At 49.1% G+C, this 71,888-nt stretch overlaps 1 protein-coding gene and 1 pseudogene across 2 annotated transcripts; one reads left to right on the top strand and one right to left on the bottom strand.

The window, feature by feature from the left end:
- Positions 1-7,222: 7,222 nt before the first annotated feature.
- Positions 7,223-10,605, bottom strand: BSX (brain specific homeobox; the record flags this gene model as incomplete). Its single annotated transcript, XM_080649864.1, has 3 exons — positions 7,223-7,462; positions 8,355-8,551; positions 10,344-10,605. 3 exons carry the CDS (start codon positions 10,603-10,605, stop codon positions 7,223-7,225), a joined length of 699 nt encoding a protein of 232 aa, XP_080505990.1.
- Positions 10,606-48,962: 38,357 nt separating this feature from the next.
- Positions 48,963-50,719, top strand: LOC308238114 (ubiquilin-4-like; annotated as a pseudogene). Its single transcript has 2 exons — positions 48,963-49,378; positions 49,449-50,719. The product of its transcript is annotated as a ubiquilin-4-like (transcript).
- The last annotated feature ends 21,169 nt before the right edge of the window (positions 50,720-71,888 follow it).

Below are 71,888 nucleotides of genomic sequence, written 5' to 3' on the forward strand. Positions count from 1 at the left end.
TTGGTTGCCTCCTGCATGCGCCCTGACCAGGGCTCTGGCCAGGGAGGAGCCTGCAACTGAAGTTCGTGCCCTTGACTGGAATCTGAGGCTCTATCCACTGAGCAAAACTGGCTAGGGCAACCCATGAATATCTTGGGGGTGGGGGATATAGACAAATGGTGAAGAGCTTGGAGTTAAATTAGTAGCAGGTACATTGAAATTTAAGAATAAAACAAGACAAGTATTAACTCCAAGAAAAATAAAAAGTCTTGCAAAACAAGAAAAATGATCATAATTGATTACCTCATTTAGCTGAGAATTACACTTACATGTCATAATTATGACCTAACTAAAATTACAATATTGAGAAAAGAGATGGAGAGGGTGCACATATGTGGTGGGAGCATGGGGAAAAGAGAATTAAATCTTTATTTTTATAACATAAAGTACTAGCTAATTCCAAAAGTAAAAATACCAAACAGCATCAGTTCGGTGAAATAACTTGGAAACATAAAGTAGATCCCGAAATAATCAGACACCAGTGAGACTCGTTGCCTGGTGAGGAGAATAGGGGGTCAGGCACGGCTCCCCTGTTGCACTAGCCCTTGCAGAATTCTGTGACTCTTCAAACAGTGCACATCAGTGCACAAACAAAGCAGGTCCATGATAAAACTCAGACACTTTAAAACTAAAAATAGAGAACTTAGGAATTGAAGGAGAAAAAATAGATGGAAAAAGATCAGAGCAAGCATAACATATTTGCTTTTTGCTTTTAGCTTGTAAATTATGGAGCCACCTTCTATCTCTTATTCCCATTGCTTTCTACGGTTCATTTCCCATTCCAAGTCAAGCACTGAGGAAGAAGACAGACTATTTAGCTATTCTTTAACTTCTGGCTAGAATATTGGCAAGTGTGCTTAATTACCTCATTATGGGTAGCCATGGAGTTTAGGGAGAGAATGGATGCACCAAATATTCAGATAATCCCCAAGGGTTATATTAGTCAATATTTTTAAACAACTCTTGCTTATTCTTGTTTCAGAGGTATATAAGGTGTGTCTTTTTAAACTAAAATTCTTTCTTGGAAGCTTAAACCCTGGGTTTCCCCGGTAGATTCCGTACTGGAAACCTTCTTCTAAGAAGGTCCCCATGGATTTGGATTCTCACTTCCCTGCCTTCCCAGGATGGCTCTGTCAGGGACAACAACATGCTGGGCAGGAAGTGGGTGGGTGAGCTGAGAGGCAGTAACAGGAGCTCCTCAGTGGAACCTCTGACTCCTGTTTCATCCAGCACCGGCATGTCTTCTTTTAGTCCACACAGGAGGACAATGACAAAGAGAAAATGAGATGAACTTCCAAAAAAAATTCCTTGGAAAGAGACAAATAACCCTTTTGTAGCACTGGTGATGGAGCACAAGACCAATACCTTTTAGTTAACCATGTTCTCACAATAGTCCTATGTATCATGTCAAGAACCAAACTGATATGTTCAGATGTATATTGTATTTCATTATCTTCCTCTAGCACTTTCACCCAAGATCTCACAGTAGGTACTTTCATATCTCTTATCTCACATCCCCTCTCACTCTTTTTTAAAATATATTTTTATTGATTTCAGAGAGGAAGGGAGAGGGGAGAGATAGAAACATCAATGATGAGGGAGAATCGTTGATTGGATGCCTCCTGCATGCCCCCTACTGGGGATCAAGCCCGAAACCTGGGCATATGCCCTTGACTGGAATGGAACCCAGGACCCTTTAGTCCGCAGGCCAGTGCTCTATCCGCTGAGCCAAACCAGCTAGGGCTCCCCTCTCCACTCTTTATTGATTTATAAGGCACCCTCTTTTTTTCTCAGATGCCAAGTAAGAGATGTAATTCAATCATTAGCAAAAAGTAAGATTAGAATTTAAGTCTCTAAGCCAAGCCATCTAGCCAGTGGCTTTGATGCCAAATCCAATTGTGGCTATACAATATTACGAAGAAGGTAATAAGAAAAGGCTCCCAGAATTATTATAAATACAATCATGGAGGAAAGGCTATCTGGTATGCACACTGGGAATTCTAAGAGAGAAGAGACATCTGTAATAGTGTCAACAATGAAAATAAAGTTTTTTTAAAAAAACTTTGATCTCTTGGTTTCTAATGAAAATAACCTTTATTTTTAAAAACACAGAAAATAGAATGGAGAGAATATGAGTGCAGAGAAAACATGAGAATCATTTCAGATTTTCATCTCACTCCTAAATATTTATTAAAGGTCACTTCTCTGACCTCTACATGTATAAATTCTATAACTCACCAAACCAGTAGGTTGTATGACATTGGGCAAGTCAACATCTCTGCCCTTGGTTGTCTCGTCTGCAATTAAAGGAGAGTAGGCCAACATTCTGAGAACATAAAAATGTCGGGATTTGAAGTAGCTTACAGATCATCTAGCTCATCCTACTGACTATATGAACCTCTCTGAGACAGTCCCAGTGGTTATCGCCCTTGGCTTGAGTGAAAGCAGGGCTCACGTATTCGGTACCTTCTAGGAAAGCCAATTTAAGTTCCAGGTTATTCTTCATCAGAAGTTTTTGCATAAACTGATCCAAGATCTCACCAGATAATTTCCAGATAAATCTTTTTAAATTTTACATTTAAAATTGCTATGCAAAATCCTCTTCTCCTCATAATACAAAGACAATAGCCCTACTGTCACTTTTATCAAAACATGAATTAGTTGTGAGGTGTGATCATTAAAATTGGCCATTAGTCTTAATTCTGCCCATGACTATTGGACCTTGGCAAGATATTAATTATATCTGAATCTTAATTTATTTGCTTATAAAATGAAGGGCTCAGAGTTTGTCAAATGTCTCTTCTAACATTTATGTTTCTTTCCTGACTATATCTTTGTCCTGAACTCAGTGGAACGTCACTTTGTTTTATTTTCAAGAATGAAGTTTTTTAGATTTCTTTAATGAAGAATATACTTTTCTTCTTCTTTTTGTGTGACTCTTGACTTTTCTAAATGTTCTGGATATAGTTATTTAAATTAGAGTGTATGGCCTAAAATCTTATTCTTAGTGAGATGATAAGTAATTTTGATAAGTTGGAAATCATATTTCCTTTCCAATAAAAAGATGATAGAATACTAGGATCTTAAAGGTCAGAAGGAACCACACAGGTATTCAGCCCAGTCTCCCCCTAAGGAAGAAATCCATAATAGATATCCCTAATGTTTTGCCTTCCAACTTCTACTCAAACTTTCCTAGTGAAAGGAGTGCCGTGCTTTGCGGAGTCAGCCGGTTATATTGGAAGACAACACAGTGCCCAGCCTGTAGAAGGTATTCAAACGTCGTTCAAAAGTTTGCTTTCCCGGAACTACCCATTGGTCTGGTTCTGCGCTCTTGGTGTGCCAAGAGAGATATGCCCCTGGATACCTGGGCGTGCGACCACTGGAATACAACTACCATAGCTAACCTCCCTCCCCCACTCCTCTCCACGGCTGTGCTTCTCCAGGCTAAGAGCTCATGCTCCTTCATTTGTTGTTTCCCACACCTTTTACTACCCAGCTTCCTGAACACTGGATGAATTTTAGCTTGTCAACATCCTCTTTAAAATGCGATTCCAAGAATATAACAAACATAAAATAAAGTATTTTAATTAACTTAGTATTTTTGCACATATATTGAGCCCACTTCAAGAAAACCAGGGAGTCATTGCTTCAACTAAGTATGTTTATTGCATGATTCTCTTAGCACCAGAAAGCATTGTTTGCTCTGTTTTCATGTCTCTTTATTTCTAGTTATCAAATACATCCACACGAGTGGTGTCATGGATTCCAACTAATACTTCTTAGTGCCACTATCAGCTTAATACTGGGCTGAATGGTGTGTTGTTCATTTCTTATATTATTATGTCATGTGAGTAGAAATATTATCAAGAGCCCCTCTCTGAAAATCTATGAAATGAAATCCATCACAAACAATATTAAGAACAAATATGGAAGAAATTATTTACTAAAATTGAGATTACATATAGGATGACTTTCCCACCTTGGCTATTTTAAGATGTTTTTGCTCCTTCAGAATCAGACTTAACTATATATTTCTTTCTTTAATATATCATAATGAATATGGTTTTGTCAGATCTTCATCACCAAGTGAAACTGAGTTTAGGCAAAAGGCTGGATAATTCAGGCAAAACACCTTTTCAGCCTGTAGAGGCTTTGATCAGTATTGAAGGCCAAAAACAAAAATGTGATCATGTTACATTAAATTGTGTCTATCCCCTACTATCACTAACCCCCTGTGTACAGGAAACAAAAAGGGAAGGAAGAAGGGAGGAAGGAAAGAAGGGAGGGAGGGAGGGAAGGAAGGAGGGAAGAAGGGAGGAACAAAGGAACGAAGGAAGGAAAAAGGAGAGAATGGGAAAGAGAAGAAAAGAAAAAAGAAGAAACGTTAAGAGAGCTTTGCTGTTGAATGGCTGGCCGCCAATCTCAGGGAATCTGGTGAGAAAGCAGTGCTCCAGGTCACAGCTCTTCACTTCCCACTGAGTCTCACCAGGAACAGCCGCAAAGGGAGGACCGGGATGAGGCGGAGTGAGCATCTCTCTGTTCAGTGCTGCTGAATCAAAGACACAGACAGCCACTTCCTGGGCTTCTGCCCGGGCAGGCGGAGCTGTGCCTGTGCTAACAACGCTTCCTAGCTACCTGCCCGCTCCTTAGACCCAAAGCAAGTCCTGGCATCTTCTTGTGAAGACAGAAGAAAGAAAGAAAAATTTCTGATGTTTTGGGGTGTGTGTTAACCATCTAATTTAATTTTGTAAAATTTCCCTCAAAACATAAAAATTCTTTAATGTTCACTTTAAAAATTCTCCCCAAATCCCTTTTAGTAGCTGTTCTTCCTGGGATTGAAAGAACTTGAGCCCCCCCCCCCGCCCCCCACCTTGTGTAATAGTATCTATTTTCCCTTCCAGGTTACCAGGAACATTCTTATTCACAAACCACTTTTTTCCTAAAACCAAGTTGTTTGTGTTATTGTAAAGCGTTTGTCAAAGCTCCTGCCTTGATACAGTGCTGCCAGTATCTGAACAAGAAGAGAAATCCGAGCCCACATTTGCTCTTAATAACGCGTCTGCCCGATCTCAATAAATGACAGAGGTGTTCCCATAAAGTGATAGAGGCAAAACGCCAATCAATGCATTGTTACTCAGAAACAAATGGACTGGGCAGAGAAATGAACAAGGAGCCAGAATATATATATATGTTCCTGCTTTGGCTGTTAGCTAGTCCTGATTTCATGGGTAAATCCTACAATCTTGCCAAGCCTTAACTAGAAAGGGAAAAATAATTCTTGCTGCCTGTGACTCACGAGGTTGTTAATTGCTAGAAAGAACTTGGGAAAATAGAACCAGCTATATGATGCTTATGTTTTTAAAGCAACAGTTTTGCCTCCTAAGTGATGCAGAATGAATAAAGGTCTCACTCTGAGATTTATCTCTGCTTAAGATAATGTTTCCCTGAACAAGCCTACTGTAAAAAACAAACAAACAAAAAAAAAAAACAGCCTACTCCTACACTCATGAGATCATAGAACTTTCTAGAAGGATCTTTAGGATTCGTCCTCTTTTAGAGACATGAGGAACCAAAAAAGATTAAATGCAATGTAAACTCACACCGCTGTTGTCTACAGACAGGCACACCTCATTTTATTGCGCTTCACAGTTGTTGCGTTTTTTACAAACTGAAGGCGAGACCTTGCACCGGCGAAGGACTCCGTTCGCTTCCTGTCATTACAGTGGCCCCGACCCGCCGCCTTGTCTCCAGGTGCGCCCGGGGCTGTCATCACCAGAGCCCAGGCCGGGTCCGCAGCACCTCACTCCTTCCTGGCTCACTTACCGGCACACGCAGAGAGAGAGAGAGAGAGAGAGAGAGAGAGAGAGAGAGAGAGAGAGAGAGGCGGGAGGGCGGCGGGCTGCTCTGTTGGATAAAGGAACTGGCTCGGTGGCGTCACCGTGTAATTGCTCAGCACAGGTTCAAACTCCAGGTATGGAGAGAGTTGTGTCCCTTCAGCCTTTCAGAGTCAGCAAGCAGTGTTCGCTTGGCCTTTTCCATGCAGGTGGAACTGGAGACTATGAACCGATTAGAACGTGAAAAACCCGGGGGGGGGGGGGGGGGCGGGATCTGCTCAGGAAGCTGAGGGGGCGCCTCTTCAGGTCCGCGGGGCCCGGAACCGCCTGGGTCGGCGGGAAGGAGCGTGCATAGGTTGGACGCCGCGACAAACGGTTCCCGGACACTTCCCCGTGTTTCCCGCGAGCCCTTTGGTACCTAAAACCGGAGGAGAACAGACGTCCCGGGGCGGGAGGGGCCGCCGGGCGCAGCGGGCTCCGGCCAGCTCAGCAGTCGCGGCAGGAGCACGCCCCACGGGCGAGTCTCCCCTCGAGCCTCAGTCTTGCTAAGACTCCGCGTGCCCTTAAAATGCAAGCAGAGCGAGCGAGCGTTCCGCGCACCCGAGGAGCACTCACTGGGCATGCCAGTGAGCCGTGGGCGCGGGAGAGTTGCGGGACGGGCGCGCAGCAAAGTCGGGAAGCAAACTCGCTCGATGGGTTTTCCTGCTCAATTCCTGCCGCGCGCGGGCGCCGCTCACCGTGGGACCGTGGGCCCGGGGCGCAGTGGGTGAGGAGGGCATGGGGAGCTCCGGCGCCCGACCCGAGCTGGGAAGGCGCCGGGCAGACCCACCAGCCCGAGTGGACGGCGGCGGGAAAGGATGGAGCCGCTTTAGGAGATGCGCGGGGGCCCGGACTGGAGGGCGGTCTGGACCGGGTAGGAGCGGGTCGCGCGCGGCTCCGCGGTTCCCGGTAGAGCGGAGGCCAGACCGCCGGCCCCTCACCCGCCGGCCTTCGTTCTGCCCGAGGAAGGGCCGAGGGTCCGGGGAAGAGAGCAGACAACAGAGCTGGGGCAGGTGGCTGAGCGAGGCCGGGGGCCTGGGTCCCGGCGGAGTAACCGTCCCCCCCTCCCCCCCGCGAGTGAGAGCCGGAGCCCGGCCCAGCGCGCGCGCGGACGGCGCGGGAAGAGCCGCCCCGGCAGGACGCACCTGCGGGGACCCAGGCGGGAGCGGCGGGAAGTCGCGGCCGCGCGGTTGCAGGGCGACAGGGGCGTGTGTTTGCCTTCCAGGAGCCGATCTCTGAAGCCGCCGAGCCTTCGGGTCGGGGAGGGAGCCGCGCCGGCCCACGGCCTCCTTCCCGCCTCCCGCCGCCGCTCAGAGCCCCCGACGCGCCGCGCCGAGCTCCCCCTCGTCCCCGATGTCCACCTCGTCCTCCGGCTCGGCGAGCGCGAAGGGGCCGGCGGGCAGCCCAGGCCGGGCCTCGGCGGGCGCGGCTTCGGGGCCGCGGGGGCTGCCCGCGGGGCTCTCGGGCCCGCCCGGCGCTTTGGGCTCGTCCTGGCTTTTCCTCAGCTGTTTTTTATGCTTCATCCGCCGGTTCTGGAACCACGTTTTCACCTGATTTCAGGGAGAAAAATAGAAAACCCCGTCATTCCTTCAGACCCACAGCGACCGGCCTGAGGTCTGGGCGTTAGGAAGATGGACCGCGACCCACGGACGGGTTACTCGGGGGCTGGGACAGCTCTCCCGCTGTCACCCCGACTGCGCGCAGGCCAGCGTCCTGGGGTGCGTGCGTCTAGCAGCCTCCGGCTCCCGGAGGAAGCGGCCCCGAAATAACACGAGGGTCGCGGAGGTGCGGGGAGTAGCACTAGCCTGTTGCTGCCCAGAGTCACCATCGAGCGTGCGTGAAGTGCCCTTTCCCGCCGCCATGCCCCTGACCGTGACGCCTACAGCCCCGGCCCAGCCATTCCTGGCGGCAGAGGGGAACCGAACTGCGGTTCTCGCCAGAGGAAGCGCCGCCGACAGGGCCAGCGGCGGCCCCGCACGTGGGTGCAGGTGCGAAGTGAGCGCGTGCGGAGGGTGCGGGGGATGGGGGTGAGGCTGCAGCGCGTCTGGAGGACGGCGAACGGCGCCTCCGGGACGCGCCTGGGGATCAGCTCGCACAGCACCGGGGAGGCGCGGGAGGAGACTGGCCGCCGAGGTCACACTAAGACAACGCCTCCTGTGCGGGCTTCGCTCGGGACTGGGACTCCCATCTGCCCGGGACGGCCTGATGGAGGAGAAGCGGGAGCGCCGAGTGGCGGCTCCCACGCGGGGGGCGGCCGTCAGAATCGCCGGAGGAGGTTCCTCCCGTCCGCGGCCCCTGCGCGAGTCTGACGCGAGGCTGGGAGCGGCTGTACTTGGCTAAGGACCTGGGTATCCGCACGAGGGGAGCGGCCATCCCCTTCGGGAACTCTCCCGGGGCGGAGGGGAGCGGGCGGGAGCGGGGCAGCCTCCCTCGCCGGCCCACCTGCGTCTCGGACAGGCTGAGCGCCGTGGCCAGCTCCACCCGCTCGGGCGTGGACAGGTAGCGCTGGATCTCGAACCTCTTCTCCAGGCCCGACAGCTGCGAGTCGGAGAACACGGTGCGGGCTTTGCGGCGGCGGCAGTGCTTCCCGGGCAGCTCTGCGGGCGGTGGGTGCGGGAACAGCGCGGGGACCGGCACCCCTGCGGGGACAAGCAGCGGGGAGGGGGCATCAGGCGCAAGCAACCCCACTGCACACCCTCCTCCGCCCCCAACCCCACTGCACACCCTCCTCCGCCCGCAACCCCACTGCACACCCTCCTCCGCCCGCGCCGCCCCAGCCTCCTGTGGCCACCGGTCCCGGAGCCTCCGGGGCCCCTGCCCAGGAACCGCGGGGCACGGGGGGAGAATGCCGCTCGGAGACCTTTAGCGGGAAGCCATCTGGAAACCCAAACAACGAGCCGCGGGGACGGAACCGGGCTCCTACTTGGGCTTTCCTGGTCCGCCGCGTCCAGTCCTCTGTGGCGACACCGAAGTTTTCTTACAAACATCAAGTTTTCTTGCAAACATCAGACGGCGCAGGAGCCGTTTCCCTCTCCCCAATCCGCGTCCCCCTGACCCCTCCGCGTGCGTTTAAGGGCGGTGGGTCGCGGCCGCTGTCTCGGCCCCAAACTCACTGAAAACGCCTCCCCCGAGCCTGCGGGTTTCCCGCCTGCGGCCAAGGACCCGGAGCCGACGGAGTGGCAATCCCGCCTCGCGCGTTTCCTTATCAGACTCGGGGGGGGGGGGGCGGGGGGCCGCTGGGGTCCCCGCTTTCTAATGTGCTCACTGCTTTTCTCATTCTTTCCCTCGACCCCAGGCAGAAGGACTAAGAGCTTTCCCGGGGTCGCAGGCTCCCCGAGTCGGAGAGGCTCCCAGCGGGCGAACGGCCACAGGCGCCAAGGCGGCCGGTGGACTCGGGAAGCGACAGCAAAGGCGGAAAGCCAGCAGCCGGCACCGGGCACTGGCCGCCGCCACTGGGGGGACATGGGTGTGCTGGCGGGTGTGACGCCAAAGCCGATCGCGACTTCGATGCAGGCTTTACTCCTTCGACCCGGGGCCCGCGCCCGGTTCCCGCTTCACAAACACTTTCAGCTTTTGTTGTGGCTTCACAAACGGCCTCGTGTCTTTCCCAGTCCCCGCCGGGGCTCAGGGAATGACTGTGTTCTGTGAAAGCGCCGGCAGAAGTGTGGCGGCCCCTCCGGAGAGAGGCAGCAGCAATCTGGGTATCCGCACGCCCTGCACCGGCTGGATGGCTGGCGCCCGCTGCTCGCCCGGCCTGGCCGGCACGATGCTTTGGTGCCCGGCTCCCAGAGGCCAGCAACGGGCGGAGAGGGGAGCTGAGCCTCAGACTGAGTTAGAGGCTAGACGTTATGAGCAGAGAGTTAAAGAGCAGCCGGTCCCTCCCTCTTTTTTTCTTACCCTTTCTCCCTTATTCAGGCACCCAAACCTCAGTCCTCAGAATATTCCAACCCTCTTTCACGCCTAGGCCTCCGCCGCCTGCGTGGTGAGTGCTCAGCACCTGGGAGGGTCCTTTGAATGTCTGATGACAAAGTTGAGGTCTGTTCTACTGGGTGAAGGGGCCTGGGGTCTCCCTCAGAGCAGGCAGAGACAGCGAGTGGGGACTGAGAGCTGGACCAAGTGGCCAGGAAGACCCCGAGGGAGGGGACTGAGCACCGCCTGCCACCAAGAACAGCACCCCGCTTCCAGCCCCTCTCGCTGGCATGTTCCCCCATTGTGAAGAGCACAGAGTGACCGGAGTCACCTGCGGGTGGGCATGCCTCCAGCGAGCTCTGCTGTTCTCAGCCACAGCCCTCACCTTCTGCCTCTCACTCAAGGAAGGAGGCGTCGGGCCAGGCTGCCCGCTTTGGCCTTCTCTAGGCTCCCACGGGTTTGGGGTCTGCGCTAGAAGGCCCGCCCTCTTGCTCCCCACACTTGGAAACCCCTGTTACTTACCCGAAGTGGTGAGGAAGTAAGGGTGGTGGTGGTCTCCCTTATGCAGAGGGTGATGGGGGTGAGGAGCCAGGAGGGTGGGGGTGGGCATGAGGGGGTAGCCATAGTCTAGCAGAGGCACCCGGGAGGCCAGAGAGCTGGCAAAATGGTCGGGGGGCACCTCCCTGAGTGGCTTGGGCTTGTGCAGCAGGATGTCCTCAATGAAGAAAGACGTGGGCCTCTGAGAAGATGCCGGGTGTAGCGGGGAGGTGAAGTTGAGGTTCATCTTGATCCGAGCCCCCCAACACAGAAAGAAGGCCCAGGAGGGGGTGCAGGGAGCAGGCAGCGGCTCTGCACGCCTGGCCGGGAGCCGACAACCACCCCTCGAGGCTCGGATCTCCAGGCTCTCTCCCTGTCCTGGGCTACCCCTGGCGCTGGAGGCGAGAAGACTAGCTCCTGGGTAGGTTGGGTCTGAGAGTAGGAGAACTGGCAGCTTGGAGAGGGAGCCAGGAGAGCCAATGGCGAGGCTGCCAGCAGCGGAGGGGCGGGGGCGGGCTCGGGGCGTGGCGGGGAGCTGTCCGCGGTGCTGAATTCGGCCTTCCAGACCCGGGAGAGCAGAGGGGACCAGGTTCTTGCTCCTACCAAAATTCCCCACCTTAATTTCTGCCCCTCCAACTGCAGGAGCTGTTTGCTCCCAGCTGTTTTTAAAGAAAGCTAAAAAGACCAAGTCTCTGTCCCCCGACAACTCCTCTTTAGAGAACAGAAAGCACTTAAAAGGCCCAAAGCAAAAGGGATAAGGCACTTATTTTGGCATTCGGGTCTGAGTTTTAACAATTTAGAAAAATGGCCCTGCAGGGTGTGACTCAGTAGATGAGAGTCGACCTATGAACCAGGAGCTCATGGTTTGATTCCTGGTCAGGGCACATGCTCGGGTTGTGGGCTCGATCCCTAGTAGGGGGCATGCAGGAGGCAGCTGATTCTCTATCATCATTGATGTTTCTCTCTCTCCCTCTCCCTTCCTCTCTGAAATCAATAAAAAATGTATTTTTTAAAAATGAATACTTAGAAAAATGAAAGCAAAGGAGAAGTGAGAAGAGAGTCTATGTCTGATAGACCCAACTTAAATTGATGGCTGAGGGATGACTAGATTGTTGAGGTAGATAAATAAAATGATGAACATAATATTCTTTACCTCAGTTATAGAGGGTGGTGTGAGGTAAGTTATATCTGCATCAGTCAAGTAATATGGTCTGTGTAAATCTGTCCAGAGCTACTCTTAATGCCAGTCTCCACCTCCTATCGAATTTTCATTATCTTCTCCTCACTCCACTCACAGGGCTTGCTATTTCTGCTAGATTTACCCCTTTCAACTTCCCCTCCTCCCCCTATACACACATCCTATATAATAAAGAGGTGATATGCAAATTGACCCTCACACCGTAACACCATCACAAGATGGTGGCACGCACAGCAGAGGCTGGGTTCCCATAACACAAGATGGCTGCACCCACAGTGGAGGCGGGGTTCCTGTATCAAGTGATCAGCAGAGACCTGAGGCTGTGTGGTGCCGGGCCAGGCCAGGGGACCTCAGGCTGTGCCCCCCCACCCAGTGGGGCTTGACGGGGGACCTCAAGGTGCACCCCCCGCCTGGTGGGCCTTGATGGAGGACCTCAAGGCATGCCCCCTGCCCCAGCCTGGGCCAGGGCACCTCAGGCCATGCCTCCACCCTGGAACCAGGCTGGGAGACTTCAGGCCACGCCCCCCACGCAGCAGGGCTTGATGGGGGACTTCAGGCCACACCCCCCGCCCAATAGGGCTTGATAGGGGACCTCAAGGCACACCCCCTGCCCAGGTGCTGGGCCAGGGGACCTCAGGCAACACCCCTGCCTGGTGTGCATCTGAAGACCTGAGGCTGCATCCCCCACTTGGTGTCAGGCCAGGGGACCTGAGGCTGTGTCACCTGTCTGGCAGGGCTTGATGGGGGCCCTGAGGCTGTGCCCCCTGCCCAGAGGTGCTTGACGGGGGTGCGGCCGGCCGGGTCTGGGTCTGGGTCTCGTGTGATTTCGAGGGGCACACAGGTGGGCAGGGACATGACTCTGGGTCCCGCAGCGTGCCCCAGATTCTGACAGGAGGGAGATTTTCATGTACATCTTAGTAATTTTCTTTCATCTCTGACACTTCTATTATAGAGAAAAGGCAAATAGCAATATTAAAATATTTCCTCTAATGAATTCCCTTTTAATGTGCACAAATTTTGTGCACCAGGCCACTAGTACTAGTATAATTGTGCTGGGGTTTTTTGTCTCCCGTTCCCTTTCCAGCCTTTCTTTTAATTTCCCTCCCTCCCAATATTTGTTTTCCTGTTTGTCTTTTTCTAATCTGTCACATTTATTTCCCTTGAGTCAATTTGCTAAAATGAAGTTGATCATCTACAGCACAGCCGGGCTAACTTTGGCTCGCATCTCCAAAAATTGCTCTAATTATTGGTGTTAAACTCAAGGAAATTAAAAGAAGCCACTTCTCTTCCATCTCCCCATTTTTAAGCTCTAATTTGTTGAAATCTAGTTGTCATCACAATTCCAATCACTACTGCTAATAGCAAAAGTGTTTTAATAGACACTGAGTCCTCACAACCCATGCTATTAGATAATTAGAGGAAGTGTTAGAAAGCCAAGTGCTAATCCTTGGGCGCCTGGGTGGAATTTTCATCTGATCTAGCAGGTAAAACAAATTAATTACCAGAATCAATTAGGCCCCAAACTACAGTGCTGCAGGAAGTGGGAGCGCTGTGTTCCATATGGATGACCTGGTAAAAATGGTAAACAGAGGAGAAGAGTGAGAGGAAGGAGAAAGAAGTGGGAAATAACTTTAAAATAAGATCTTAGCAAGCAGGCATCTACATGAAGTCAGAATGCTTTGTCCTGAAGTCTGAAATGTGTTTTTTGTTTTAAGTTCATCATGGTAAGAGCTGAAGATGGAGAGCAGGCCACCGAGAGGTGGCCACAGAGAGGGAAAATGCAGGCTCCAGAAGTTGCGCCTTCGTCCTTAGCCATGGTCCCGCCCGGTCATCCCCCACCGCGCTAGAGAGAAACTGAGGAGGCTCAGACTCCTGTGTCCTAAGACCCTAAAGGCTGAGGGGCTATTGAGGACGTACCTGTTTGCCCTCTTCTCTGTGCCAGTGCAGAGGAAGAGCACAGATTTGCATTCAGCCTTGGAGATGGGAATTCAGCCTCCTTAAAGGTGGGGATTAACTTCTGCTCGGATGGTGCAATGGAAAGATTGTTAAATGTCTCTTTGGGATCAGGGCCAGTAAGCACGTCTTTGGGAGACAGTTACCTTTGACCCAAAGCACTGCAAACGTTTTCTCAGAATTTAGCCTGAAGCATTTCAGAGTGTTCACAGTATCAGAGGGAAGAGAAGTGGGGGAGGGGATAGACCGCCTCTGGGTCCTTTCTCTTCCCCTTATTTCATCCGCTCTGGACTCAGCTCCCAGGTCTCCCCCAAGCTAAGGCTGTTTCCCGGCCCTGCCGCTGCCTACATGCAGGGGAGGAGGAGGCCCACTCCTCACACTCCCCCTCTGGGTCCCGCCTTTCCAGGACCCGATTCCACAGCCCAGCACTGCCCACCCAGTAGGAACCTAAGAAGTGAGAGATGGAGGGTGAAAACTAGATAGCTATGGGAAGGGGCAGGACCTGAGGACTGCAGGGGAGTTTTACTTCCCCTTCCCCTTTCCCTTTCAGCGATGCTGGGAAACAAAGCTTCCTGGCTGAGTGTGGTGGTTGCCAGAGGGAAGGTGTGTTAGGGGAGAAGGGGGTCCTAATATATGACAGGAGATTTGACTTTGGGTGGTGGGCACACAATGCAATACACAGATTTTGTAACAGAAACCCACACCTGAAACCTCTGTATTCATGTTGACCAATGTCACCCCAATAAATTTAATTTTTAAAAAAGCTCCATTGGCCCAGCTGGGGTGGCTCACTGGTTGAGCATGGACCTATGAACCAGGTCACAGTTCGATTCCTGGGCTGTGGGCTCAATCCCCAGTGTGGGGCCTGCAGGAGGCAGCCAATCAATGGTTCTCTCTCATCATTGATGTTTCTAGCTCTCTTTCCCTCTCCCTTCCTCTCTGAAACCAATAAAAATATACTTAATAAATAAATAAATACTATATAATAAAAGCCTAATATGCAAATCTACAGAACAGTGGAATGACCAGTTGCTATGATGCGCACTGACCACCAGGGGACAGATGCTCAATGCAGGAGCTTCCCCTAGCCCACAGGGACCAGGCCAGCCAAGGCGGGTGCCAGCAGGGGCCCCCTGATCGCCCCATTGGTCGCCCCACAGATAGGCCCTGATCGCCGGCCAGGCCTAGGAACCCTACCCATGCACAAATATTGTGCACCGGGCCCCTAGTAAGTAAGTAAGTAAGTAAGTAAGTAAGTAAGTAAGTAAATAAATAAAGCTCATGACTGAGAAAGTAAACAGCCACCAGCACCAAAGCAGGCCTCTGGGGGGAACAGAGGCAAGAATAGGGGATCCATGGGAAGTGGAGGCAGACAGGGATCCCTAAGTCTACACCCTACTGGATGAGGGAGACCCCCTTCTCCCAGGTGCTCAGGTAACCACAGCCGGGCTTGCCATGGGCCTGTGGAATGGAGCCCAGCACTCAGATGGACAGGCTGTCCAGGCAAGTCCTATCCCTGGAAAAGTTCCTGTGGGGTTGAGCCTCACATTCCTCTGAGAGCTCTCAGGGAAATCTTGAGGTCCTTATGGTGTTGGGGCTACTGAGCAGAACCAGGGGAAGCTCTAGGATGAACAGAACCCAGCCCCTGCCTTCTCCAGGGACTCGTGCCTGGCCCCTCCTACTTCTGCGGTGGGTGACAGAGGCCGCCAGGGAGGCCAGCCCCCGCTTGAGAGGCAATCCTGTTTGTCCAAGGCTTGGAGGAAGAGGCATCCCAGAGCCCCCAGGCCTTCCTCTACCCTAGGGCCTTCAGGTAAGAGGTAAATGTCACATTTTTGGATAGCTTGTAAACAATTTGCCCCTTAAAAGCAGAAATGTTTCATTGCCTGGATTGTCTGTAAAGTCTAGAGCAGCACCGTTCAATAAAAATATGAGCCACATAGGTCATTTTAGATTTTCTACTAGTCACATTTAAAAAGTAAGAAGAAACAGCCCTAGCCGGTTTGGCTCAGTGCCTAAAGCATAGGCCTGGGGACTTAAGGGTCTCAGGTTTGATTCTGGTCAAGAGCACATACCTTGGTTGCAGGCTCGATCCCCTAGGGCCACATGGGGGAGGCAACCCATCGGTTTCTTTTTCTCTGTCTCTCCCCCTCCCTTCCACTCTCTTAAATAAATAAATAAATAAATAAATAAATAAATAAATAAATAAATAAATAAATGTAAGAAGAAACAGGAAACAGGTGAAATATTAATATATTAGTAGCCCTGCATATGAATCTGTGCGCCAGTAGCTCTCTGAGGGGCCTGGCCACTCTGCACCCGCTCTCCAGAGGCTCTTCGCGGCCCAGAGGCCCATCCATGGCTGGGTGCGGAATGCGTGCCTCGTCGCCAGGGCGACAATGCAAGTGTCCCCACCTCCCCCCTGGCCGCTCCATGCCCGCTGCCCAGAGGCCCTTTGCGGCCGGGGTGGAATGCTTGCCTCGTCACCGCAGCGACAAAGCAAGCATTCTGCCAGGCTGCTCATGCTGCCCACTCTCAGTGGCCACCCCCCCCCCCCGGGACTGGGGGACTCCAGCAGGGCTGAGAGGATTGGGCGCTGCCATCTTATGGCTATGGGCACTTCCATCTTTGTGACAGAGTGACGGTTAATTTGCATATTACCCTTTTATTAGATAGGATTTTACTTAACACCAACATATCAAAAATGTTATTATTCAACATGTAAACAATATAAATATTATTAATGAGATTCTTTTGCATTTCTTTTTAATACTAAATCTCCAAACTCTAGTGTGTATTTCACATTTGCTGCACATCTCAGTTCAGACCAGCCAGGTTTCAAGTGCTCAATAGCCACCTGTGGCTCTTGGTTACCTGTTGGACAGCACATGGCCAGTTAACTGTCACATTCCCTTTTATCCCTCTCCAATGTAGGTCGACATACACAGAGAAAATGGAAAGCAGTTTTGAAGCTAGTCCAGGACATTGTCAATGCTTGCCATTCATTCATCCATCATATTAGATAATTACGAGCACTTATTGAGCATCTACTATATTCCAGGCTACTCAACACACATCTTCCCAACCTCAGGAGATTCAATAAATGCATTCACGTTACATTAATTTTTTATTCTCATTTGACTAAAAGTCTGTCACCCAGAACCGGCTGTAGCTGACACATAAAATCAGATTCTGTACACTGCCCTGAGCAAAAAGAAAAGATCAAATAAATCCTCTCCCACCCCAATCTGCAAGACATGATAAAACTGCTTATGGTTTCAGCTGAAGAATTATTAATTAATTTAAAGAGAAGAAAGATGTTTCTCAGGGATCAAATAATTAAACAATACTACTCTCTTTCATGTCAGTCTCATCTGAAACTGTCCTCTGAGCTGGGACTTAGTTTCCTGAAGAGATAACCCTACTGATGATCAAAGGAAAAGACTGGGTCCATTAGCCAAGTTGCCTATACTGTGGCCTTCAAAATAAAGGGAGAAATGTATTTTAGAAGCATCTGAGTAACACACTTTACTCATAACATTTTTGTATTATATTGCTTGTTGTCTGTTTCAACTTACCTTCTATCTGAGTGCTTTATTTTAAGCACTACCGAAGTGGATGACATGTACAGAGAAAGAACTGGAGTCATGAATGCTTCCTGCAAATGCATCTTCTTTTACACGGGAAGTAGGATGTGAACTCACAGGAGAACACGTTCAAGGAGAGGGCACTTACATCACAGTATTCCTCAGATAAGGAGGACTAAGCCCATCCAGTTTGCTCATTCAGGGCTGGGCCAGTCTTTAAGATCAAAAACTTTCATTTCTTCTCCCTATTGAAGTTTTCTATACTGCCTTTGGCATCTCAATTCAAAACATGCTTCATAAAGTTTGTGATAGAAAGAAAGACCTTAAGGTAATTAAAGGTTTGAAATATGAGCGATCATATAGCATCATTTCTTTCTATTTTTTATTATTTTTGTTTTATTTTTATTGATTTCAGAGAGGAAGGGAGAGGGAGAGAGAAATAGAAACATCAATGATGAGAGAGAATCATTGACCAGCTGCCTCCTGCACAGCCCCTACTGGAGATCGAGCCCACAACCCGGGCATGTGCCCTTGACCGGAATGGAATCAGGATCTCTCAGTAGGCAGGCCGATGCTCTAGCCACTGAGCCAAACTGGCCAGGGCCATATAGCAGCATTAATCCTCTAAGAGGTATATAGTAGAGTGTGAATGATCTTTAAATCAGTTTCTTATTAGAATTCTACCATTTTCCTCAAGTCCCAGAAGAGTAGCCAAATATATTTACCAGGAAAAAAAACAACAACAACAATAAACTAACACAAATGCTTTTTAAATATTCTTTTCTTCCATTCTAAAGCACCCAAATTCTATTACCAGAGTTAAAAATTAGCACTTAATGATACAATGTATCATTAACAGTAATACCAAACTAGTATGCATAGTTTTGAAAATAAAGGGGCAACTCTCGTCATTAATGTTTCTATCTCCCTCTCCCTCTCCCTTTCTCTCTGAAATCAATAAAAGTATTTTTTAACAAAAGAAAATAAAGGGGTATACATTGCTACCACTATATACTGTGAGTTTCTGATGTGAGAGATTGTAAGACCTTTTCAAACTCTATTTTTAGGTACAAAGATGAGCTTGTAAACTTTTCCAAAAAGGACCTCATATGCAGAACTAAATTTTTGGTATGTTTTTGTTTAAATGCTGGATCATTTATATTTTGTTTGAAAATACTGTTCATGAATTCAAATTGATTTTTATTCTTCTAACTCTCATTTTTAACACAATAGAGTTAGTGGACAAAAAATATATATATATAATAATGGAAGGTATAAATGTTGTCACTATTAGAGTATAATATTGAATTTGTCTTACAATGATCAAGATGATAGCTAATTTTAAAAGGAAGCAGAAGGAAAAATATTGGAGAGATTTTCTTAAATAAATTTAAAATAGGAAAAGCCATTTTTGTATAACATATAAACCTAGATGCCATAGAAGAAAAATATTAATAAAATTAACTATATTAACTTAAAAATTCTTTATGGCAAAAACTATTATAAGCAAAGAAAAAAAAGATGAGCAATAAACTGGGAGAAAATATATGCAACTCATATCCCAGCACAGGAATAATCTGTTACACACCAATGTTCCTGCAGCCCCGGCCAGTGTGGCTCATTAGTTGAACATCATCCCAAGTGCTGAAAGGTTGCCCGTTGGGTTGCCCAACAACCCAGGTTTGATCCCCAGTAGGGGGTGTGCAGGAGGTAGCCTATCGATGTTTCCACATCAATGTTTCTCTCTCTCTCTCTCTACCCTTTCTCTCTATAAAAAATAAATAAAAACGTATTTTTAAAAAGTTACTACAAATCAGTAAGGAAAAAGATCAAGAGCACAGTTTAAAAATGGGCCAAGGATAGACCAAAACAACAGCAACAAACAAACAAACAAAAACAAACAACCATAAAACATTTCACACAAAAAAGAAAATATAACCCTAGCTGGTTTGGCTCGGTGGATAGAGTGTCGGCCTGCAGACTGGAGGCTCCCCGGTTCTATTCTGGGCAAGGGCACATGCCCAGTTTGCAGGCTCGCTCCCCAGTAGGGGGTGTTCAGGAGGCAGCTGATCAATGATTCTCTCTCATCACTGATGTTTTGATCTCTCTCTCCCTCTCCCTTCCTCTCTGAAATCAATAAAAATACATTTAAAAGGAAGGAAAATATAAATGGCCATTAAACATTTTTAAAATGCTACTAATACTAAAAGTAAGACTAATAAAAGTTTAATTACACTGAGACAACATCATTAACTACTGAATTAAATTTTTTAATCTGATTGATTTAAAATCCACTCTGTTAGCAAAGGTGTGGGGGAAAGAATCACTCTCATACATTGATGCAAAGAATGCAAATTTATTCCCTCTCTATAAAGAACAATTTGCTTTAATTTTTATAAAATTTTATTGAAATCATCTATCAATTTTAACGAATGAGTGAAGGCTTCGTGTAAGACACAATATGGGAGCTGGACCATTAAGGAAGGCAGAGTTGGTACAGGTGAAATGGAGGTGATGGAGCTGTTGTGCTCAGGATAGCAGCACAAGCGCTCACGGGGGCGGGAGGCGGGGCGGGGAGGGGCGAACACACTGTATTTGCAGGACTCTGGCACCAGTGGAGTGAATTTGGGGCAGTATTTTGAAATGTAGTTATGGTCTTACTGGTAAGTACTTTGAAAGACAGTCAGAAGGCTTTCTTTTTACTTTTGAGGACAGTGGGGTGAGCACAGGAGCCAGTGAAGGTGTTTGAGCAGAGGTGTAGTTTAGGAAATTTCAGCTCAAGTCTCTATGCTTGAGGACTTAGAGGAAAGGTCCTAGAAAGTCCAGAAAGTAAATTTCTGGTGTTTTCAGAAGTAAGTCCATTCAGCCAGTAAACAACCATTCATTTGTCCAACAAATATTTCTTAGTTATTTCTGAGCATGTGAGGCACGGTGCAGCAGCTTAGAAGATACAAACACTGCTTTAAGACTTTCCCGCCCAAGACAATGGCACAATCTTAACTGCTAACTGTCTCTGTTCCCCTTTTGTCACTCCATTCCTTTCCTTACTACCAGAGTGGTGATTCAAATGTGCAGATCCGGTTATGTTGGTCCAAGCTTAAACTCCCCTGAGAGTATTTATGGGTATTTTACCACAATGAAAAACGTTTTAAAAAATTATTGGTAAATTCCCAGTGCTCTAAACTCTTTAACATGCCATATTCTCTCCCATCCCCGAGTCCTAGTATATGCTACCCTCTCTGCCAGGAACACTTATTATCTAGCCATACTCAGTCTACTCTGCTTATCTATACATTCTCCATAGAAAGAAATCACTTCCTCCTGGAGGCCTCCCGAAGGCCCCAGGTGTGTTAGGGGCCCTGTCTCTATGCCATCATCTACTTCTGACATCATAATATTTTTCTCACTGTACAGCAACTGCCTCTTTTCATTTCTTTTCTTTTTTAATCCTTATCCAAGGAGTGAGGAAAATTTTCCATTGATTTTTTTAGAGAAAGTGAAAGAGAGGGGGAAAGACAGAGAGAGAAAAACATCGATGTGAGAGAGACACATCCATCGGTTGCCTTCCACACCTGTCCCAATTTGGGGGGGTGGGGAGACGAACCCACAACCCAGGTATGTGCTCTTGACCCAGAATTGAATCCAAGACCCTCTAGTACGCAGGCCAATGCTCTAACCATTGAGCACCCTGGCCAGGGCAACTGCCTCTTTAAGAACTTCTCCCCCTCAGTAGAGCAAACTGTATACCCCAAGCATCTAGCTCAATATCTGGCACATGGTAAGAGCTCAAAAATGGACTCACTGACTGAATAAGTGGACAAGTAAGTAAATGCATCAGTGAAAGAACCACTCAGGTGATCCAGCCTGGCTGACTTTACTTTGCTGGGAAAGAAGCAAGTGTTTTCTATTGTTTATAAATGGCACGAAGGCTAATCAATCCCTGGTCACCTTTCCAGTTCAATATGAAATGGGGCGAAGACCCTAGCTGGTAATGGTTGAGATGGCTGGTTATTAGATAACAAGCTGTGGGGAGGGTGGTTACTATGACAACCTGTAAGCTTATTAAACACCACAAGCCTAGAATGCACAAGAAAACCCAGACTCAAGTGAGTGCAAGATCTGCCGGCTCCAACTCCCTGGTCTATATAGTTCTTTGTTTTTATTTAGAAGCCTAGAATACTTCGGCTGGTAGAACCTTACAGGCTTGTTTGTTTGCTTCCTTCTTGTATTCCTTGTTGTACAAATAAGTTCCAGAAAAGGTAAGCGATTTGCCCAAAGTCACACAGCAAATTAGCTGCAAAGCTGAGGCTAGAAGCCCTGAACCACTCCACATGCAGCTGTTAGCATTTCGTCACTCCGCACAGTTTGGGAGCCCTTCGCCATGTGTCCGTCACAGGCGGGTTTGCAGAGTTTCTCATTCGGTTAAAATGTTCATTCTGTTCACTCAGAACCTCGCGCATCCATCCATTTATTCACTCACTCCTTCCGCGAGTGTTCGGTGTTACCACATAGGTGCCCTACTAGGTGCTGCACAAAACAGCAAACTGTCTAATGCGGGGCCAGGCCCACAGGATTGTGGCTGCAGAATGAGAGAAGCTGGGTAATGCATAATGACCAAGTACCACCCCGTAGATTACTTGCTGCTCCCAAACAAGAAAGTGTGACTTTATATAAAGCGAGCAGGCGACCACCACTTGACCCAGTGACTGACGTGAGCATCCCTGGCGAGGCCAGCCAGACATCATGATACCCAATGTGGTGCGAACTGCAGGGTACACCAGCACCTATGAAGCACCCGCCAATGGTTAGCCAGCATCCAACCAGGTTCACCCCACTTCAAGTTACAGAAAACACAAAGGACAGAAAAGCAATCTGAAGCCATACTGCAGCCCTAGCCGGTGTTGCTCAGTGGATAGAGCGTAGGCCTGCAGACTGAAGGGTCCCGGGTTCGATTCTGGCCAAGGGCACATGCCCAGGTTGCAAGCTTGATTCCCAGTAGGGGACATGCAGGAGGTAGCCGATCAATGATTCTCTTTCATCATTGATGTTTCTATCTCTCTCTTCCCCTCTTCCCTTCCTCTCTGAAATCATTTTAAAAAACATTTTTTTAAAAAAGAGTGAAAATGCCATTCAACCATAAAAAGAAAGTTGAACAATAATAAAAGTTAGTGTCGGCTCAGTACCCAGTGTCCAGAAACATACAGCAGAAGCTTTCTAGGAGTTTATTGAGAAAAAAGGTCTCTTGGCAAGGAATACTTCCCGGAGGAGGGGCCCTCGAGGGAATCAAACTGAGCGTGCCCTGGCAGAGCCAGCACCGGTAACCCTGGCAGAGCTGCCAGCTGCCAGTTAAGGCACACTTGCACCAACTCTCCCCCCGCGGCCGCAGGAGGGGCCTGTCACTCAAACCCTCAGGGATCCCCAGCCTCATTGGCTAACTTAAAATTAAAAGTTCACTCACTGTTGTTGTATAGCATGAACCAGAGCCTGACCTTCCACCGGCACCGCTGTAAGCTCCCAGCCAAATGATCAAAGCTAATTGCAAACACAAAGAGATGCTCATTTACAAAGAAATGACCTCCCTCCACTTGTTGCACCAGTTCAGGGGTCACCGCAGTCCAACCCAATTAGTGCTTTTCGAGAGATTCCGTGACGTTCTGGCCCAGCCCAATAGCGGGCCCAGGTCTAGCCCCGCAGAACCACCCAGAAGCCTCCGAGAGCCCGAGGCGCAGGCTTTCTCTCCAGCTCAGCATCGCCATTTACCTCGCCCTTGTCCCTCAGAACAAATGTAGTGAGTCCACATCAAACAAAACAACAGCCGAATGGATGATGCTGCCATTTATACGCTCTGACTAATGCAGTTCCTGATTTCCCTTCCAAATTAAATGCATTTCGCTTAGTACATTTTCAACAGACGTTGCTCATCTGCTCGATTAATGAGTTGGCTGTGAAAGCGGACTTGGGTAGCAATTTGAAACAAAAGGATCTCAACGTGCTGAGGCTGTGCCTGCCCTTCTCTCTCCATCTTAGGCTGCCTCCCCTCCCCAGGGCAAATGCTTCGCTGAAGCGAGGGTGGGGGCTGGAATTGGCTGAGGGTGCTCTTCTGTGTCACTGCACTACATTAGGAATAAAACCTTCCACTTAAACACTTAAATGAAAACATCGAGAAACTAATTTACTATTTGCAATCACATGATTTAAGCCGAAGCTGCCTTAATTTCCTTCCCATTTTGCTTCATATTCAATGTGAGCGCACACTAGATTGGTCTATGAAAAGGCTGTCTTCGAATCACAACACTTAAGACCTCTTTCATTTTCTTTTTGATTAAATAATTGAAATTCCTGTCAGGGCCTGCACTTTACTGCTGCACAGATTTGGTGCGAGGACAAAGCATCAGGACCGCTTTTTGTTTGCTGCGTGGGTCTGAGAAGCCAGCAGGCTCCGCTCCGTGGAGGGGCAGGTGAAGTGGACCCACGCTGCCCACCCATTTCGCAGACATTTCCTGCGCCCGTTAGATGATTGCTTGGGACAAAGCCTGGACGCAGCTCCGCTCACTCAACCACCCTAGTCCACCTGGAGGCTCTTGCCCACTGAGAGGAGCCAGCCACCTGGTGCCAACTTCACCCACTAGGGAAGGAAACCAACGGCCACGTGCACACAGACAGGTGGAAATGAAACACACAAATTCCAAAAAGAAATAATTAGTCGCAGAAAACTCCATTTGCTTCAACGACAGACCCCTGCGGTTCCTTACAGCCCGTGCCGGGCCGGGGAAGGGCCTGCAGATCAACCGCGTCACCTGCAGTCCTCCCCGCGGGGCCTTGGGCTTCTGAGCTCCTTAAGGCCCCCCACTGGCGATCGAGCCCGCAACCCGGGCTTGTGCCCTGACCGGGAATCGAACTGTGACCTCCTGGTTCATAGGTTGACGCTCAACCACCACGCCACGCCGGCCGGGCATAAAAAACACTCTACCGTTTCTCTGAGCATTCTCTTCCAAGACTAACTGTCCCAGAACCTGCACTGCCCCTCATGACATGCCCTGCCATAGCCCTCTCACACTGTGGAGCTCTGAGCTTAAGGAGTGCCTGCCTTGAATTGAACATAAGATTCCAAATGTGGTCTGAAAAATGCTGGATAGAAATACATACTGTATGCATGCACTGGTTAACTCATTAAGCCAACATTTATTGGTAGCAGAAACTAAGCTAGCCACATAGATGGACAAATATATTAAACTAGTGGCCCGGTGCATGAAATTTGTGCATGGGGGGTGTCCCTCAGCCCGGCCTGCACCCTCTCCAATCTGGGACTCCCCGGGGGATGTGGGATCTGGCCTAAACTGGCAGTTAAACATCCCTCTCACAATCCGGGACTGCTGGCTCCCAACCACTCACCTGCCTGCCTGCCTGATTGCCCCTAACCGCTTCTGCCTGCCAGCCTGATCACTCTCTAACCACTCCCCTGCCAGCCTGATCACTCTCTAACCACTCCCCTGCCAGCCTGATCAACACCTAGCTGCTCCCCTGCCAACCCAGTTGCCCCCAACTGCCCTCTTCTGCAGGCCTGCTTGCCCCTTACTGCCCTCCCCTCCTGGCCTGAGCACCCCCAACCGCTTCTGCCTCGGCCCTGCTACCATGACTTTGTCCAGAAGGACATCTGGAAGGTCTCCCGGTCTAATTAGCATATCATCCTTTTATTAGTATAGATAGCACAATAAATACTATGTAGAAAAGATTACCTCTTAGTATAAGCACTATAGTTAATACTTCTGCATTGTACACTTGAAAGTTGCTAAGAGAGTAGATCTTAAAAGTTCTTATCTTAAGAAAAACAATTTGTAACTAGGTGAGGTGGTGCATGTTAACTATGCTTTTGTGGTCATTTTACAGTATATTCATATGCTAAATCACCATGTTGTACACCCGAAACTAATGTAATGTTAATGTGTTAGTTAGATCTCAATGTAAAGGTAATTTTAAAATTCTACAAATTAAAAAACAAACAAACTACCTCTTGATTGTACATGTTGAAGATTCTGCATGGCCGAGCATTAATTCCAAGGGTCTTGCTTCCATCCCAGCCATGCTTTCTAGGGCTCTTCATCTTTTTTAAAAAATATATTTGTGTTGATTTCAGAGAAGGGAGAGGGAGAGAGCTATTGAAACATGAATGATGAGAGAATCATTGATCAGCTGCCTCCTGCACGCCTCCCACTGGGGATCCAGCCTGCAACCCAGGCATGTGCCCTGACTAGAAACTGAACAGTGACCACCTGGTTCAGAGGTCGACGCTCAACCATGGGGCCGCACCAGCCGGGCTAGGGTTCTTCATCTTGTGTTTTGTTGTTATGGGCTCAGGGCCACAAACGCATTTTGCACCTGTGCCTAAGGAATAAAGCAAAAGGTGAGGCAACTCCTTCAAAAAGCAACTGACACTTCTCTGTGCGAAACAGAAAGGTCTTGGTGTGGGGCACTGTCCGCCAGGCCCCAGGACAACGGCTGGGAGGGCATCTTCAGGTGATGAGGACAGTGAAGGGAGAGTGAACAAGGTGAGACGGGCGAGGGCGCCACACTCCGACCAGCCGAGGGAGGCTCCAGTGGGAGGTGCTGGGCAGAGCCTGCGTGTGAGTGGCATTTGGCGGAGGGAGAGGAGCGCCACCCAAAGGCAGCCACGGGAGTGTGCAGACGGGCCCTGCTGGGAGGCCAAGGGAGACATGCGGTCGTAGAGACCCCAGCCAGCCCGACTCCTCTCTCAGGCAGAGCGGGGACACAGGCATTGCTTGTCCAGCTGTCAGGCTGCGGCAAGGCCCGGGCCTCCTCATTGCACATTCGGGACTTCCGTGGCCTCGGGGAGCTGAGCGAACAGCCTCCCGCCTCAGACCTCCCAGTCTGCTCCTCCTCTCTCTTCGTTGTGCTCCAGGGATCATTTTTTGGTGCTTGAATCCTTTTATTGCCATTTCTGAGCCTGCCTGACAGCTCAGCAAGTAACATATTAGCCATGCGGACCTGTTTCCCTGAACGCCCAGGTCACTGCTTCGGGCCAGTGGGGAGGGTGATGTCGAAGAGGCACAACCCAAACACCCAGGGAAAGAAACAAGCCAGGCGGCGGGACAGCGGCCTGGAGGAGGTGCCTCCGGCCCGCTCTGTTCCACCAGGCCGGCTCCTGCCTGTCCCCGCACAGAGCCACGGAGGGGAAGCGGATCTAAGGTGGGGCCTGACGCCATTTCTGCTTTGCCAGGCGACCTCTCCCAGGGCCTCAGTCTCCCTAAGTGTGAAAGGAACCTCCCTCCCAGGGCTGCTAATGAGCTCCGAGAGCTGAGACAGAGGCTGCTCAGACGCTGGGGTTGCCGAAGGGGGTAGAAAACGCAGCAAAGCAGTGAGATGGGAAATGTCCCCTCATTGGATGAGCCAAACGCCAAAAGTTACCCGCACAGAACTCCGGCTTCTGCTACCTGTGGTGCAGGCCCTGCTCCACCCACCTGTGGTGCAGGTGCTGGCTCCACCCACCTGTGGTGCAGGCCCTGGCTCCACCCACCTGTGGTGCAGGCCCTGGCTCCACCCACCTGTGGTGCAGGCCCTGGCTCCACCCACCTGTGGTGCAGGCCCTGGCTCCACCCACCTGTGGTGCAGGCCCTGGCTCCACCCACCTGTGGTGCAGGCGCTGGCTCCCCACCGCCTGAACCATGGACCCAGGCCCAGGAGGGCTCAGACTGCAGCTCTGTTTGGATCTGGTTTCCTCCATCGGAGGGAACTCCAGGGCTCTCTCCTTGGAAGTGGACGAATGTGTTAGAGTTCCCAAATGCTGGTCTGAGGGCCAGTGATGACACAGGACAAGGTTATTAACTGAGATGAAGAGACCACGAAGGCCACTCAAGGAACCTTTTGTCGAGTTCAGTTTCTCTCACTGAAAGGAGCTGTTTGTCCGAGATATGCTATTGGAATGTTCGTTCCAACGGGCAGGGACTGGTTTTCCTGTTCTGCTTTCACCAGTACCCAGCGACGACCGGTACACAGCGGCCACTTGATAAATGGCTATTGATGGAATGAACTATTTCCTTCTTTCCTAGTATTAACATGTCCTTTCTTCTGTGGAATGGTATTAACAGTGTCAGAGGTTTTTAAAAAACATTTTCCAGAGAAAAATATTAAAGTATATAGTTACTTTTCAAGAGGTTGATTGCTCTGTTATGTTTAAGTTTGGGAATCCTGGACTCGATGATCCATTAAAGAATATTCACTCCTATGATCCACCAGATACGGAGCGGGGACTCGCTCCCAGTCCTTTAGCCACATAGAGGCAGCCGCATCTCACACCTGAGGTCTTAGAGGCAGGGAGGTCTGGTCAGACCTGGGACATACACGTTAGCCACATGGCTTTGGGCAAGTCACTAGAGCAGGGGTGGGCAAACTTTTTGACTCGAGGGCCACAATGGGTTCTTAAACTGGACCGGAGGGCTGGAACAAAAGCATGGATGGAGTGTTTGTGTGAACTAATATAAATTCAAAGTAAAGGAGCGGAGGGGAGAGCAAGAGAACCGGATAGAACTGCCGGATCCGGCCCGCGGGCCGTAGTTTGCCCAAGGCTGCACTAGAGCCTACTTTCTCCTCTGTCCCATGGGGGTCATGCCACCCCCACCCCAAGGGAGAGGCTCAAACCACTTGCGATTTCCCAGCTCCAAGAAGGAGGGGCCTCGAGAGCTGTCCAGGGCCTGGTCGCCTGGAGAACTTCTCAACCTTCTGGGCAAAGATGTCAAGAGCAGCACTTGCTTCTCGGTTGGGCCCGTGCATGCCAGTGTGAGGGACCTGGAGCAAATCCTACTGCGATGGTTGAGGGGGAAGTGAGTTTTATTAGTAAAGCTAAACATGTTTTATTTAAAGGATTGTTCTTTATTATATGCCTTTGGGATTAAATCTTTTATTCTGTTATTATATGACGGTAATTGTAGATGGTAATAGTTTCTTTTTAAAGTTAGGAATTAGCGAAATTCCCAAATAAAACACTGAGAATCTACACCATTTCAAACTGACCTAGGACGGCGTGGTTACCCAGGTATCGGGTTCTCCCTGGTAGATTTGTAATCTCCAACCACTGAGACGAGAGAGGACCTGTGTTCTCCCTCCCACGGTGCGTCAGGTGGGCGTGAGAGTGAGGGAGGCCCAGACCACTAAGCCACAGGGGAGCACTGGCTGTGGGATGTGGGTCGGGGAGGGGAGCACTGGCTGTGGGATGTGGGTCAGGGAGGGGAGCACTGGCTGTGGGATGTGGGTCGGGGAGGGGAGCACTGGCTATGGGATGTGGGTCTGGTAGGGGAGCACTGGCTGTGGGATGTGGGTCAGGGAGGGGAGCACTGGCTGTGGGATGTGGGTCGGGGAAGGGAGCACTGGCTGTGGAATGTGGGTCGGGAGGGGAGCACTGGCTGTGGGATGTGGGTCGGGGAGGGGAGCACTGGCTGTGGGATGTGGGTCGGGGAGGGGAGCACTGGCTGTGGGATGTGGGTCGGGGAGGGGGGCACTGGCTGTGGGATGTGGGTCTGGTAGGGGAGCACTGGCTGTGGGATGTGGGTCGGGGAGGGGAGCACTGGCTGTGGAATGTGGGTCGGGGAGGGGAGCACTGGCTGTGGGATGTGGGTCGGGGAGGGGAGCACTGACTGTGGGATGTGGGTCGGGGAGGGGAGCACTGGCTCGGGGATGTGGGTCGGGGAGGGGAGCACTGGCTGTGGGATGTGGGTCGGGGAGGGGAGCACTGGCTGTGGGATGTGAGTCGGGGAGGGGAGCACTGACTGTGGGATGTGGGTCTGGGAGGGGAGCACTGGCTGTGGGATGTGGGTCGGGGAGGGGAGCACTGGCTGTGGGATGTGGGTCGGGGAGGGGAGCACTGGCTGTGGGATGTGGGTCGGGGAGGGGAGCACTGGCTGTGGGATGTGGGTCGGGGAGGGGAGCACTGGCTGTGGGATGTGGGTCGGGGAGGGGAGCACTGGCTGTGGGATGTGAGTCTGGGAGGGGAGCACTGGCTGTGGGATGTGGGTCGGGGAGGGGAGCACTGGCTGTGGGATGTGGGTCGGGGAGGGGAGCACTGGCTGTGGGATGTGGGTCGGGGAGGGGAGCACTGGCTGTGGGATGTGAGTCTGGGAGGGGAGCACTGGCTGTGGGATGTGGGTTGCAGAGGGGAGCACTGGCTGTGGGATGTGGGTCGGGGAGGGGAGCACTGGCTGTGGGATGTGGGTCGGGGAGGGGAGCACTGGCTGTGGGATGTGGGTCGGGGAGGGGAGCACTGGCTGTGGGATGTGGGTCGGGGAGGGGAGCACTGGCTGTGGGATGTGGGTCGGGGAGGGGAGCACTGGCTGTGGGATGTGGGTCGGGGAGGGGAGCACTGGCTGTGGGATGTGGGTTGCAGAGGGGAGCACTGGCTGTGGGATGTGGGTCGGGGAGGGGAGCACTGGCTGTGGGATGTGGGTCGGGGAGGGGAGCACTGGCTGTGGGATGTGGGTCTGGGAGGGGAGCACTGGCTGTGGGATGTGGGTCTGGGAGGGGAGCACTGGCTGTGGGATGTGGGTCGGGGAGGGGAGCACTGGCTGTGGGATGTGGGTCTGGGAGGGGAGCACTGGCTGTGGGATGTGGGTCGGGGAGGGGAGCACTGGCTGTGGGATGTGGGTCGGGGAGGGGAGCACTGGCCGTGAGACATGGAAGCTCGCACAGCCACCCTGGGAGCTCGGGGAACGGATGCTCTGTCCTCCTGCAGGACGGTGGGGTGGGCCGTGCTTTGCTGTCCGAGGGGCTGTGCTGTGCGCTGTGGGCTGTTTAGCAGCATCTCTGGCTCTACCCACTAGAGTGAGTAGCACCTCCCCCCTACAGCCTGGGGGAGGGGGTGACATCTTCCCGGGCTGAGGACCACTCCTCCGACAAGCACCTCGCAAGCCAAGCTCGCTCACAGTAGACTCAGGTCACTTCTTTAAAAGGTGGTAACAGTTCTGCCCAGACCCCAGCCCTGCCCGGGCCTCACTCACCAGCAGAGGGCCCTTTGGGGAGGAAGAAAGGCAGCGCAAGCTGTCCCCGCACTGAGCCTGGGCCCCCGTTCTTACACAGTTGCATTTACAGGGCGCTTTCCCATCATCACACACTGCCCTGGACCCCTGTCCTAGCCGGCGGTGGAAGCTCCTGCTCCCGTCTCCACACCCCCACATGCCTCCCCCCCCCCCCAGACGGCCCTTCCTGCGGCTGCCTGGAGCCCAGGCTGAGCCGGGTAACCGGGGTGCCCACTCACTGAGGCCCCTGCCTTGCCCACTGGGGCTCTCCTGTTGTCTGTCTGGGCTCCCCGGGGCAGAGAGCTGTGTTTTCTGGCTGGATGGTGAAGGGGGCCCTGGCACCCACCACACTGGCTCAGGTGGGAGGGCCATCCCTCACTCTTCCCCGTCCCTGGCCATGGGCAGGGCCTGGCCAGGGCTCAAATAGGTCAGGCCGCGGGGCTTCCCTCTCCCTCTCCTCCCGTCTCCCCAGCCCCTCTCCTCAGTGCTTCCTCTCCTGGGCTGCCCTGGTGTCCCCTGGAGAAGGCCCTGGGTGTGGCGGGTCCCCCTTCCACAGTGCTCGGCAAGGGAGGGGACAAGTCCAAGCTCAGGAAGTCAGAGCTACAGGAACGGCTGAGCTGGGAGCTGCCTAGGTTCTTGGGGAGAAGGACCAACGAAGCATCACTCCAGAAGCTGCGGAGCCACTTGGCACCACAGCACCGCCAGGTGGACTTGCAGGCGCCGCTGTCCTCCGGCATCGCCTGCGGTGCACCAAGCTCTGGGGGGGCTTTCCCGGCGCAGCCCTCCCGGGGGGAGGGGCCGCCAACTGGGCTCTTCCCTGGGCAATGGGCACAGGGCCTCGCCCGGCTCCTGCAGGCGTGAGCAGGGTGCTGAGCAAGTTCCGTACAGATTCCTGGACGCTGTAAACAAACAAGTAAATACATACATACATAATACATACATACATGCTAAATGTTAAATTCACAATTACAGCTGATGTACAAGATCGTATTTGTTTCAGGTGGACAACCCAGTGATTAGACATTCATGAAGTGAACACCCCGATAAACCTAGCACCCATCAGACAACATACATAGTTATTGCAATACTACCGACTATACTTGCTTAACGGGAGCCAAGCAGCCAGATCCAGTATAAACTTCCTAAACATGACCAGGCAAAATGCTCCGCCTCAGCAGTGCTCTGAAGAGTGAAGGCTACTGGGCATGCTCACAGCTCATTCCCTGTCCCTGCCTGGGAAAGCGCCTGATGAATATTCCTCACCAATCCATAGAGCACGAACACCGCTTGTTTCACCCGAGATCACCTCGGACACCAGTTGTGCGTAGTCACAAAGCTCGAGGTTAACAGGAGACAAGGTCATTAGGGCAGGTGGAGTGGCCACTCCAGGGGATGAACTTCTGATTAGACTTTCAAATGCTACTGACCAACCACGAAGTGCGAGAGCTGCACTCGCTCTGCCTCCCGAGGTCATTCCTAACAAAGGCACTGTGACGGCTCCACGTGACAGCAGCTTAGATGCCCCAGATCTCTATTATTGTTGCTGTTTTACAGGAGTGATTGAGCCACAGAATCCAGGAGGCTGAAGCCACTGCCTCACATCAAGCTGCTTCTCTGCAGAAGGCCTTCTGGAGGCACTGAGTCCCTGCAAAGGGAAAAGGGACTCTTGCCCTCAGCCTGTTCCTGCATGTAATTTGCACCAAATTTTAATGCAAACCACTGTCCCCAGCCACTTCTCTCAGCTGGCAGAGAGGACAGTTTAGAACAAACTCAGCCTGGATCCCATCTTGGGGTGAGTCGCGGGAATGCCAGCCGGAGTTTGTGCCTCAGTGAGTTTGTGTGTAGAAGAATGCACAAGCTGCAATTAACTCCCAGCGAAGTCACTCCTCAAGTTAATTAGAAATGCAAAGTGTGAGTCTCAATGTTATGAGATTATAAAATGGCTTAATAATGGGAACAATGAGATTGAAGCATATGCATTCTGGCCATGTAAATATTTCATAACAGTGCCAATCTGATTTCATTTGCCTAATCATGCCATTGATATGCAGCCACCAGCCTACAAATAGAAAGGCTGAATTGCAACAGATCACCCTTCTAATGTCATAATTATTAATATTCGAGGGAAATGGAGCTCTACACTCCGATGGAAACTGCTAGGCCTTTTGAATTGAGAAGGGATGGCACTGCAGGGGTGTGAGGGGAGCGGGGGCGGGGGGAGAAGGAAGATGACAGGTACACCAGCCCCAACATCCCCATCCTGTTTATTGGCCAGAAGTATTTAGGTAATTAGGCAGCTCAACAAATTAATGTGATGAGAATGCTGGGGAGAAGAGGTGCAGGGCATCAATCCCCCAGCCCCAATCAAAGTCATAATGAAACGCACAGGCAACTGAGGAGAAGGACAGAGAAGAAGCACTTTGTGGCAATAAAGGGTTCCCTGCAGGAGGGTCCGTCAGTGCTGCCTGGGCTGTGGGCTGCGCAGGGCAGCAGCCTCCCCTCCAGCTTCCTCTACTCAGCACGTCCCATCTCTTTGTGCACCAATGCCATACATGCACAGAACCCGACTGCCCCTGGACATCGGGGAACCGCTGTCCCTTCATCTTCAGTTGTACTGCTTCGCGATGTCTCCTCCATCACCGACATTTCCCGTGTCTGCTTCTCCACTGCATGAGGAACGTATGGTCCAGATGCTCACATCTCTGTGGCGTCTCGCAGCGACACGCACGGTGGCTGGTGGGCGCCGCTGGCAGTGGCATGGGCTCTGTAAGGCGGCACGGGGAGGGAGAGGCTGCTGGGTGGGCATTTATAAGACAGGTGTTTGAGTTTGGCCTGCACTTAACTTGGGCAAGTCACCTGTCCCCTGGAGTCTGTTTCCCCATTTGTAATAGTTGTGGGGACTGTTGAAGAATGTCACATCACTATTTATTATTCACACAGTGCCTTGTTTCAAAAAGGATCTGGACCAACCAGAAAACACTTAATAAAATGTCAAATGCTATGCGGGAGTTTAAAATGAACATGCTCAGCCTTAAGTTTCTCTGCTTCCTTTCGCTCCAAGCAGACCCACCCTAGCCAAACAGGGCTGCCTGAAGACAGATGCTAGACAGGTTTCCTTTTAAAGAAACATTCTTTTTTTTTTTAATCCTCACCAGAGATTAACTTTTCCATTGATTTTTAGAGAGAGTGGAAGGGAGGGAGAAGAAGAGAGAGAGAGAGAGAGACATTGACTGGTTGCCTCCCGCACTTGGCCCCGGCTAGACAGCACATTTTTAGTTCTTCTTAAAAACTGAGCAAGTTACTTACCATCTCTAAACTTCAGTAACCTCAGCTGTAAAATGGAGATATTAGTTCCTGTCACTTAGGACTGATGTGAAGATTAAGATAACACACATAAGACATCTAGTGTGGTGTCCAACTCATAGAAAGCTCTCTCTCTCTCTCTCTCTCTCTCTCTCTCTCTCTCTCTCGATGTAAACTTTACTATTATCACTTTTAATTAACTCTATCACTATATTGCATTACATAATAAACAATGCTAACAGTATTACTAATTGTTATGAATTATAAAATTAGTAGAGGCCCGGCACACAAATTCGTGTATGAGTGGGGTCTGGCTGGCCCACCCCGACTGGGGCCTATCAGGGCTGGCCAGCTGGGTAGAGGGTCCGCAGGAGGTTGGCCGGCCAGCCCTGCCCCTGATTGGGGTGGGGGGGCTGTGGGAGGTTGGCCTGCTGCAGAGCACGTCATAGTGACCAGTCGTTCCAGTTGTTCCAGCCGTTCTGGTCCTCTGGTTGCTTGGCTTTTATATGTATAGATAAGTGAAGACATAGCGGCGAACTCCCGGAAGTTAGAGATATTGCACACATATAACTTGACTCCCTTCTTGCTGCCCGACTGTGTTCTGAACTGTAGGTTGTCACTCTGTGTCCACAGCATCTATTGCAATAGAAATTGCCAGCACTTCTATGGCCCTAAAATGTGCCAGCCACCGTTGTAGGCACTTTACATAGAACTCATTTAATTCCGCCAACAGTTCTCATGAAGTGGGTCCAACCATTCTCCCACTCTCAGATGAAGAGCCTGAGCCAGGGAAGGCATATTCGTGTCCAGCACAGAGGCTGTACATAGCAGCCCTGGGATCCAAACCACTGGCCTGGCTCTGGAGCCCTCCATGCCTCAGGTGGGTGGACCATCTGTGCTGAGTCCTTTCGATAAAGCAGTTCTAAGGGACGGGGGACTCGGGGTTCACTCCCATCGCTCCTCTGCCCGGGAAGCTAAGAGCCCAACAGTGATAATCCCAGAGGGACTTGCCTATTCAGCTGTGTTTTTATCCTGAAGCCTTTAGGCGAAACGTATGCCCTTCAGGTTGAGGCCGACCGCACTACTCGCCTTTGTTTATCTCAGTCCTTTGCGCATCCTGTTTCCCCTTAGACCAGGTGTCCCCAAGGCCTGCTGCTCTCCTCGGCAGGCATCTCCCTCTGCAGCCAGGTCAGGGCTCTGCACTAGAGACCAGCCCTGGCCCCACTGCTCGCACTCTCCCAGCAGATCACCGGGGGATCGAGGCCCGCCTGGTGGTCTCCCAGCAGCAGCCCTGGCACTTGAGTTTTGCTCCCATGTTGCAGCTGAGGATCCAGCTCTCTGAGTACAACAGGGGCCGAGGGAGAAGTGGTGCAGCTGAGCAGGTATGAACACAGACGCGGCAGCAGGAACGTCGAGGCCCAAATCTTCGTTTTCCTTCCATTTAGTTATGTGATCTCAGGCAAATACGTAACCTTTCAGTGCCTCCATTTTCCTTGTTTTTAAATAAGAACTAATAACCTGACTTGGAGAGCTGGTGTGGTGATCAGGTTTGTTAATCCATGCGAAGCATTTAGAAGCCTGCTGCATAGTAAGGGCTTGAGAAAGATTCATTTTTATTCTTCATTTCATGCAGAACCACCCAGCTGTCTAGATAGTTCTGTGCTGACCTCTGACCTCTGACCCCTCTGGCCCATCACCCTTTCTCTTGATTGGGTGCAGAGCCCTTTCCCTTCCTCCCTCCCTCCCCCTTCTGTCTGGAGGTTGCAATTAACAAATGGTAGCAGCACACGTTGGACTCCATTAGGACAAGACCCCAAAGCAGATGCTGCTTCTGGGCAGAGGATGGAGCAAAAGAATTGGCTACAGAGGCTTGGGACCTGCTTGGGACAAGATGCTGATTGTTTTCTTGCTGGTGATTTTTCACCCCTAAAAGTAAGAAAGAGTGTCTCAGAGGCTCATCTGCTTTGCAGGGGATCAAGCAAATGAGCACCTGTGTCCAGGGAGAGGCGAAGATTGTCTTTTTCTCTCTCTCTCCAAAGAGAACATAACCTCATTTGTCCCAGGCAAAGACTTAATGCCTGCAGGCCCGCCAAGCTGGAGGGCGGTAAAGGTCACCTCCCAAACTCGTGGGCACTATGGCTCTTGCACAGGCCGGGGAGGTCCTGGGGTCATGGAGGCATGAGAAGAGTTGATAGTCATTCTATCACCAACGAGTTTAGGGGACATGAAGAGAGCATGGCTGTCAGTGATGGGGATCAGGCTGAACAATGGACAAGTCCCCATAGGAGTCCCTCCCCTGGAAAGTCTGCGTGGCTACAGTGTCCTGCTGGACCGGGCGATTGTGGCCTTGAAGGGAGGGGCTTTGTCTTATGTGTACACCAGTGCCCTGGTGCACGGATTCATGCACATTGAAAAAACATTAATTAGAAGGTGGCCGGCGGGGCAGGACTGGGCAAGATGGGCCAGACACGCCCTGGAGCTAACCTCCTGAGGTCCCTTCCTGGCCAGCCATACCTGCAGAGTGAGCGGGATCCCTCTGGCAGGTGGGGTCCCTCAGCCTGGCCTGTGGGGATCGGACCAAAACCAGCTCTCTGACACCCCCCGAGGGGTCCCGGATTGGGAGAGTGGTTACAGTATCAGCCCTTGGAGACTGAAGGGTCTCAGATTCCATTCCAGTCAAGGGCATGTATGTGGGTTGCAGGCTCAATCTCCAGCCTTCATTGGGGTGTGTGCGAGAGGCAATCAATCACTGTGTCTCTCTAACCACTGAGCGACTGGCCAGGGCAATTTTTGTATCTCTTGGGCCCCCAGTTTCTTCATCTGTAAAATGGGGGAAATAAACACTAGCATCTATTTTTATGGGATTGTTGAAAGGATTAAAGGAGGTAAGTGCAAAAGTCTTAGCATATTATAAGTACCTCATATTATAAGCACTCAAGAAATGTTAGCTATAACTATAATTCAAGTTTGTGGCAACTGAAAGGCCACAAACCCCAAATGTTATTCACCACCTGCTAACTGGTACCTAAACTCTACACAGTTAAGAGTATAGGCTGAAGCCCTGGCTGGTGTGGCTCAGTTGGTTGGGCATCGTCCCGTGCACCTTACGGTTGCTGGTTCTATTCTGGTAATGGGCTTGATCCCTGGTAGCGGGTGTGCAGGAAGTAGTTGATTGATGCTATGCTCTCACGGCCAAGTTTCTGTCTTCTCCCTTCCTCTCTCTCTAAAAATCAATAAACTATTAAAAACTGAAGAGTTAGGCCGAGGAGCCAGACTGCCTTGGTTCAAGACCTGCTCTCCTACTTACTGGCAGTAGAGCTTTGGGTAAGTTCCTTAACTTGAGACTCTATTTCCTCATCTTTAAAAGGGAACGATGCTGATAACGGACTCCCTCTTTAGGGGACACTGTGAGCCTCAAATGAGCGAATAGATGTAAACTGCTTAAAATGGCACCTGATACACAGTAAATGCTCAATTACTGTTGGAATTGATGGTATGGCCACTACACATCCCATTTCCAAGGGTGTATTACTTGTTTACACCCGGGGAAAGGTAACCTATTTGCTCTGGTCTGTCACTTACCCACCGTGAGAACAACTCTCCAGTTCCACCCTAACAGATAAAGGTTCCGGGAACTTGAGAGCAAAGATGACTAAACTATGATCCCTGTCCTCCAGGCACACCCCATCTGGCCGGTGGGTCTGGTCCATACTGGCTACTAATCGTGCAGCCGCTGGCAGTTTTAAAAGCACTTTCTTTTCTCTTTTTAATATATTTTTATTGATTTTTTAGAGAGGAAGGGAGAGGGTTAGAGAGATAGAAACTCTGTTACCATCCTGTGCTTGTTCGTGGGGAACACGGATGTTATCAGTCCATTTGCAACTGAGGAAACAGGGTTCCTTCCTTTAAATGACTCACAAGGTCACACCGCTGATGAGTGGCTGAGGCAGGCTCAGAACCCTCGCCCTCCCTCAAGGCGGTGTTGGCAGCCCCCAGCAATGGGTTTGAGGGGTGGGGGACTCAGGACCCCAAGGGCACCCAGAAGGAGCTCAGAGAGTGGAGGGAGTGCAGCGTGCAGCAGCAAGTCTGTCCTGTCCTCTTCCTCTGCCTGCAGCAGCAAGTCTGTCCTCTTCCTCTGCCTGCGGTGGAGCCAATGCTCCAGGCAGATGCTGGGTGGGGGGGGGGGGGGGCCTTACCCTGAAGGCTCCCCCTATCCCCCGCCCTGCCTACCGGCCCAGTTCTGTCAGAGGGCAGGTAAGCCCCTCGCTCCTCACTGTCTGAGGAAGCTGCCTTTGTCCCTCAGTCTTTTAATTCCGGTTGCCACTCCCCTCCCTTGTTTCGTGGCAATGAGCCTCCCTAATCAGTTTTATCGTCACCTATAATCAGGTCCCACTCGTGCTTTTGAATAAGCGACTTTTAACCCGTTTCATTTTGTTTGGGGGCATCTGCTCAGGTGTACCCACATATGAAGCAGGCACAGGTGTGGGTAGAGGGTCGACGAGCTATGCTTGTTGGGTACACGCATGCGATGTCTGTGAGTACAAAGATGCACGCTGCCTTTGTATGCATACGTGGGCTACGTGGTAATAAGGGAGAGCATGTGGCCGCATGATTACTGTTTAGGTGTGCATGTGAAGGAGGGCATGTGTGCGCAAGGAGTTCTAGGTGTGTGTGTGCGAGTGTGTGTGTTAAGGGAAGGGAGGAGGGGGACAGGAAACTGTCGCTAAGCTCCTACCATCTCTCTCCAAAAAAGTATTTATTTTTATAGATATTTCATGTACGAGGGTTGAAAAGGTACAAAAGATGTACAGTAAAACAAAGTCTCCCCCCAGCCATCCGGTTCTCCGCCCCCCAAAGGCAATCGTTGTTACCAGAAATATTCTGCACCTACACAGCATGCATTCACACATACCTTTTTCACAGCAGAGTAGGCAAGCGATAGCTGTTCTGGCCTTGCCCTTGTCTGTTATTAATGACCTTGTTCTGTTCCACATCTACAGAGAGAGCATTTCCCCCCTATCCTTGTTGTTGTTGATTTCAGAGAGGAAGGGGGAGAGAGCGAGAGAGAAACATCAATGATGAGAGAATCATTGATGGGCTGCCTCCTGCACGCCCCCCACTGGGGATGGAGCCCTCCACCTGGTCATGTGCCCTGATCAGGAGTCAAACCTGGGCCAACGCTCTATCCGCTGAGCCAAACCGGTTAGGGCCCCCTATCTTTTCAATGACTACATGGTATTTGCTTTCCTACCGTTATCACTTAACAATACTCTGGTGAAGTAAATATGTGTCTTCCCATTTGAAAAAATACACTCTCCTCTCATCTTTCTCCTGAAGAAGCTTAGCTTGCCCTCAAGCACACTCACCAGAGCAACCCGGGCCACTCTGCGCCCTGAGCACCAGGCAGGGGCTCCACCTCCGGGCGGGCAGCGGGCGGGCAGTGGGCGGGCGGACAGGCAGCGGAGGGACGGGCAGCAGGCGGACGGGCAGCAGGCGGGCGGGCAGCGGGCGGGCAGCGGGCGGGCAGCGGGCAGGCAGTGGGCGGGCAGCGGGCGGGCGGACAGGCAGCGGGGAGACGGGCAGCGGGCGGGCAGCGAGCAGGCAGCGGACGGGCAGCGGGCGGGCAGGCAGCAGACGGGCAGCGAGCGGGCAGTGGGCGGGCAGCGGGCGGGCGGACAGGCAGCGGAGGGACGGGCAGTGAGCGGGCAGCGGGCGGGCAGACAGGCAGCGGGTGGGCAGCGGGAGGGCAGCGAGCGGGCAGTGGGCGGGCAGCAGGCGGGCGGACAGGCAGCAGGCAGACAGGCCGCAGGCGGGCAGCGGATGGACGGGCAGCGGGCGGGCAGCGGGCGGGCAGCGGATGGACGGGCAGCGGGCGGACAGGCAGCGGAGGGACGGGCAGTGGGCGGGCAGCAGGCGGGCGGACAGGCAGCAGGCAGACAGGCCGCGGGCGGGCAGCGGATGGACGGGCAGCGGGCGGGCAGCGGGCGGGCAGCGGATGGGCGGGCGGGCAGGCAGCGGGCGGGCAGCGGATGGGCGGGCGGGCAGGCAGCGGGCGGGCAGCGGATGGACGGGCAGCGGATGGGCGGGCGGGCAGCGGGCGGGCAGCGGGCGGGCAGCGGATGGACGGGCAGCGGGCGGGCAGCGGGCGGGCAGCGGGCGGGCAGCGGATGGACGGGCAGCGGGCGGGCAGCGGGCGCGGAGCACCAGGATCTGCCCGGAAGCGTGAGGCCGCCGCGAGGTTTGAAGTCCGGGCTGCCGCAGCCGCCGCCATGCGCCATGCGGGGCGGTTACAGCTCGCAGGTGGCAAGCTGAGCACTGGCCCGGGTGGTGACAGGCTGTGCATGACAAGCCCCCACGCTCGGGCTCACCGCAGGGCGGCCACTGCTTTCCTCGCTGTCCTGTCGGCGAGTCAGGGGTGGAGGGAGCGGGGGTGCTGGCTCCGATTGCTCCGAAGCTGCAGTCAGCATGTTGCCCAGGCTGCACCCTCAGAAGGCGCCGGGCCGGAGGAGCCGCCGAACGCTGGCCCACGGGGCTGGCCACGTGGCCCTGGCTTGTAGGAGAGGCCGTCACTCTTCATGGGGGTCTCTGCGAAGTCTGGTGCTCCCTTGCTTTATTTTACGTTCTTGCACATGACAAATGGCCACGCACTTAGCAGCTAAAACAGCACTCGTTTCTTGTCTCCGAGCTCTGGAGGCCAAAGCCCGGGCAGACTCACTGGTTGCTCTTAAGTTCTTACAAGTCAAAACTAAGGTGCCAGGGGCCTGGGCTCTGGCCTGGAGGCTCTGGGGGAGATCTGCTTCCAACCCCTTTCAGTTTGGGCAGAATCGTTCCTTGTGGTCACCTGGGACTGAGCTTCCATCCCTGCTGGCCGAGGGCTGAGGGAGGCGCTTGCTTCTAATCTAGGCCACTTTCAGTCAGCGACAACGCGTAAGTCCTCTGCTTTGCAAACCTCCCACGCCCTCTTCTGTCACCAGCTGAAGAAACTGCTTTTAAAGGGCTCCTAGGACTAAACTGGACCCTCTCAGATAATTTCCCAATCTTAAAGTCAGCTGATTCGCAACTGTAATTAATCTGCAAAATCCCTCTTGCCAGGCAACGTAAGCTAATGATGGGAAGACACTTGGAGCCCACGGTTGTGGAGGCCAGCAGAGTGTGAGAGTTGCGCCACACATCGCTAACACTTGGTATTGTCTGCCTTTTTCTTTTTTAATCCTTACCCGAGGATATGTTTTGTTTTGTTTTTAAGATTTTTTAAATTGATTTTTAGAGAGAGAGGGAGAGAGGGATAGAAACATCAATGATGAGAGAGAATCATTGATCAGATGCCTCCTGCACACCCCCTACTGGGGATCGAGCTCACAAGCCAGGCATCTGCACTGACCGGGAATCAAACCAGCAACTTTTCATGGGATAATGCCCAACCAACTGAGCCACACTGGAGGATATGTTTTTATTGATCATTTTTAGAAATTTAGGGGGAGAGAGAGAGAGAGAGAGACATTGATGTGAGAGGGAAACATTGATTGGTTGCCTCCCATACCCGCCCCAACCAGGAATCAAACTGCAACCTTTTGTCGTACAGGATGACACTCCAGCCAAATGAGCACCCAGCCAGGGGTGTCTTTCTCACTTTCATTATTCTGGTTGGCCATCTAACACCGATCACTCAGCAAACACTTACCAAGTCCTCACTACTGTGGACTGAATGGAGTGCACAGAGGAGGCGCTCAATAATACGTATTTTTAAACTGATTTTCCAGATGATAAAGATACAAAACTCAATCACACATGAAATCTGCCCACAGGAACTTAAAAATATATATGTAGGAAAAGACTGATGACCAGTATGTAAATAGCGCTCCACAACAGAAAAAGCAATACGGGCCATGAAGAGGTGCATGAGACTGCTAGACAAATTCAGAGGAGAAAGAACATGCTTTTTTATTTAGAGAGAAACATCAAGGGACACTGCCTGGGGTGGGTGGCATTTACATGGGCTCTGTAAGAATGCATTGGGACTTAGACATGCAGAGGTGATGGAGAGCAATGTGACAGCAATATTCCAAGCAGATAGAAGAACATGAACAAATGACAGAGCATTCACAGAAGAAATCCAAGAACTGGAAACCAGCAGCTTTCTGGACACATTCAATGCCCAGAAGTATTTTGTTTGGTCAACTTGAAGTTTTTTAACAGGGACCCAAAATATCAACCCAAGCCATTATGCTCAATTAATATTTGACAAAGGAAGCAAGAGCATTCAATGGAGTCAAGACAGTCTCTTCAATAAATGATGTTGGGAAAATTGGGCATTTTCATGCAAATAAATGAAACTAGACCACCAACTTACACCATACACAAAAATAAACTCAAAATGGATAAAAGACTTAAACTTAAGATGGGAAACCTTAAAAATCTTAGAAGAATCCATAGGCAGCAAAATATCAGACATATGTCATAGCAATATCTTTACCGATACAGCTCCTAGGACAATGGAAACTAAGGAGAAAATAAACAAATGGGACTACATCAAAAATAAAAAGCTTCTGCACACCAAAAAAAACATCAACAAAACAACAAGAAAGCCCACTGCATGGGAGAACATATTTGCCAATGTTATATCTGATAAGGGCCTAATCTCCAAAATTTATAGGGAACTCACACATCTTAACAAAAGGAAGATTAAATCAATCAAAAAATGGGCAAAGGACCTAAATAGACACTTTTCAAAAGTGGACATACAGAAGGCCGAGACATATGAAAACATGCTCAAAGTCACTAATCATCTGAGAGATGCAAATCAAAACGACAGTGAGGTACCATTTCCCACCTGTCAGAATGGCTATCATCAACAAATCAACAAAGGACAAGTGCTGGCGAGGATGTGGAGAAAAAGGAACCCTCATACACTGCTGGTGGGAATGCAGACTGGTGCAGCCACTGTGGAAAACAGTATGGAATTTCCACAAAAAATTAAAAATGGAACTCCCATTTGACCCAGTGATCCCTCTTCTAGGAATATATCCAAAAAAATCAGAAACACCAATCAGAAAGGATATATGCATCCCTATGTTCATAGCAGCACAATTTACAATAGCTAAGATTTGGAAACAGCCTAGTGCCCATCAGCAGGTGAGTGGATAAAAAAACTGTGGTACATGTACACAATGGAATACTACGCTACTGTGAAAAAGAAAGAACTCTTACCATTTGCAACAGCATGGATGGACCTGGAGAGCATTATGCTAAGTGAAATAAGCCAGTTAGAGAAAGATAAATATAACATGATCTCACTCATTTGTGAAATATAATGAACAACATAAACTGATGAACAAAAATAGATCCAGAGACAGAGAAGCATTGAACATACCGTCAGACCTCAGAGGGAAGGCAGGGCTGGGTGAGGGAAGTGGGTAACAGATCAACCAAAAGACTTGTATGCATGCATATAAGCATAACCCATGGACACAGACAGTAGGGGGATGAGGCCTGTGCTGGGGGAGGGAGCAGGCGGGAAAAGGTCAATGGGGGTGGGGGGAAAGAAACATATGTAATACTTTAAACAATAAAAAATTTAAAAATAAAATAAAAGACAAATGGTCAATAATTATTTTTAAAAGTTTAAATGTGGATGCATTTTAGCAGGGCATGCACTTTCCAGTGCTAGTTTAGTCAGCACCACTTCCTGTTGTGCTGACCCAGCTCTTCAACCTCTTCATAGGCTTACCTCATGCCCTGGCCCGGGACCCTGGTGTTTGAGACCTGGGAGTTCACTGTCCCTTCAGATCACACTCAGGAAACCACAGTCAGGACAACCCAGCGGGCCCCCGGGGGGAGGCATCTCCAGGGAGCTCAGCTCTGGTTCTCTCTAAGCCTCCTTTGCAGAGAGGCTGATGGGCCCGGCGCATCGCGCTTATTGAGAAGACTGCCCATTGCAGCTGTCAGCAAACTTGTATCTTTGTTTTTCTCTGGGGCAGGTTTTAATTAAAGGAAAAGGAGAGGTGCCCACGGTTTTTAGGAAAGGCAAAGACAGAGACTAAACGGGTATTGACTGAGAGCTGAGCCGAAGACATAAATGGCAAAAATTTTCTTAACTAATTAAAAAATGCAAATAGAACGTCTCTCCCCTTCTCAGAAATGCAGTTGCTTCCTAAAGCCCACTTAACCACTGGAGAAGCTGACTTAAAAAGAAAAAAGAAAAAAGAAAGAAAAAATTTAAGGTAAAATGGGACGGCAGTAGATTCGGAGGCGCCACCTGGTGGCCTCTTTCAACCCAAGAGACAGGCAAAAGGATTGATAAGATGCTTGATCCCGGCAGGACTGACTTTAGCACAGAAAACTCCCCACGTGTGAAAATGATATTTACCAAAAGGTTTTATTTGGGCTGAGACCGACGCAGTGGGGAGCTCAGTGCAGTGGGATTGATGGAGATTGAGGCCTTTTAAAGCACCTGTGAGAATGTCTCCCCAGAGCACTGAAGGAAGAGGTGAAACGGGAATGGCAGGGGGAAAGGAGTAATCAGAGCTCCAATCTCCCTCCGGCTCTGCAGGGCCCGCCTGGGAACACTTCTCCAGGCCACGTGAGAGGAAAGAGACTACTCCATATCCATGATGTTTTTCAAAATATTTTTACCATATTGTTTACTTTTAAAAACATGTATTGACTTTATTACAAATACTTTAATAACATATTAAAGTTAATAACATAACCACAATAAAGGGTGTGCGGGGGGAAAGGAACTTTGGAAAGTAATTTAAACTATATACTTTAAAACTGAAGAGAACACAGTATTGTGCTCTAATTAGTAAGTTTGTTAGCAATTCTGAAACTGCTTTGCGTGTGATCTAAGATTGAGCAAAGAAGTAAATATATTGTTAATAATAAGCACCAGGTGTTTTTACTGTTGGAAGAATGAATTATAAATAAAAAAGGGAAAGACTAGAATGAACTCTGAGTGCTGGGATTGAATTCAACGCATCAGTATAAACTCATGTGTTCAATAGACAGACAGGTGTGGAAATAGGTAAAGATGTGTGTGTGTGTGTGTCACACATGAATGTATTTCCTAGCTCTGCGCCCTGAGTGAAGAAACAATGACCCCTGGTAGCAGTGAGCACCTGGTGGTAAGATTTTTGTTTCTAAATATTATTCTCCAGTAAAAAGGAAGCAGGCCTTCTTTAAAGACGGCTGAGGACTACATCAGTGGGGCAGGGCGAGTACGGAGTGAGCTTAGAACAGCTTGTGGCACCAGCAAGGAAGGAGGTTCTCAGAAATGATGGGGTCACATTGCAGTAAAGCAAGCTAACTTGATGGGGCTTCGCAATCTGGGACAATTTGGGCAACAAAATAAAAATGATAATGATTCATTATAATCAACAGAATAAAACAAATATTTAAGTGTCTATATTGATATCAATATGATTAAATCAAAAAGTAGATAAATGGAAGAAAAGGAAAAGTTCTTTCTGACAGGAACATTCCAATTAATAATTGTAGAAAGGATGATGGCAATAGAAAATCATCAATTGCAAATATCACAGTAATAATTGTTTTAGAGAAGCATTATCAAAAGATGTTAAAATTTGCCCCAGCCGATTTGGCTCAGTGGATAGAGCATCAGTCTGCGGACTGAAGGGTCCCAGGGTCGATTCCTGTCAAGGGCACATGCCTGGGTTGTGGGCTTGATTCCCAGTGGGGGGTGTGCAGGAGGCAGTCAATCAATGATTCTCTCATCATTGATGTTTCTGTCTCTCCCTCTCCCTTCCTCTCTGAAATCAATAAAAATATGTTTAAAATTTTTTAAAAAAAGATGTTAAAATTTGTGGTTAAAAATATGACTAGAAAAAGGATATTTACATGGTCTCAGAGTATCTCTCTATAATATACTTATTAATTACCATGAGAAATATAGTAAGTTCACAGTAAGAAAAAAACTGGCATATATCTCCTGAACCAAGGAGTCAAAGTTACTGTCACCAGTAATGAAATATACAAACAATATGGTGTGCTGAGAAGGACATGTCATGTATGACGTATCCTTACCAAAATGCATAACCAAAATTTAATCATGAGGAAACTCATACAAACCCAAATAGAGGGGTAGTCTACAACTTAACTAACCAGTGCTCTTTAGAAGCATCAAGATATGAATCAGTTTTTAAAAAAACTAAAGAGACATGACAAATAAATGCAATGGGTAATCCTGCATTGAGTTCTGGAGACCGTTAAGGAAAATCAGATATTATCTGTAATTAGTTAATGGAATAATAGTTAATTCCTGGCTTTATCATTGCATTATGGTTATTAATACGTTAACATTTGGGGAAGTTAGGTAAAGAGTATATAGGAATTCTTCATAACCATTTTAATGATGTTTCAAAAATCTTACATTAATTCAAAAATGAAAAGTTTGAAAATTAAACAAGGATTATTGATCAACTACTATATATAAGGCACTTGACCAGAGCATCAGTTCTCATGATATATAACCTGTAAATTAGAGATCTTTCAATACAATGTCAGATAATTATCAGAGCATTGTTCTATTAGCTAGACACCCTATAACTTCTTTCTTATCCATCTAACATGTCTGTATCTTAACTAATTGCTTTGTTCAGTCATTGATTTTTTTTAAATTAAAAGACTATGGGCTAGCCCTAACAGGTTTGGCTCAGTGGATAGAGCATCAGCCTGCAGACTGAAAGTTCCCAGGTTCGATTCCGGTCAAGGGCATGTACCTTGGTTGCAGGCACATCCCCAGTAGGAGGTGTGCAGGAGGCAGCTGATGGATGTTTCTCTCTCATCGATGTTTCTAACTCTCTATCCCTCTCCCTTCCTCTCTGTAAAAAAATCAATAAAATATGAAAAAAAAAAAAGACGATGGGCTAATCTTCCCACTGGGAATACAACAATGAATAAACCTGACATAATCCTTACTTTCAATGAACTAAAAATCACAGGAAATATAATTAAATAGTCAATTATAATGCATACGGATTTGCAGGCAGCATAACATAATATCACAAACTCTGAAGCTATATTGTCAATTCAAATCCAAGCTCTACTAGCTGTGTGACTTTGGGAAAAGTCCTAAGCCTCTCTGTGCCTCCATTGTATCATTTGTATAATGGAGATGATAATAATAGTATCTACATCTATGGTTTCTGTGAAATTTAAATTAGTTAATTTTATAAAACACATAGAATGGTGCCTGGAATTCAGTAAGCATTAGAAAATAAATGGGAACACATGAGTAAGTGAGCATCTAGCCCCAATGTGTGGAGCAGGAGAGCATTTAAGAAAAAAAATGTCCCAGAGCAAGTGACATAAAAAGTGAGATTCAGAATGATCAGCCTTGGCAAAGGCCCAGATGAGGTTGAGCAGAGAAATTCACAATACTGAAAAAATATGTAAATGTCTGGAATGGAGAGTGGTGAGAATGCGATTAGATAAGCAGGGAACAGATCATGCAGGGCCTTTCAATCTGGGTTAAGTTTGAACTTTACCTTTAAGGCTTTATGACCAATTTGCCTTTCAGAAAGATCTCCAAGGCAGCAAGTTTACAGGGGACCACATTGGAACCATAGTTAGGAAGTTTTTGTGGTGCTCCAAATAGGACATGTGGAGAAGTGAACAGATCTAGCGATTTTTAGAAAGTTGAATCTATTTGCAGGTGGTTAAGGATGTGGAGGCAGGAGTGTACCTGTATAGCAACTTGCATGATGTGGTTGGAGTTGAGCCTCACAGTCAGCCAGCCTGAGGGTTGATCCCACACATGAATGGGCCAACAGCAATTGAGACCAAATTACAACAACAGAGCCTATATAATCCACACAAGGGACATTCACAGAGCATCCAGCTCAGGAGATCAAGGAGACTGCACCACTGGGTTCCACAGGACACTTACTACACAACGCCACCCCACAAAGACTGGGAGGCAAAGAAACAATCCCCAATTGTAAGAAAAGATCCCCAGAAAAAGAGCTAAATGAAATGGAGGCAAGCAATTTATCAGATAAAGAGTTCAAAGTAATGGTTAGAAGAATGCTCAAGGAACTTAGTGAGAATTACAAGGAACTTAGTGGGGACTGCAACAGCATGAAAAAGAAAATAGAAACCATGAACAAGAACCAGTTGGAAATGAAGAATAGCATATCCAACATCAAAAATACACTGGAAAAAATAAATGTACGTTGAATGAAATGGAGGATCAAATCAGTGACTTGGAAGAAAAGGTGGAAAAAGAACACCCAAGTAAAGCAGCAACAAGAAAAAAAAAAAGAATTAAGAAGCAGGAGGATATTTAAGGGAACTTTGGGATAACATGAAACATAATGACATCCGCATCATAGGGGTATCAGAAGGAGAAAAAAGTGAGCAAGGAATAGAGAAACCTATTTAAAGAAATAATGATAGAAAACTTCCCTAACCTGGTGAAGAAAAAAAATCACACAAATTCAGGAAGCACAGAGAGTTCCAAGCAAGATGAACACAAAGAGACCCACACCAAGACACATCATAACTAAAATGACAAACATTAAAGACAAGAAAGAATCTTAAAGACATCAAGAGAGAGACAGAAAGTTACCTACAAGGGAGTTTCCATTAGACTGTCAGCTGATTTCTCATCAGAAACACTTCAGGCCAGAGGTATTGGCACGAAATATTCAAAATAATGAAAAGCAAAAATCTGAATCCAAGACTCCTCTATCCACAAGGCTACCATTGAAAACTGAAAGGGAAATAGCTTCCAAGACAAAAGAAAAGGTTAAGGGAGTACACAACCAGCATTGCAAGAAATGTAAAAATGCTTTAAGAAGAAGAAGAAATCAAGAGAGAGAGGGAGATGAACATAGGTATAGAGGGGAAATGGCAATAAATAAGTACCTATTCAATATAATAAAACCCTAATATGCAAATTGACCGAACAGTGGAATGACTAGTCACTATGACACACACTGACCACCAGGGGGCACATGCTCAATGCAGAAGCTTCCCCCTGGTGGTCAGTGCGCTCCCACAGGGGGAGCGCCACTCAGCCAGAAGCCAGGCTCATGGCTGGTGAGCACAGCGAGAGTGGCAGGAGCCTCTCCCGCCTTCGCAGCAGCGCTAAGGAGCAGTGAGCCCGGCTTCTGGCCGAGCAGTAAGAAGCAAGGGGTCCCAGACTGCGAGAGGGCACAAGCCGGGCTGAGGGCCCCCCCCCCCCCCCCCACCGCCGCAGTGCATGAATTTTGTGCACCCGGCCTCTAGTCAATAATAACCTTAAACATAAGTGGATTAAATGATCCAATCAAAAGACATAGGCTAGCTGAGTGGATAAGAAAACATAACCCATATGTATGCTATCTATAGGAGACCCAACACAGAGCAAAAGATACACACAGGCTGAAAGTAAAAGGATGAAAAAAATTTTCCATGCAAATGGAATTGACAAAAAAGCTGGGGTAGCAATACTCATATCTGACAAAATAGACTTTTAAACAAGTCATAAAGGAGACAGAGAAGGGGAGCTGGGGTATGCTGGCAGGCAGCTGGTGGCGGCGGCAGCATGGCAGAGCTGAGCAAGGCCGAGAGGAGGCCCCCCATTCAGGTCACTGTCAAGACTCCCAAGGACAAGGAGGAAATTGTGATCAGCCATCGTGCCTCAGTCAAGGAGTTCAAAGAGGAAATCTCCCAGAGGTTTAAGGATCAGCAGGATCAGCTGGTCCTGATCTTCACAGGTAAGATCCTCAAGGATGGGGACACACTGAACCAGCATGGAATCAAAAATGGGCTTACTGTCCATCTGGTCATCAAGACCCCTCAGAAGGCTCAAGATCCAGCTGCTGCCACTGCTTCTTCCCCCCTCTACTCCAGAACCTGCCTCAGCACCCTCCATCACGCCTGCTTCAACTGCCACCCCTGCCCAGCCCTCCACCTCTGGCAGTGCCACTTTGGATGCTGGCAGTGGGAGCAAGAGGAGCAGTGTGGCGGGGGGGACCCCCCCCCAGGGGCTGGGGAGGGCCCGGGCCCTCCAATGCTACCACATCCATACTCTCTAGCTATGGGGGCATCCTAGGCCTGGGCAGCCTGGGTCTGGCCTCCGCCAACTACATGAAGCTGCAGCAACAGAGGCAGAGACAACTGATGTCCAATCCTGAGATGCTGTCGCAGATCATGGAGAACCCCCTGGTCTAGGACATGATGTCTAACCCTGACCTGATGGGCCACATGATCATGGCCAACCCCCAGATGCAGCAGCTGATGGAGCGGAACCCTGAGATCAGCCACATGCTCAACAACCCAAGCTCATGAGGCAGACGATGGAGCTTGCTTGAAATCCAGCCAAGATGCAGGAGATGATGCAGAACCAGGACCGGGCCCTCAGCAACCTGGAGATCATCCCATCCCTGGAGGGTATAGCGCCCTCTGCCGCATGTACACTGACATCCAGGAGCCCACGTTCAGGGCTGCCCAGAAACAGTTTGGCAACAATCTCTTCTCTTTCCTGGCCGGGAACTCTGACAGCTCATCTTCCCAGCCACTGAGGACTGAGATTTGAGAGCCCTCCCAAACCCCCGGGGCCGGTGGGGAGGACATCGGAGGATCGGGGACCAGCCAGGTGCAGCCTCGAACCCCTTTGGGATCAATACGGCTAGCCTGGGGTCAGGGACGTTCAACAGCCTAGAAATGCAGGCCCTGCTCCAGCAGATCTCAGCCCCCAGCGGATGCAGAACATGATCTCTGCCCCCCACACGCACAGCATGATGCAGACACTTGCCCAGAACTTTGCCGCTCAGTTGATGGTGAACGTGCTGCTCTTAACAGGGAACCCTCAGCTTCAGGAGCAGCTCCCAGTCTTCCTGCAGCAGATGCAGAGCCCAGAGTCACTCTCCATCCTTACCAATCCCCGTGCCGTGCAGGTGCTGTTGCAGAGCCAGCAGGGATTGCAGACCTTGCAGGCTGAGAGGCCCTTGGGCTGATACCCAGCCTTGGCTCCTTCGGGATGTCCTGGACCCTCTCACCCTCAGCCAGCAGCAATGCCAGGCCTGCCCCCGAGGCTCCCACCTCCTCACCAGCCCCACCAGCCACTTCTCCCACAGGGGCTTCCAGTGCTCGGCAGCAGCTCATGCAGCAGATGATCCAGCTTTTGGCAGGAAGTGGAAACTCACAGGTGCAGAAGCCGGAAGTGAGATTCCAGCAGCAGCTAGACCGGCTCAACGCCATGGGCTTCATCAACTGCGAGGCTACCTGCGGGCACTGATTGCCACAGGAGGGGCCATCAATGCGGCCATTGAGAGACTCCTGGGCTCTCAGCTCTCCTAATCCTGTGGCCATGCCTCCCGCTTCTCCCTTCCCTGCATGCCAGCCTCTGGTTCCTGTCAGCTCCTTCCCTCTGCAGCTTGTCAGCCCTGTCTTCTCCCTGTCCTCTCCAGACACAGGGTGGCTTTAGAGGCGTGGACCCCAGCCCTGTAGCTCTGCCTGAGAATTTTGGTTCTACTGCTACATCTCTTACAGAATCTTCTCTCCTGCTCCTGTTTGAGCAGAACTATTTAACGGGCTTTACAGTTTTGTTGATTGGCCCCACAACCGCCTTTGCAATCTTCCCACTTCTCAGTGGCAGCAGAGTTGAAGGGGGAACCGACTCTGGTTTATTGGAACATGGTCTTTCACCTGGACCACTAGGGTTTTGCTCATTTCATGCTACTCTTCTTTCTTTCCCCATCCCCTCTCACCTCCAGCCTACCCAGTGCTAGAGCTTCATCCTCTGAGGGAGGGGCAGGGGAAGCAGGCTGAGATTTCCTCCTCGCCCCTGAAGTGCTTTTTAATGGGGTCTGTTGGGACTCCAGAGGAGGAACACACCTGTTCTTCCGGTCTGAAGGAGGCGCGATGACACATCCTTCGAACTAGGAATTAACCAGCCCTGGACCAGCCCAACAGAGACTGGTGCCCAGGAGAAGGGCCTGAGATTTCTGGAGGAAGGGATTGGGCAAAACAGCCTGAGGAAAAGGCTTGGAAGTTGAATTGACAGGAAGTGGAAGGACTAATTGCTCTACTAGGCAGGAGAGTCCTGCTTCAGGCGTGGCAGAGGAGACTGAGAGATGCTCATGGAACCTGAGCTGAAAGGGGCTCAGTGAAGCTAAGGGAGATGGCTCACAAGAGGCCATATTGGCTCCATCTCCTCAAACACACATGCTTATGTACACACACACACACATACACACACACACACATTTCCATGAACCCAGGACCTGTCTGTGTTCCCAGGTACCAGTGTTTTGAGCCTCCCTCAAAAAACATGGAGTGGATTGGGATCTGGTTCAGCAGTGGGTGTGTGTGGTAGTGGGGTGCCTGTGGGTTGAGGAGAAGTGGGTTCTTTGCTGATTTCTGGCTCAGAGCTCCCCCCACCAGAGCAATAGGCAAAAAGGCTAGTCTAGGGCAGGAGTATGCACAGCCCAGGGAGCTGGGTCCCTTGGGCCTCTGGGTGCTGTGGGTACTCCTTCTACCAGGGCTGTGACCAACACCCTTACACTCCTCTCCTGATTGCTTCCCGGGAAGCAACCACTGAGCCACACCTGCCGGGCCTTCTCTTTGATCGTTTGTATTGCGTTCTCAGTCTCTATGTCATTCATTTCCACTCTGACCCTTATTATTTCCTTCCTTCCACTTCCTCTGGGATTTTCTTGTTGTTTCCTTCCATCCTTCCTTCCTTCCTTTTTAAATGCTATTGAATGATTTTAGAAAGAAAGGAAGGGAAGAATGGGAGAGAGAGAGAAACATCGGTTGTTGCTCTACACATCCATACATGTATTGGTTGATCTTGTATGTGACCTGACTGGGGATCGAACCCACAACCTTGGCATATTGAGACAATGCTCTAACCCAGTGGTTGGCAAACCGCGGCTCACGAGCCACATGCGGCTCTTTGGCCCCTTGAGTGTGGCTCTTCCACAAAATACCACGGCCTGGGCGAGTCTATTTTGAAGAAGTGGCGTTAGAAGAAGTTTAAGTTTAAAAAATTTGGCTCTCAAAAGAAATTTCAATCGTTGTACTGTTGATATTTGGCTCTGTTGACTAATGAGTTTGCCGACCACTGCTCTAACCAATTGAGCTACTTGGCCAGGACTGCTGTTCTCTTTCTAATTCTTTTAGTTGTAGGGTTACATTGTTTATTTGAGCATCTCTCTTGTTTGTTGAGGTAGGGCTATAATGCTATGAACTTCCCTCTCAGGACTGCTTTTGCTGTGTCCCATAGATTTTGGGTTGTTGTGTGTTCATTTTCATTTCTTTCCAGGAAGTTTTGATTTCTTACTTGATCTAATTGGTAACCCATTCATTGTTTACTAACATACTATTTAGCCTCCATGTATTTCAATGTTTTTGAGTTTTTAAATGAAATTGATTTTTAATTTCATGCCATTGTGATCCCAGAAGCTTTTCGATATGATTTCAATCTTCTTGAATTTGTTCATACTGATTTCGTGTCCTAACATGTGATCTATCTTTGAGAAGGTTCCATATGCACTTGAGAAGAAAGTATATTCTGCAGCTTCAGAATGAAGTGTCCTGTAAATATCAACTAAAGCCGACTCATCTAGTGTGTTGTTTAAGGCCTCTATTTCCTTGTTGATTTTCTGTCTAGAAGATTTATCCAGTGATATCAGTGGGGTGTTAATACTATATTTGTATTGCTGTCATCTCTTCCTTAAAGTCCTCCAAGAGTTTGTTGTTTTTTTATTATTATGTGTAGGTGCTCCTATATTGGGTGCATATATGTTTACAAGGGTTATATTTTCTTGTTGGGTCGTCAGTCTGTTCCAGGCATCCAGGCCTCTGGGCCTATTTTGTTTGTCAGTTTATGTTGCTCGTTAGATTCCACATATAAGTGAGGTCATGTGATATTTGTCTTCGTCTGACTTATTTTGCTTATCTTAATACTCTCCAGGTTCCTCCATGCTGTTGCAAAGGGTAAGAAATCCTTCTTTTTTAAGGCCACATGGTATTACATTGTGTAAATGTACCACAGCTTTTTATCCACTCATCTATTGATGGGAAAACATACTTGCCAATGATAAGGGTTTAATTTCCAAAATATACAAAGAACTCGTACAACTCAACACCAGGAAGACAAACAGTCCTAGTAAAATGTGGACAAAGGGAGCCCTAGCTGGTTTGGCTCAGTGGATAGAGTGTCGGCCTGCGGAGGGTCCCAGGTTCAACTGTGGTCAAGGACACGTACCTAGGTTTCAGGCTCCTCCCCAGCCCAGGCCCTGGTCAGGGCGTGTGCAGGAGGCAACCAATTGATGTGTTTCTCTCAGTCTTTCCCTCTCTCTTCCACTCTCCCTAAAAATCAATGGAAAAATATCCTCAGGTGAGGATTAAGAAAAATATATATATACTACAAGCCTGGTGCACCGATTCATGCACACTGAAAGGAAATTAATTAGAAGAAATATATTAGAGGTTGGGGAGGGACAGCAGGAGATTGGCCAGCAGTGGAGGGACCAGAGGAGGGTTCCTGGGCATGTCCAGCCCGTCTCGTTCAGTCCCAATCAGCCGGACCCCAGCAGCAAGCTAACCTACCAATTGGAGCGTCTGCCCCCTGGTGGTCAGTGTGTGTCATAGCAACTGGTCAAATGGTCGACCGAACAGTCAGATAATTAGCATATTAGGCTTTTATTATATAGGACTAGAGTCCTGGTGCATGAAATTCGTGCGGGGGGAGGGGTGTGTCCCTCAGCCCAGCCTGCACCCTCTCCAATCTGGGACGCCTTGAGAGATGTCCGACTGTGCATTTAAGCCCACTGGTATCGGGTTTAAACAGGCAGTCGGACATCCCTCTCACAATTCAGGACTTCTGGCTTCCAACCGCTCATCTGCCTGCCTGCCTGATTGCCCCTAACCGCTCTGCCTGCCAGCCTGATTGATGCCTAACTGCTCCCCTGCTGGCCCAATTGCCCCTACCTGCCCTCCCCTGCCGGCCTGGTCACCCCTAACTGTCCTCACCTATAGGCCTGGTCACCCCCAACTGCCCTCCCTTGCCAGCCTGGTCACTCCTAACTGCCCTCCCTTGCCAGCCTGGTCACCCCTAACTGCCCTCCCCTGCTGGCCTGGTCACCCCTGCTGGCCTGGTCACCCCTAACTGTCCTCACCTGCAGGCCTGGTTGTCCCCAACTGCCCTCCCCTGCTGACCCGGTCACCCCTAACTGCCCTCCCTTGCCAGCCTGGTCACCCCTAACTGCCCTCCCCTGCTGACCTGGTCGCCCCCAACTGCCCTCCCCTGCTGGCCATCTTGTGATGGCCATCATGTGTCCACATGGAGGGGGGCATCTTGTGTATTGGAGTGATGGTCAATTAGCATATTACCTCTTTATTATATAGGATGGACAAAGGGGGAGGGGTGGGAGCAGAATAGAGGGAGTCAATGGTGGGGGGGGGAGGGACATCTGTAATACTTTCAACAATAAAGATAAAAATTTTTTTAAATGGGCAAAGGACCTGAATAGAAACTTCTCCAAAGAGGACATATAGATGGCCAACAGACATATGAAAAAATACTCAATATCACGAATCATCAGAGAGATGCAAATTAAAATTACAATGTGGTATCACCTCACATCTGCCAGAAAGACTACCATTAATAAAACAACAAATAGCCCAGCTGGTGTTGCTCAGTGGTTGAGCATTGACCTGTGAACCAGAATGTCACAGTTCAATTCCCAGTCAGGGCACATGCCCAAGTTGTGGGCTCAATCCCCAGTAGGGGGCATGCAGTAGGCAGCCAATCAATGATTCTCATCATTGATACTTCTCTCTCTCTCCCTTCCTTTCTGAAAATAATAAAAATATATTTTTAAATAAAACGACAATTGCTTGCAAGGAAGTGGAAAAAAGGAAATCCTAGTACACTGCTGGTGGGAATGCAGACTGGTGCAGCCTCTGTGGAAAACAGTATGGACTTTCCTCAAAAAATGAAATATGGAACTGCCATTTGGCCCAGTGATCCCATTTCTAGGACTATATCCTAAGAAACCCAAATCACCAATCAGAAAGGATATATGCACCCCTATGTTCATAGCAGTGTTATTTACAATAGCTAAGATCTCAAAGCAGCCCAAGTGCCCATCAATAGATGAGTGGATAAAAAGCTGTGGTTCATCTACACAATGTAATACCATGTGGCCTTAAAAAAGAAGGATTTCTTACCCTTTGCAACAGCATGGAGGGACCTGGAGAGTATTAAGATAAGCAAAATAAGTCAGACGACGACAAATATCACATGACCTCACTTATATGTGGAATCTAATGAACAACATAAACTGACAAACAAAATAGGTCCAGAGGCCTGGATGCCTGGAACAGACTGACGAGTCTCAGAGGAGAGTAGTGGGGAGTGGGGGGGGGGGGGGGAAGAGATTAACCAAAGAACATACATGCAAATATGTATAGCCCATGAACACAGACAATAGTGTGGGGAGGGCCTGGGGTGGGGCGGGGACTGGGTGGAGGGGGATGGGGGACATCTGTAACACTGTCTACAATCTTTTAAAAAGGTTGAATCAATTTGCTTTTCACTAAGATGTGAGCACTATGAGAGAATTTTTAACCTCTGAGATACTCAATAACTTCAGTATATTCAGAATTGTACATCAATCACAATCAATTTTACGACATTTTGTCACCCTAAAACAAAACCATATACCCATTAGCAGTCACTCCGTACTTCTCCTCAACCTCTTCCCCAAACCCTGTGCCCAACTCTAGGCAACCACTTTCTATCTCCATGGATTTGCCTATTCTGGACATGTAAATGACATGTGGTATTTTGTGACTGGCTTCTTTATCTTAGTGCAATGTGTTCAGACTTCATCTGTGTTTTAGCATATATCAGTACTTTATTCCTTTTTTTGCTTGCATAATATTCCATCATTGTATGGATATGCCACATGTTGGGGTTTTTTTTTTGGGGGGGTGGTTTTTGTTTTTGTTAATCCTCACCTGAAGATAAGTTTTCCATTGCTTTTTAGAGAGAGTGGAAGGGAAGGAGGGAAGGGGAGTGGGGGGAGGGAGAGAGAGAGAGAAATATCGATGTGATAGACACATGGGTTGGTTGCCTCCCGCACACTCCTCAGCTGGGGCCAGGGATCGAACCTGCAACCTAGATACGTGCCCCTGACCTGGAATCGAACCCGATGCCCTTCAGTGCGGGGGCTGGTGCTCTACCCACTGAGCACTCCGGCCAGGGCTATGCCCTTTTTATTTATCCACTCAACAGCTGATTGACATCTGATTGTTGACATTTCTTGACTATTCTGAATAATGCTGCTATGAACATTTGTGTGCAGGTTTTGTGTAGGCATCTTTTTATTTCTCTCAAATATGTAAGTAGTAGTGGAATTCCTGAATCATATTTTTAACTGAGTCTGTGTTTAACTTTTTGAGGAACTGCCAGACTGTTTTCCAATGTAAAACCACTATTTTACATTTACAGCAGTTGTGTATGAGGGTTCCAATTTTTCTTTTCTTTTTTAGTTTCTTTTTAAAATATATTTTATTGATTTTTACAGAGAGGAAGGGAGAGAGTTAAAAACATTAGTGAGAGAGAAACATCAATCAGCTGCCTCCTGCACGCCCCCTAATGGGGATTGAGCCTGCAACCAAGGTACATGCCCTGAACAAGAATTGAACCCGGGACCCTTCAGTCCGCAGGCCAACGCTCTATCCACTGAGCCAAACTGGCCAGGGCGAGGGTTCCAATTTCTCAGCACCCTAATTGGTATGGCATGCCATCTTGTGTGGCGTTGCGTTTTTCTGGTGGCTGATGGTGTTGAACATCTTCCCATGTGTTTCTTGGCCATTGTATAGCTTCTTTGAGGAAATGTCTATTCAAATGCTATCTCAATGTTTAAATTGGGTTTTCTTTTTATTATTAACTTGAAAGAAGTCCTTATGTATGCTTGATACAGATCTCTCATCATACATATGATTTGCAAATTTTGTCTTCCGTTCTTTTGGTTGTCTTTCACTTCCTTGTAATATCTTTTTTTTCCTTTTTTTAATTGTTTAACGTATTACAAATAGTAGTACATATGTCTCCTTTTTTCCCCCCATTGACTTCCCCCTGGCCTCCCCTACACCCCTGTAATGTCTTTTTTAAACATATGTTTTTATTTATTTTAGAGAGAGAGGAAGTAGAGATGGCAAAAGTAGACACATCTTTGGCCCGGCCGGAGTGGCTCAGCTGGTGGAGCTTCGTCCTGTGTCCTGAGAGGTTGCTCACACATATGGAAGGCAACTGATAGGTGTTTCTCTCTCACATGAATGTTTCTCTCTCCCTCTTCCCTGGGTGAGGATTTTTAAAAAAAGAAAGTACACATATTTTTGAAGTTGTTTGATATATATTATGAAAGTCTGAAGTAGAGCAACTAATGTTTATTCTACATCTACTATGTGCCAAGAACTTCCATAAATATTCCACCATTTATTCTCTTCAACCACCCTGTTATGTCAAGACTCACTGTATCTAGAGCACGTCCCTGTTTTATAACAATCAGAATGGAAATTATACCTCATTCTTTTGTTTGTTTGTTAATCGTCACCTGAGGATATTTTTTACATTGATTTTTAGAGAGAGTGGTAGTGGGGGTGGGGGAGGGGAGAAAGAAACATTAACGTGAGAGAGACACATTCATTGGATGCCTCCCACACACCCCCTGACTAGTGCAGGGGATCGAACCTGCAACTCAGGTAAGTGCCCTTGACTGGGAATCGAATCCATGGCCCTTCAGGCCATTGCTCTAACCACTTAGCACACCAGCCAGGGCTATACCTCATTCTTAGTTACCCACTATTATCTTTCAAAATCTCAGAAAACATTTTTTTCCCATGATTTACTCTAGAACTTTGCCATGATCAATTTCAAGATGACTGGTCTATATTTTCCAGAATTTATCTTTCCCTTCCATACTTACCTGTCTTTTTTTTTTTTTAACCAAATCTATATATATAAAAGGCTAACATGCTAAGTGTTTGACTGTCTGACTGGTCGCTATGACGCACACTGACCACCAGGAGGCAGATGTTCAACGCAGGAGCTTCCGTGACATGCACTGGCCACTTACAGAGAAATGGCACCGCAGACATGGCACCCACAAAGCAACCCTCAGCTTCCCCCAAGTGGGACACAGGCCCCGTCACCTCCCCGGAACAGCAGCCCACAAAATCGCAGCCAATGCTGCCAAGACCCCATGGCACAAAATGCAGTCCACAGCCCAACCCAGCCTAGAAACAATGGCTGTGGTCACTGGGTAATGACGTCACATAGCAATGCTCAGCTTCCTCTCCCTAGCGACTAGCCTCCTTGCAGTTTCTTCAGCCCAGGAACACGACTTGCTTTATAGCCGGTGCAAACATTTTACTTTAACCAAATGTCTGTGAAGCGTTTTCCTGTGCCTCATCTCATTTGATCCTCACAGAAGTCCTGGAGTAGGTAGATAGGAGACTTGGTGGAATCCTATTTTCTTTCATTAGCCAGAAAATGGAGATTTAGAAAGCTTAGAAACTTGACCCGACTAAAAAGAAGTAAGAAATGGTGGAACTTGAAAATGACTTCAGGTTTTCTCACTGCACAGAATATAGTCAAATACTGCTGCAGTTAAATATTTCATCCTTGCCCTAACCGATTTGGCTCAGTGGATAGAACATTGGCCTGTGGACTGAAAGGTCCCAGGTTCGAGTCCCATTAAGGGCAAAATATATTAAATATATATATATATATATATATATATATATATATATATATATATATATATATATATATATATATATATTTTATCCTTTGTTCTCCCTGCATGATCTACAATAATAATCTGCTTTGGGCTAACATTTACTGCTGTGTTGCTGACAATTACCTGAAAGAGAAGTTGGGGTGCTTCACTGGGCTGGAAAAAGTTTAGCTACATCAGAAAGCAGGTCTAATTAAGCAAGTTTATTCTATATTTATAAAAGGCTAAGTTGACTCACACAGGTGCAATACATATAAAGCTCTCACTGGTGCCAATCGCATGCTTGTGTTTCCATTGTCATTGTCGATCGTGAATTTGGTTGACACTTCTATTACAGAGAAAGTGCGAATAGTGATATTAAAATATTTCTTCTAGCCAAAACCGGTTTGGCTCAGTGGATAGAGTGTCGGCCTGCGGACTGAAGGGTCCCGGGTTCGATTCCGGTCAAGGGCATGTAACTTGGTTGCGGGCACATCCCCAGTGGGAGGTGTGCAGGGGGCAGCTGATCGATGTTTCTCTCTCATCGATGTTTCTGACTATCTATCCCTCTTCCTTCCTCTCTGTAAAAAATCAATAAAATATATTTAAAAAAATATATTTCTTCTAATTAATTTCCTTTCAATGTGCACAAATCCGTGCACCGGGCCACTAGTTTTTTCATAATTCTTTAGCCAGGACTGACACTTTTCAATGATTAAGTGAATTCAAGTGTAAGAGGGGAAACAAAGGGAGACTTAGGGATATTTATTATAGGTCTTGTGTATTTCTCTGAAACCATGCACTTGAATTTCAGAAAGAAATACACAGGACCTAGAATAAATACCCAAGTCTCCCTTTGTTCCCCCGTCTGTAACTTCACATCCCCTGCTGCCCAGTAGCTCAAAAAACACAAGCGCCACTTCCCACAGCTCTTACGGTGGCTCCCAGCTCTCCTCTCGAACGTTCAGCACAGCTGGACATGAAACCAAAAGAAACTGGGAAATGTCGTTCCTCGGTTTTACCTGCTGCCCACACTCCCGCTTCCTGGAGGCCCGTGGCCCGGCTGTTGAATGAGGCCAACTCCAATGATCTGGAGGCACATGGGCCCCGGCTAATTTCCTCCTTTTTAATGTCATGAATTTCATTAGAGCAACAGAATTTGGTTGTATAGAATTTAAGAGGTCTGAAGCCTGTTAACATAAATTCCGTAAGCACCTTTAATTATTAACAGATAGCCGACATACATACGTAATCTTAAATAGTTCTAAGGGCTGATTTTCTGAACTTGTTTTCAGCACAATAGACCATCCTCACTTCAAACTGAAAAGCCCCGCCACGCTTCTTCACCTGCTCAAGATGCAGCCGTGTCCCCATCTCCCTAAAAGCTTGCTGCTGCCCATAAAACACCCGATGCCGACAGATGCAAGCCATCAATACGGAGGCCCAGACCCCGGGGTGAGAAGTGGCCAGAGGCAAGTCTTGATAAACAGCTCAAATTGGCTCTTACTCCACAGGTGACTCCTAGTTTATCTGGGTAATTGTAAAGGGCATTTTACAGCAAATCAATTAAATGAAAATCTTTTAAACCCTTTTTAAATGGAGGATAAGGGGGAGGGCGGAGAGGGTCAACCTTTGTAAGCTAACAGGTGATTTTAATTGGAACCAGCAGCGTTACACCACGTTTTTGACCCATTCGGTAAAGGCAGAGAAAGAAATCAATAAATTTCCATCAGCATTGGCCCTCCTGGAGTCTTATAAGTAGAATGGAGACACGAACCCCACTTAATGGCTTCATCAAGCACCTCACTGATTCTCTAACAGAATTAAACAGGTTGCAGGTCTCTCACTGTTCTCCTCAAAATGCCCCAGGGTGCTGGCTGCCGGGCGACGTGGGTGCCACCCGTCTCTGTAAGCACAGGCTCCCCGCTTATCGTCCCCCCACCCCCCCAGTCCTGACAAACCCCCGAGGCAGTCCTAAGTCAGCGATGGGAACCCACACACTGACCCCTCACAAAAATCAAAACGGAGCTCCAGGTCCACCCGGAAACAGGTCCTCAGAGCATCCCGGGCCTCCGGGCAGGCAGCCTGACTGCAGCCGCGAACTAGCTGGTGACCTTGGGTAAAGTGCGTGCCCTCCCAACGTGCCGTTTTCCCGGCTTTATAAGGGGCCAAACGATACCAGCCGCCTGCCTCATCGGCTTGTTGTGAGGTTCGAGGTCGTTGTATATCAACACACTTAAAAGTTCCTGCGGAGACCGGCCCAGGGGAAGATGCGCCGGCTCCGCACAATGAAAGCCGCGCAGAACCAGCTGCTGAGGCGCTGCTTTCCATCTGCCGGGCTGGCAGGAACCCCAAAGCCCGTGAGAATATTCTATTACCTGGAGGTGGGGAACAGACACGCATTCGTGGTTTGTTTTATTAAAATCTTTGTTGTTGAAAGTATGGCATACTCCTCCGTTTCCCCCATTGGCCTCTTCGCCCACTTCCTCCCTCACCCCCCCACCCCCCCACCCTCACCCCCCACCCCCACCCCGGCCGCCCTCATTCACCTGGGGGCTCCGAGGGCAATGCCTGTTAGCGGAGGGTTTGCCAGCGCAGGCTCATGGCTCTCCAGGAAGGGTGTGCGTGTGCTGTTGGACCCAGATCTCCCTGGGAACGATCCGCCCTAAAGACACACAGACCAGCGTTCGAAACGACCGACCCACACAGCTCATGTTTGCAGCGTTAGCGGCAGGTGCGAAGGTGAGGACACAAGGCCGGTGCCCTCGGGACCAGCTGGGTAAGAGGGCTGCCGCCCACAGCGAGGGGTGCCCTGGGGACCAGCTGGGTAAGAGGGCTGCCCCTGCAGCGAGGGGTGCCCTGGGGACCAGCTGGGTAAGAGGGCTGCCGCCCCCAGAGAGGGGTGCCCTGGGGACCAGCTGGGTAAGCAGGGCTGCCGCCCGCAGAGAGGGGTGCCCTCGGGACTAGCTGAGTAAGAGGGCTGCCCCTGCAGCGAAGGGTGCCCTGGGGACCAGCTGGGTAAGAGGGCTGCCGCCCGCAGAAAGGGGTGCCCTCGGGACCAGCTGGGTAAGAGGGCTGCCGCCCGCAGAGAGGGGTGCCCTGGGGACCAGCTGGGTAAGCAGGGCTGCCGCCTGCAGAAAGGGGTGCCCTCTGGACTAGCTGAGTAAGAGGGCTGCCCCTGCAGAGGGCGAGGCTGTAGAAACGGAGGCGGGCCTGTGTGCTGGTGGGCGGCCTCCAGGGCGTGGGAAGTGGAAAAAGCAAGAAGCGGAGCATAGTGTACAGAGAATGCCGCCCTTTCATAAAAAATAAAAGAGGAAACAAGTGAAAATATGCATATGTATTTGCTTATATTTGCAAAAACAAACACTGGAAAAGTAGGTCAAAAGCTAACAAAAGTGCGGGAGGATGCAGGAGTATAGCTGCGAGATTTCTTTAAACATGCCTGTAAAAATGCGACTTTAGAGACATAAATATTTTATCTATTCAAAAATGATATTATATAAAAATATAATCCCCCAAATTAAAAATGAACAAAATTATAAGTCAGTTTGATGAATAAACACTCAGAGAAAATAATTATTCCAAGTGATTTTAGACCATGACAATAGAGGAGTATATTCTAACAACGAATAACGCTGGAGAGAAACTTTAAACTTCGTTTGGTAGTCTAATTATTAGTAACAACATAAATTGATTATTTTAAAACTATTTTATTTGTTGTAGAATAATGCTAATAAGTAATTATTATACTAAAGTTTTTAGGAACCAAGATTTTGAATATATGGAAGAAGGATTACAGAATAAAATTTTAAAAGCTAGTTAAGATCTTGGCAAATAGAGGCTATGCAATAAGTTCTAATTTCTGCCTTTTTCTCCTTTGGGTCATGGGGGGACCAAGTGGTTCAGAATGCAGCAAGTCTCCCCTTTGCTTGGGGTTCCCTTTTACTGAGTATCTAACAAGCAGCAGAACTGCACTCGGGCTGCCGGGAGGTGGGAAATGACCTCTTAGGAAAACAGTCACAAGATCGAAATACTCTGGGGAGGGCCCCTGAGCAGAGCAGCCTGGGCCCAAAGCAACCACAGCGCCATTCGTCTATGGTTTGTTGCTCCTGGGCTCACTTATGCGGCCACATTCGCTGGAGGACAGCGGCTGGGCTCACGGGAAGGCGGAGGAGGCTGGGCCTCCCTCCCACGGTCTTCATCCTCCGGAGGCCAGGCTCCTTCCCGGCGGGAAAGGTCCGGGAGGGCAGGAGCGGGGCGGGGGCCTGTTGGGCAGCTGCACCTCACTTCTGCTGGACTCTGCTGGTCTGAGAAGAGCGCCAGGATGTCCCAGGCGCCAGGGCTGAGAGACAGTCTCCACCCCTTACCGGGAAAGGCCAGCGATCATTTGTGTCTCTTCTGCATTCGTTCACTCCACCCTCCGGCCACCATCACTTGCAGCTCCTCTGGTCAGGAGATGGAGTCCCGCCTCTGCCCCTCGACTCTGGCCTGGCCGGGCAGCGTGTCCGAGTGGGCGAGCGCCAGGCAACGCTGGGCTGCAGTCTGAGCAAGGCCTTGCCCTCGCCCTCTTGGCACTGCCTTTGCCGTGGGAAAAGCCTGGTAGACGCCAGGACGAGGCAAGACCGCAAGGAAAGGAAGCCCCGCAGGCCCACGCAGAGCTCAGAGCCGGCACAGGCCTCCTGAGTGCAGCTGCAGAGGCAGGAGAGGCAGGGACTGTTCGGACAGGACAGTGTGAGGCTGCGGGTCGCACGGCGATGGCACCGCTGCGGGGCGCTCCGCACAGAAGCTGTGCACAGTCAGGACCACGCTGGCTCCGACGTCTGGTGTCCAGATCTCTGGGCCCCACGGTCCCGGCAGGAGTCTGAGGACCACGTCTCCGAGCACAGGCAGGGGACCTAGGAGTCGCCCAGGTTGATACCTCTTGTCCTCTCCGTACTGTGCTCCAAGGAGTTTGCTGTCTCTGCTTTTATTTATTTTTATTTTTTTAAATATATTTTTATTGATTTCAGAGAGGAAGGGAGAGGGGGAGATAGAAACAGCAATGATGAGAGAGAATCATTGATCGGTTGCCCCCTGCACGCCCCACACTGAGAATACAGCTCGCAACCTGAGCATATGCCCTTGACCGGAATCGAACTCGGGACCCTTCATTCTGCAGGCCGACGCTCTATCTACTGAGCCAAACTCGCTAAGGCTGTCTCTGCTTTTAACCTTCAAACCCAAGCCCAGGTAGAATTAATTCTTTTTTTCTTGCTTCCTGTTAACACAGCTGAGAAACCCTGAAATAAACAAACAAACAAACTTTGCCAAAACCTCCAGAGGAACCAAAGAGACTAAAATAGAGAAAAACAAGAGTATAATCATCTGTCCTATCTGGTTTGGCTCAGTGGATAGAGCGTCGGCGGGGGGACTGAAAGGTCCTGGGTTCAATTCCGGTCAGGGCACATGCCTGGGTTGCGGGCTCAATCCCCAGTATGGGGCGTGCAGGAAGCAGCCAATCAATGATTCTCTCTCATCATTGATGTTTCTATCTCTCCCTCTCCCTTCCTCTCTGAAATCAATAAAGATATATTTGAAAAACACACACACAAGACTGTAATCATCTAAATGACAAGGCATGCATTCCCTCAGTCCTGCCTCTCCTCACACTCGAGAAGTCTGCGCCTGCTGCAGACGAGACAGCGTGGCACTGTCTTGACCACGCGATGCGCGTGTACGTTAAACACGGTCCGCACTGTGCACCTCACATTTAGAAATTTCTCCAGGGGAAGTTTTATCTGGGGAGACAGCACTGCACGGTGTTAAATATGATAAATTAAAGAGTCGCACAGACGAGCCTCTTCGTTTGTAATGTAGATGATGGTGTGGATTAAATGCAAAAATGCGCATATAGTATTTAGCACAGTTGGCAAATAATAAGAGCTCAATAAATGTTCATTGTTAATAACAAACTGAGAATAGCGCCGTGCCCTCAGAATCTGCCACACTGCCTGGCATATATGAGGGGTTCAATACGTGTGCTCTGAATGAGACTATCCCCGGGGGTCAAGAAGCATGAGGATACCGGCCATAAAGTCATTTGCCCAAGGTCACCTGCCACACTGCCACCTCCAAGCAGAGCTATAAATCTTACCATGTGAGTTTCCCTTTAAATCCTTTTTCCTAAGTGTTTCCATTGTACCTGACTGAGCATAAGTCTTGGGGAGAAAGATTCAATCAAAGTTTCAAGTCTGACTCCTATTCCAGCCAGAGATTGGTGAGTGTCTGCCTCTGCTTTTCCCTGGGCCTGTGACAATCTCAACAAATAGGCTTTTAAATTAAGTAGTGATTTGGAATGTAAGTGAGTGCATTTAAGATGATAAGAGACAGAGAGATCCTAATGGCTGAAATATTTGTCATATCACAAGTAAACGGAGTGTTTGGGGAGTCACTAATATAACTAATTTTGTCCAAACCCTCCTCCGCTCTGTGCGGAAGATGAGGTCAGCGCGGGTTCAGCCAGCCCTCGGTGAGCAGCTACCCGGGGACTGAAGAGAATACTGATGGACGGCGGAGGCGCCGGACTGTTTTCCTCGGGAAGCCGGAGCCCCGTTGTTCAAATTAAGCTGTGGCTGCCCAGCGACCAGAGGCAGGTGCCGCCCATGCAAAGGCGGAGAGAAGCATGTGCAGCCCCGACAGCGTGTCCCCAGACGGTAGAGAGCGCGATGGCTGCGCTGGGCCCAGGCTGTGGGGTCTGGAGAGAAGTTGGAAATAATCTAAGGCAACTCCCTCCTTCCCACGCCCACCCCCAGTCTTTTATTTCTTTTTCAGAGAGGAAGGGAGAGAGAGAAACATCAATGATGAGAGAGAACCATTAATCGGCTGCCTCCTGCACGCCCCCTACTGGGGATCAAGCCTGCAACCCAGGCATGTGCCCTGACAGGGAATCAAACCATGACCTCCTGGTTCTAAGGTTGATGCTCAACCACGGAGCCACGCCGGGTGGGCCCACCCCCTAGTTACCCCCAGTCTTGAAACGCCTCTGCAGCGAACCCAAATTATGTTAGTCAAACCTCTTCTTGTCTGCTCTCAGAGCCGGGGTCTCACTACCCGAAGGCAGCCCATTTCGATCAGCAGCCTCCGGCCCTGTGGCCGAGTTGGCCTCGGCTGTTAGCAGACAGGCCTGGCCGGATGGCTGCAGTGCTGGGAGTGACCAGGCTTAAGGCTGAACCCTGACCTCAAGCCTGACCCGCCACCCGATGTGCTCTCAGATCTTCTGTGGGAACAGTACTCGCTGAGACTCCTGGGCCGCACAGGTGGGAATGCGTCTGCCCAGGGCCTCTTACAGCGAAGGGTGAAAGGTCAGTTCACCTGAAGCTCACAGTAATGACGGCATCAAAGTTAGATTTTGACATGATCTCAAAATAAATATACACCAGCCACAGAGAAATACTAGCAAGACGGAAAGGAATGTTCATCATTCCGTTTGAAACGGGCAGCATTTGGGGCCACACCTCTGCAGTATACCCTAAGGAATTTAAAAATAAATTTGTCCGTGATGGCTGGCTTAAATTTTATTCTTTATCAGATATGAGGAGGAATCTTCACTGACCCTATCTTCCTTCTATAAAAGCAATTCTCCTTTAAGTTTCCTTTTGAAAATATGCTCTTAAAAAAAAAAGGAAGTGGAAAAGCATAACATTAAATGATGTAACTTTAAAAAAATTGGGACAAGTATATGTCATTGCATTTTTAAAGCACTCATTCATTCGATTTAAAATTTTAAATATGCCACAATCTCTGTGACCTCAGTTTGGCATTTCCTAGCCTCTGGAGGGCCTCTGAGAGGCTCTGTCCTGCCTGCGTGTGTGATTACTAGTGGCTCGTGAGGATTCATGCCCATTGAAAGGAAATTAATGAGAAGAAATATTTTAATATTGCTATTCACCCTTTCTCTCTGATAGAAGTGCCAGAGATGAAAGAAAGTTAGTAAAATGTATGTGAAACTTCTCTCTGGTTCCAGGGTGCGGCACCAGAGAACCGCCGCTGCCAAGTCACGGCAGCTCCTGTGCTGAGTGTCTGCCCCCTGGTGGTCAGTGCACATCACCTGTACCGCCTGTGGGACAGTTGGATGGTCACTAGCCTTTTATATATGTAGATTGTTGTGATAAAATTGTGAATGCTAGAGAAGGTTTTGTAGATTATGCAGGGTATCTAGAGTAGCCAAGCTTTTAGAAACAGAAAGTGGGTGGTGGTGCCAGCAGCTGGGCGGGGGGGGGGGGGGGGGGGGGGCGGTGTTCTGTTGGTTCATGGACACAGAGCTCCAGGTTTGCGAGATGAAAAGGCTCTGGGAATCAGTTTTAACAATACGGAAAATACCTGCCTCTACCGATAGTAAATTTTATGTTATATGTACTTCACCACAAAGTTTTTATATAAATATTAGTGTTGCTGCTACTATTAATACTACTAACAGTAATTGCATACTCAGTCTTTCTTTAAATATGTATTATCGCCCGGCTGGCATGGCTCAGTGATTGAGCCTTGACCTATGAACCAGGAGATCTCAATTCAATTCCTGATCAGGGCACATGCCTGGGTTGCGGGCTCCATCCCCAGTGGGAGGCGTGTAGGAGGCAGCCGATCAGTGATTCTCTCTCATCACTGATGTTTCTATCTCTCTCTCCCTCTCCCTTCCTCTCTGAAATCAATAAAAATATATAAAAATATATATATTATCTTCTCTGTACAGTGCCAGAAACTTGTGCAAGGTACTAGAGAGCTTTTAACTTTGGTGGCAAATAAAAATAACAGAATTCCGTGCGGTAGATCACGAATGAGACAGTAGCCCTGGGAGTTGGTCGGCAGTGGCGCTGGGCCCTGCATCGGTGTGGCCGTGAGCAAACACTCGAATGGAAGTCGCTGTCCTAGACTCTAGGCGGGGCACTGCTGCTGGTAAAAACAGCCCAGAGAACAATTCACAGCAGGAACTCAAGCCAGAAATCTCGTCCGAATTTCAGCTCTGCAAGTCCTGCCTGTGTGACATCGGGCAAGTTACTTAGCCTCTCTGCATCTCGGTTTCCTACTCTAGAAAAGGGGCAACAATAATAGTACCTACCTGAGAATGTTTTTATGACATTTAAGTGAGCTAATATTTATCATAGTGTTCAGAACAGTGTCTCACATAAAGGGAACGCTATATACAAGGGTTAAGTGAAATAGCATACTTTTTAGTGAGCCAGTTAATTTTCTGGACTTCAGGGTGCAAATAAATAATTTCTAAATATACTTTCAGGTCTATAAATTCTGCAATTCCAAATGTTTAGCAATGAAGACTTTGTAACCTCCCATGTCATGCATTTAGTTTTTACTAATTTGTAGCAAAAGCTTTCTTGATAATAATTATGTCAGGGTCCAGTTAAGAAACCAGAAACCAGCCCTGGCTGGTTTGGCTCAGTGGATAGAGCGTCGGCCTGCACACTCAAGGGTCCCGGGTTCGATTCCGGTCAAGGGCACATACCCGGGTTGTGCGCTTGATCCCCAGTAGAAGGCCTGCAGGAGGCAGCTGATCAATAATTCTCTCTCCCTTGATGTTTCTATTTCTCTCTCTCCCTTCCTCTCTGAAATCAATAAAAAAATATATTTTTTAAAAATAGCATCATTGAAAAAAAAACAGAAACCACACTAAGGTTTTCAACGGAAAGAATTTCCTGTGAGAAAGTGACTAAATAGTTACTGATACCTGAGCAAGCTAAAAGGGAAGACTGAGGTAACTTCTAGAATGGTCACCCTTCTCAGGCTGGGGCAAGGAGGGGGGCGGGGCGGGGGCCGGTGGAGCCTAAAACCTGGAGGAGGGGCCAGAACGCAGGACCAGCTCTCAGGGAGGGCATGCGGTTCAGCTGTTGCCGGTGTGGGAGCTGGGCAGCTTCGTGGAGGTGGGACTCAGCCCTCCAAGGACATGACCTCACCCAGCACTGGCAGCTCTGAAGAGGCACAGTGATGTCTGTCCAGGACGTGCTGGAAAAAGCTAGAAACTGGGAACAATGGCCACTGCCATGGAGGGCCATAGCAGGGAGATGCCATCAGTAACAGCAAACAAGACGGAGTCCTTATCCTTCCTCCTGCTCTCTATTCTCCCTCTGATGCCCTCCAGGGCATCTTAACAGGGACCCGGTTGGCAAGGAGAAAGATGGCTCTCAGAGTTCCAGGACCACCCTGGCCGGGTAGCTCAGTGGGTTAGAACACCCTCCTGATACACCAAGGTTGCAGGTTCGATCCAGGTCAGAGAACATACAAGAATCAACCAATGAACATATAAACAAGTGGAACAACAAATACACGTTTCTCTCTCTCCCTCTCCCTCCCTTTCTCTCTAAAACAAATACATTTTTAAAAATCAATAAATAAAAAATAAAGAATCCCAGCCCTAGCAGGTTTGGCTCAGTGGATAGAGCGTCGGCCTGCAGACTGAAGGGTCCCGGGTTCGATGCTGGTCAAGGGCACGTGCCTCGGTTGCAGGCTCCCGGCCTGGTTTGGTTTGTGTGGTGGTTTAAAACCAATCATGCAGGAGACAACCAATCATTGTGTCTCTGTCACATCAGTGTGTCTCTCTGTCTCTCCCTCTCCCTTCCACTCTCTCTAAAAATCAATGGGAAAATATCCTTGGGTGAGGATTAACAAAAAAAAATCCCAGACCCAACACCAAAAAGCAGAGTCTAAAGGAATGGGTCTGGAGCTAGAGACAATAACTCAGTAACTGGCACAATGGCCCCCAAATTATTTTATGCCACTTCAGTTCAGCTATGGATGCCAGTTCTGACCTCCAGAGAAATACCGAAATGTTCACACTCTTCAATCATTCAAAACCAGTTCTCCTACCCCCCTCCTGCTTTCCTTTCCCACCTGACAGCCTTCTGCGGACTTCCTCACCGTGGGCTCCTTAGGACAGGAAGTCTGTGAGGCTCAGTCCACCCTCTGGAGTCAGCCTCACTCCACGAACACGCAGGTGCTTCCTCAGCACTGTTGTGAATGGACAGATTGCGCCAAATGTAAGGAAATCATCTTTGTGTTGAGTTCAAATCAGCCCGTCTAAAGCAAGTGGCATATCCAGTTCAGCAGATTACCTCACCCGTTCCTTGACATGATAACAGTTCAGGCATCCCCCCAGCCCGCCCGCCCCCCTACATACTCCCACCCCCGGAGAACTCTCAATCCCTCACTCAAGGGAGTAAGTAAAACCTGGGTACATGTTCTTAGAAGGGAATTATATTTTAAATCAAGCATGTCAAACTCACGGCCTGCGGGCCGCATGCGGCCCACAATGAATATTTTTGTGGCCCAACCAATATAATAGTATGTAAGAAACGTTTTAATAAAAATTTCGTAACTTAATTTTTGCAATATCCTGTTATACATAATTATTAATAACAAACTACAACATTCGCTAATGACTGATTACTATAATCGTGTTGCATTCATTTCCCTTACACGCAGGCACACCACTTCCCTCCACTAACACCAGCAGCGAATATTTTAGCAGCCGATGCCACGTCATTAGTCTTGGACTGACTTGTTTTTGGGGTACACAACAGGAAATATTTCGCTTTCAGAGAACAAGGAAAATAGGTTTATTTGCGTTACGCTTATTAATTTGTGCAGTTATTCAGTGTCTGGTCAGTTAATGTTCAAGAAAAAATATTAACTTTTATTAAAATGTCCTATTATTTTATGTTAACAATGACTCATTTATTTCAGCCCTTTGTATACATTTCTATGAAAATTGAAGCTTTTGTTGTTGTTTTTTGCGGCCCACAGAAACTTTAACCTTGTTTATTTGGTCCATGTTAGCCTTTGAGTTTGACATGCTTGTCGTAAATCAAAGCATTTTTCACTTGTTGAGGTTTGCACAGCCGGGGGAATATGGTGCCTACACCCCGAACTCTGACTCTATTTCATGATCCCCAGAGAGGCCAGCCCGAGAGGCCACATGAAAATGCAGAAGACTCGGTCCCAAGCTCAGAGGAGCTCACTGACAAGTGGAGGAGACAGCCAGGCACACAAACTTCTCCAAAATGTCTGAAAAGTGCTGCTAAAGGTGCAAATTGTATAGGGAGCCCTGAGCGGGGAGTCGCCAACTTTGCCTAAGAAAGTTCTGGAGAGAAAAGATTTCAGCTGGCTTTTGAGAAATGAATATATTACCGGGTGGAGAGGAGAAAGGAAGTCATTCTAAATCCACAGGATTTTCTCTCTCTTGGCCCTCACTATCTCCATTCTTCCCAGGCTCTCTCAGATAACCACATCTTGCAACACTTCTTACTACTTCAGATTCACTCATTTCCTTTAAATGGTGAGGCCACACTGTTTCCATCTGCACTAGTTCTCTTCCTTCATCCTGATCTCTGCTGGCAGTTTTGTTATGGGTTCCCAGCACAGACGAGCGCTGTGGGCCGTGTTCCTCTCTGTACCACACTCAACAAAGTTATCCTTAATGGATCACAATACCAAACCCAATCTATGGACATTTATGAAAAACCCAAAGTTAGTATCATACTTAATGGTGAAATATTAAATGCTTTTCTCCTAAGATCATAAACAAGGCACGGTTGTCCATTCTCACCATTCTATCCAACAGTTTACTGAGATCCTAGCCAAAGCAATAAGGAAAGAAAAAGAAGTAAAAGGTGGAAAGGTGTACAAATTGGAAAGGAAGAGATAAACCATCCTTACTCACAGACAACATTATTGCTTATGGG

Source organism: Plecotus auritus, assembly GCF_963455305.1.
Source record: "Plecotus auritus genome assembly, chromosome: 13".
Taxonomy (NCBI): domain Eukaryota; kingdom Metazoa; phylum Chordata; class Mammalia; order Chiroptera; family Vespertilionidae; genus Plecotus; species Plecotus auritus.